This window comes from Chionomys nivalis, chromosome 21, assembly GCF_950005125.1.
Source record: "Chionomys nivalis chromosome 21, mChiNiv1.1, whole genome shotgun sequence".
Lineage (NCBI taxonomy): Eukaryota > Metazoa > Chordata > Mammalia > Rodentia > Cricetidae > Chionomys > Chionomys nivalis.
The window spans coordinates 56,919,890-56,991,978 of NC_080106.1; the positions used below are offsets into that span (position 1 = coordinate 56,919,890).

Genomic DNA, 72,089 nt, shown 5'->3' on the forward strand with positions numbered 1-72,089 from the left:
ATGAAAAACCCTAAGTTATTAAAACATTTAAAATACCATATTCTCTAGCCTTTGAAAGATATGATGAATGGCTATCTGAAATATATGCATGCACATCTAGAAAATCTAACTAACATGACTACAAACTTGACTATTATTGATAATTATCCATTAACAACCTATATACATTACATTTTTAAGTGAACTACACAATCACAATACCTTAATCAATATCAGAAATACATATACATATAATAAAATTGACCTTAAATTAATATCAGTAAACCAAGATTCATATCAATGCAAATTATTCACATCTATATTATCTCCCCCTTTAAATGTAAAAGAACATTTATAAACAATATATGGGAACATGGGCGCAGGTTTTTCTCTCCAAACTGCTTCCTGCTGAATGGGGGCGCTGTTATTCAGGTCTTTCATCTCAGTTGGCAGTTGAGCGAAGCAATTTTTTAAGGGAGTTCACAGCAACCCTTCAGGAGGGCATGGTCTATCATACCATATTGGGATCGAAGAAGCAATCCACAGTGTCTCATCCTCTGTGAAAACAAAAGAAGAATCTCTTTTCCAAAGTATCATATCCTTAGATCAAAATTCTGAAGTCAAGGTATTTTTAAAATATCTATCTTGGATTAGTTCAGCAGCATTTATAAACAAATATCTTTTAGCATCTATTGCTCCTTCCTCAGCATTCAAACAATTCAAAGAGAGCATAATAGCATACAGTATCAAGATTCTCTGTGTATTTTCCATCTTTGTGCAGCTTTATTTTAACTCTATTTTGTTTATTTTTACTTTTGTTTTATATTCTCTGTATATATTTGTCCTGGAATAACTCTGTATACCAGGCTGTCCTTGAACTCTCAGAGATCCCTCTGTCTCTGCCTCCCAGGCTTTGGGATTAAAGGTGTGTACTGCCACACCTTGAAGTCAAAGAGGTCAATCTCCCTCTGCCTCCCAAGTGTTGGGATTAAAGGTATGTACTACCACACCCAACTACTTCCTTATTTTTGTTTTTTTACTTTTAAGAACTTTAACTTTCAGCCTGCATATATTTTTAAACACTGTAAATCATTTAAACATTTTCTTTGACTTTGAATCTTTCTTTTACTGTATATCTCTCTTTTTCTGACCACACGAGCCTTGAAATTACTGAGCAATATGGGTAGGACTAAAGCCATGGCTTTGCCGGTTAGATCCAGCCCATTCCTTAGCTTTCCAGCCTCACGGCAGAGGTACCGGCTGTAGTCATGTTTATCACCACAACTCTGTGGCGTTTCAAGGTCCTTGCCAGCAAACAAACTACAACACTCAAATGCTCTCTCTGTAGCTGACCTCCTGCCACAGAGTCAGAATTTGCCCTGGCAGGATGGCCCACAAGGCTGGCATTTTAAAACAGCACAACTTTTTTCCTGCTACGGCCTAAAACAAACATCATGCAGTCAGCTTTTCATCAACACCGTTCAAGTATTCATGGCAGGACCTCTTAATGAACTGCAGGTTTTGCAGCTAAAGCTGAGTCAGGAAGCCTCTCTTAGATGAGAGCGCTTGCTTGCCTCTAGCAAGCAGAGCAGACCCGAGAAATTGTTGCTATCATGAAAACATGCTTTACTCTATTCTTTCCCAAGCTTTCTCAGGCTTTCTGTAGATTCAGTGCCCCATGTCTGGGCGCCATTCTGTAGTGGGGAGCTGTGGGCCTCTTCCCACAGCCCGGCTCATGGCTGCCTGGATAGATTATGCCCCAAAATAATGACACACAAACTGTATTCTTTTAAACACTGCTTGGCCCATTTCTATTCATGTGTGTAGCACCCCAAGGTGTGCTTACCGGGAAGATTCTAGCCTACGTTCATCCTGGGTCGGAGCTTCATCGCGCCTGCTCTGGAGAGGAGAGCATGGCGTCTGTCTCTCAGAGGAGCTGCCCTGCATCTGAGCTCACTTCCTCTTCCTCCCAGCATTCTATTCTGTCTACTCCACCCACCTAAGGGATGGCCTATCAAATGGGCCAAAGCAGTTTCTTTATTAGCCAATGACCTTCCTCCATCAGGGGCAAATTACAGGATGGTAGTGGGTGGGAAGAGAGTATATACATATATAATTAATATATACATATGAAAGTATTACTAGGAACTTCATTGTTAGCATTGTTAGTTGGGGGGAATATGTTTATACGACATCACATATTTATAACAAATTGGCCTTATGTAATATAGAATAACATAAATAAGTCATAGAACCACAGAAAAAAAGAGTAAAAATGAATCCACACCTATAAAACAACAATAAAATAAAGAAGAAAAAGAACTCATACTAAGGAAAGCCTCCCTAAATAAAATGCTGAGAACAATCACAACACATGTGAGCACCGGCCAAATGTCATTACAAATGTCATTTCTGGGCACCCACAGCCAAACATCAAGGGGAGACTGGGGAATCCTGTGGAAAAGAGAAGGAAGGATTATAAGAAGAGGAGGGGTCAAGGACACTGCCAGGAAACCTACAGCATCAGCTAATCAGGATTCATAGGGGCTCAGAGAGACTGAGCTGAAAACCAGGGAGGCTGCATGGGACGGACCTAGGCCTCTGCTTATATGATGCGGTTGTGTAGCTTGGTCTCTTTATGGGACTCCTAACAGTGGGAGCAGGGGCAATCTCTGACTCTTTTGCTAGCTCTTGGGACCCTGTTCACCCTACTGGGTTGCCTCATCCAGCCTTATGTGATGGGGAGGATATGCCTGGACTAGCTAATAGCCATGGGAGGCCTTTCCTCTTCTGTAGAGAAACTGTGGAGGATTGGACTTGGAGGACAGAGTGGAGGTAGGAAAAGAGGGAGAGAAAACCATAGTCAGGATGATGATGATGACGATAATAATAATAATAATGAAAAACATCATATCTGGGGACAGAATGGTGGCTCAGTAGTTAAAAGACCCTGTTGTTCTTACAAATCTCCTGAGTTTAGTGCCCAGCACTCACAAAGGCCAGTTCACAACCACCTATGTAACTACAGCTAAAAGGGATGTGACACCCGCTCTTCAGCTCTGAGGGCACTGCACTAACACACACACACACACACACACACACACACACACATCCACAAGAATTTAAAAGTAAAAATGAGAAATAAACCACCAGTCACATTATTTCTGCAGCTTTAACAGTGACTCAGACTTAGGTACTGTCATGAAGTTCGGTTTGACAGACAACTCTGACCCAAGCCCAGTGAGGGCTCATCAATCCAGTTACCCACACATGGGGTCCTGTTCTGTCCTGTGTCACATTTGACTTAGTCTACATGTCCTGTGCCATCACCGGAGGTGTGCAGAGAACACTGCACACACAGAAGGTCGGTAACCAAACCAAAGGCCACACAGCATTGTGAAGGTTGGTTCCTCTGATCTACCACTCTCCAGAAAACTACTTCCCCAAGGTTGGCCTCAGTTTTCCTGACTCTGAAGTGGATGTGGCCTTGGGGGTGGAACACAAACTGTAGCTGAGGCTCTTTTCTAACACAGATGTGAGACCTGGGGGCAGAAAACACTACACAGCTGTGATCAGAAGTGAGGAGACAGAATCAGGGCTGCAGTCTGACTCCCAAGGGTTCTCTCTTCCCATCTGGGTCAGTTCAGGTTGAGGGGGGCTCACCTTCACCACTTTGGAAACCCTCACAGGGTAGTCCATGTCTCAGAAGCATCTCTCCTTCAGGAAGACACACATGGTGTTGATGACAGTTCTGACATCATTACGGAAGGTGATGTTGGGTTGGAGGTAGTAATCTATGAACCCATACAACTCTGAGGCCCTGGTGCTGCTGAGTCCCTGCCCCATCCTCAGGCCCTGAAGCTTTCCTTCGCTCTGCAGCCTGAGGCTCCTGTGTCTCCCAGGTGGGCTGAATCCAGGCACAGGGCTTTTCAGTTTCGATTTCTAGGAATGAGTGAGGCTGCCAATGTTTCCAAGTCTGTGATTCTGAGGATCCTGTGGGCACATGGCCAGAATGATCCATTGTGAACAATGCCCTGGGGAACTGTGAGAAAGGCTCCAGGGAAAGAGGCCTCAAATGCACTTTGTTTTCTATTGGATGTGGCTTTGGGCCTCAGGTGACAAACATTTACATTTAATTCATAAGACATGTTTATTTATAACACTAAGTGCCTACATAAAGAAGATGAGAAAATACCACAATAGTGAGTTAACAGAACACCTGAGAGCTCTAGAACAAAAAGAAGCAGATTCACCCAGGAGAACTAGGTGACAGGAAATAATCAAATTGAGAGCTGAAATCAACAAGACAGAAACAAATAAAACAATATGAAGAATCAATGAGACAAAGAGATGGTTCTTTGAGAAAATAAACAACAACAACAACAACAAAAAAACTTTATCCACACTAACCAAAAGGCAGAAAGAGAATAACCAGATTAACAAAATTAAAAATGAAAAGGCAGGTACAAGAACAGACATGGAGAAAATCCAGAGACTCATCAGGACATACTTCAAAAACCTGTACACCACAAAATTGGAAAATTTACAGGAACTGGACAATTTTCTGGATAAATATCACTTACCAAAATCAAATAAAGGCCAGATAAACAAATTAAATAGATCTATAACTGCTAATTCAATAGAAGTAATCATCAAAAGTCTCTCACAAAAAGAAAGCCCAGAAGGTTTCAGCTCAGAATTCTACAAGATTTTCAAAGAAAAACTAATACCAATTCTCCTCAATTTCACAAAATTGAAACAGAAGGAACATTGTCAAGCTCTTTTTAAGAGGCTACAGTTACTCTGATACCAAAACCACACAAAGACACTACTAAGAAAGAATTACAGACTAGTCTTACTCATAAACATTGAAGCAAAAATACTCAATAAAATGCTGGCAAACCAAATTCAAGAACACATCAGAAAAATCATCCACCAGGAACATGTAGGTTTCATCTCAGAGATGCAGAGATGGTTTAATATACAAAAATCTGTCAAAGTAGTTCACCATATAAACAAACTGGAAGAAAAGAGTACATGATAATCTCATTAGATGCTGAAAAAGCCTTTGACAAAATCAAATACCTCTTCACGATAAAAGTCTTGGAGAAAGTAAGGATACAAGGAACATACCTAAACAGAATAAATGTAGTCGGAGGCAGCTCATTCGTTTTCTGGTTGCCCATACACCAATTAAACCACACAGAAACTGTATTATTACAACACTGCTTGGCCTATTAGCTCACACTTCTTATTTGCTAGCTCTTGTATCTTAAATTAACCAATTTGTATTAATCTGTGTATTGCCATGTGGTTGTGGCCTACCAGTAAGTTTCCATTCGGCTGGCATCTGTCTCCTGCAGAAGCTACATGGCTTCTCACTGACTCTGCCTACTCTCTCCTCTATCTTCTTGGAACACTTGCCTTGCCCTACTCTGCATTGCAATAGGCCCAAAGCAGCTTCTTTATTAACCAATGGTATTCTCAGCATACAAAGGGGAATTCCACATCAGCAAGCCAACAGTCAATATCAAACTAAATGGAGAGAAACTCAAAGAAATTTCACAGAAATCAGGAACAAGGCAGGTTTTCCACTCTCCATATCTTTCAATATAGTATTTGAAGTTCTAGATAGAACAATAAGACAAGAAAGGGAGATCAAGGGGACACAAATTGGAAAAGAAGAAGTCAAACTCTCACTATTTCTTCATGATTTAATAGTATACATAAGTGACCCCAGAAAATCTACCAGGGAACTCTTACAACTCATAAGCACCTTTGGTAATGTAGCAGGATACAAGATTAACTCAAAAAAATCAATAGTCCTCCTTTACATAGATGATAAATGGGCTGAGAAAAAAATCAGAGAAACATCACCCTTTACAATAGTCACAATAGCATAAAATATCATAGAGTAACTCATCCAAAACAAGTGGGAGACTTGTATGACAAGAACTTTAAATCTTTGAAGAAAGAAATTGAAGAAGACACAAGAAAATAGAAAGATCTCCCATGCTCTTGGGTAGGTAGAATCAGCATAGTAAAAATGGCAATCTTACCAAAAGCAATGCCCATCAAAATTCTAGCAAAATTCATCACAGACCTTGAAAGAACAATACTTAATGAAAAAAAACAGGATAGCCAAAGCATTTCTGTACAGTAAATGTACTTCTGGGGGCATCACAATCCCTGACTTCAAACTCTACTACAAAACTACAGTACTGAAAACAGTCTGGTAGTGGCATTAGAATAGACTGGAGGGCCAATGGAATCAATTAGAAGACCCAGATATCAATCCACACACCTATGAACACCGGATTTTTGACAAAGAAGCTGAAAATATAAAATGGAAAAAAGAACACATATTAAGCAAATGGTGCTGGCATAACTGAATATCAACATGAAGAAGAATGAAAATAGACCATATCTACTGCCATACACAAAATTCAAGTCCTCAACATAAAACCAACCACACTGAGCGTCATAAAAGAGAAAGTGGAAAGTACTCTTGAATGCACTGGCAAAGGAGATCACTTTCTAAATATAACCCCAGTAGCACAAACACTGAGAGCAAGAACTGGTAAATGGGGCCTCCTGAAACTAAGAAACTTCTGTAAAGCAAAGGACATGGTCAACAAGACAAAATGGCAGCCTACAGAATGGGAAAAGATCTTCACCAACTCCACATTGGACAGAGGACTGATCTCCAAAATATAGAAAGAATTCAAGAAACTTGACATCAAAAGAAAAAACAATCTAATAAAAAATGGGATACAGATCTAAACAGAGAACTCTCAGTAAATGAATCTCAAATGACTGAAAGACACTTAAGAAAATACTCAACATCCTTAGCCATCAGAGAAATAGAAATAATTCTGAGATTCAATATTATACTTTTCAAAATAGCCAAGATCAAAAATACTGATGACAGCTTATGCTAGAGAGGATGTGGGGTAAGGGGGAAACTCCTCCATTGCTGGTGGGAGTGCAAATTTTATAGCCAATTTGGAAATCAGTATGGCAATTTCTCAGAAAATTAGAAAACAATCCTCCTCAAGGCCCAGCAATACTTCTGAGTATTATACCCAAAGGATGCTCAATTATATCACAAGCACATGTGCTCAACTATGTTCATCACAACATTGTTTGTTATAGCCAAAACCTGGAAACCAAATGCCCCTCAACCAAAGAATGGTTAAAGAAAATGTGGGACATTTACATAATGGAGTACCACACGGTGGTTAAAAAAAACAATGACATCTTGAAATTTCCATGCAAATGGATGGATCTAGAAAAAAACATATTGAGTGAGGAAACCCAGACAGAGAAATACAAATATCATATGTACTCACTCATAAATGGCTTTTAGACACAGAGCAAAGAAAAACCAGCCTACAGTCCACAACCCCAGAAAACCCAGACAGCAAAGAGGACCCTAAGAGAGACATACATGAATCTACTTAGGAAGGAGAAAAAGACATCTCCTGAGTAAAATGGGAGTCACAGGAGAGGGAAGAGGGGATGAAAGGAGAGGGGTGGGGGAAAATGTATAGCTCAATAAAAACAACAAAAAAGCAAACCTTAAAGGAAAGTAAAAAAAATTACACTGAAACTGAAGTCAGGCTGTCTGCAGCATTGCACTGCAGTCTGTCCCCTTCCTTCAGGTCCTCATATCCCAGGTCAGGCTGACAAGATCTGCACAGGTCAATGAAAATCAGCAAGTGGCACCTGAACCAGGGACCTGAATGAAAAGTTACAAGAGGACTAGTGGACCCCTGCATTAGTAAGGGAGTAGGCAGGGATTAATGATGGGCAAAACCCAGGAAAACTGGCACCATACATTGAGTTGATACATCATTTCTTTAAAGTGACAGGTGCTACAATGTGTAAATTCCTGTTGAAGAGTGTTGGGATTTAATAACAAACTGTAATCCTTAGTTTCCTGAAAAGGGCACTTTAGATCCCAGAGTGTGGAGTCAAGTGAAAGGAAAAATAGTGAAAACCCATTGACAAGAAGAAAGAATTCTGATACAATTCTCGGTAACATGGACATTGGTCTATATCCTGATACAAACAATAAATGGGGACAAGCCAAGGGATTTAGAAAGACTATGACAGATTCTTCATGTGCGTATGAGATAAATAATGAAACACACACACACACCCCACAAAATATTACAAACTAAAAAGGGCTTTTTTTCCAGTGCAAGTTTATCAAAAGTAAAAATGTCAGCTCTGTTCAAGGATGAACACCTGGCTGTCCACTCCCCTGCCTGACCTGTTATACCCTCCTCTGCCTCAGGATTGTGATGAGTGCAATAAATGGGGGAGGGGAAAATGATGTTCTGCCATTCCCTAGAAGAGCACCTTTGTTTTCTGGGAATGAGGACACATGGCATATGTTACCAGGTTATGGAAAAAAGACAGAGGTAATTTCTAATACAGAAAGTTGATCCCCATCAAGATTTGTTTCTCATCCTCCGCAGGTGATCAGATGTCATGTGGCTGATGGAGAGGCAGAAATCCCACTCTTAAGCAACTGGCATGTGAGGATGCTGATGCTGTAGGCCAGGCTGCCACCCATCCCTTCTGACAGGAAGGACTTGTCAATGAGTATATCCACAACTGTGCAATATTGGGCCTCATCATGCTCAGGGGTTGACTAGGGCTATGGCCTCCAAGAGCAGGAACAACTTCATTTTCCAGGAAATTGATGGAAGATAATATCTCTGTTGGTTTGTCTGCTTAGGACTCACAAGTTGCAGTCCCCAGTAACTGGTTTTTTTTTATTTTATTTTTTTTTGATTTTCGAGACAGGGTTTCTCCATAGCTTTTTGGTTCCTGTCCTGGAACTAGCTCTTGTAGAATAGGCTGGCCTCTAACTCACAGAGATCCGCCTGCCTCTGCCTCCCAAGTGCTGGGATTAAAGGTATGCGCCGCCACTGCCCGGCAGTCCCCAGTAATTGTGCTGCTGTCCCAAGGGCTGTTGACTCTGCAGTCCCTGCTCTTTCCCGAGGGAAACAAGATTAGGAAATACCCTCCTGGTGCATAGTAATCCTATAGTCCCCATATGCATTCTCCCTGCCTCCCCTTCATGGTATAGGACTTGAAGCACAATATGAACTAATACACAAAGTTCAGGCTTGTCTTTCTCAGAGAAATATCCTAGGAAGAGGCAGGGTGTCAAGCCAAGGGTACAGGCATACCAAATTTAGTAGGGGCTACCAAGAGAGTATTTTGGTTTAGGACATCCCATTCATTGACTATAGGTTGATAATAGTTTGGGGCCACCCAAGAGAACAAAACAAAAGGTCAGGGACCAGACCAGTCTTTCATCAGTCTTATCTTTAGTGGGTTGTGCTTGTCCCATTGAACCGCCCATCTTCTTGCACCATCTGGAACAGGTTTCGGTTGGGCATGATATATCCAGGAATGAATGCTATTAACTTTGACAGTAGTGATGAAAGACCCTCTGTGTGGGGAGACTCTCTCATGCAAGGCTCGGGATAACACGACTCCCCCAGTAACTCACAAGAGACCATCCTTGCTGCAATCACATGAGGCTTTAATCAATGAGAAGGGAACCAGTGCACTGGGGCCAAGACTCATAACCCATGCAGGGGAGGAGTTCGACCATGAGTAGCTGGGAGAAGGGGTATTTAAGGGAAGAAACCACAACCCAGTAGGGAGGGCATTATTGGAAAATCTGAAAATACCAGTGATCATTGAAAATTCTGAAAATACCAATGATAATCACAAGGGAGTAATTCCCTGTTTCTCAAGATTATTCTCAAGATTACAATCTAACTTTATTGATGTAATACGGAATGGCGGGGCTGCATCCCCAGCACCCAGCCGCCCGCATGGCTTATGCCCCAAAATAATTACACAGAAACTGTATTCTTTTGAACACTGCCTAGCCCATTAGTTCCAGCCTCTTATTGGCTAGCTCTTACATATTGATCTAACCCATTTCTAATATTCTGTGTAGTACCACGAGCTGGCTTACCAGGAAAGATCTTAACCTGCGTCTGTCTGGAGTGGGAGAATCATGGCGACTCACTGACTCGGCTTCTTTCTCCCAGCATTCTGTTCTGTTTACTCCACCTACCTAAGGATTGGCCTATCAAATGGGCCTAGGCAGTTTCTTTATTAATTAACCAATGAAAGCAACAGATTAATACAAGACCCACCTCCATCATTTCCCCTTTTTCTATTTAAACAAAAAAGAAAGGCTTTCACTTTAACATAGTAAGATTACATATAGCAAAACAGTTATCAAGCAAGAATTACAGTTACAATGTTTATATCTATTTTATCTTTTATCATAACTAAGGAAAACTATAACTATAACTAACCATTTTTCAACTCCATCAAAGACTCCAGAAGGATATAATATTACCTAAGTAAACAAGAACTAAGAAACTCTAGAAATGTCAGAGACATCTCACTGCCTGGACAGTCACCCGAAGTTCTTCTGTACCATTGGGGCATCCATCTTTGGCCTTCAGGCCCATAGTATCCCGCAGACATTTCCATTAAGAAGGAAATTCCAAAGCAGTTCAGTCACTTTCTGCTGTGTCCTGCAGAATGTCTCGCAGACTCTTTCATGAGTCAGGAACCCCGAAAGATCATCTCACCTTTAGGCAAGTTCAGCAGTCCTCTCTGCGGGTTCTTTGTGTCCAGTTTATGCATCAGTCCAGGCAAGAGCAGTTTCTTGCCCAAATGTCTATCAAACTCCATAAGGAGCCTCTTCGATGCCCATCTTCCTCTTGAAGTAGATTGGTGCTGCCAGGAGCAGACGTGTCTCATTGTCATGAAAAGCCCTAAGTTATTAAAATATTTTAAATGCCATATTCTGCAGTCTTTGAAAGATATCAAGAATGCCTATCTAAAATATATCTATGCAATCTAGAAAATCTAAATAACATGACTACAAGCTTGACTATTATTGATGATTATCCATTAACAACCTATATACATTACATTTTTAAATGAACTATACAATCACAATACCTTAATCAAGATCAGAAATATGCATATACATATAATAAAATTGACCTTCAAATCAACACCAATGCAAATTATTCATATCTATATCATATCCCCCTTTAAATGTAAAAGAACATTTATAAACAATATTTGGGAACATGGGCGCAGTTTTTTTCTCCAAACTGCTTCCTGCTGAATGGGGGCACTGTATTCAGATCTTTCATGGTGTCAGGGTCATCTCAGTCGGCAGTTGAGTGAAGTAATTTTCGGAAGGTGTTCACAGCAACCTTTCAGGAGGGCGTGGTCTATCATACCATATTGGTATAGACGCAATCCATAGAGTCTCATCCTCTGTGAAAACAAAAGACCCTCTCCAAAGCATCATATCCTTAGACCCAAATTCTGAAATCATAATACTCTTATATCCATTCTGGTTTAGCTTGGCAGCCCATATAATGAAATGTCTCTCTGCACTTAGCTCCTTTACAGTCAAAAATTTTAAAGAAAACACAACAATACAAAGAATCCAGACTCTCTGTGAATTTTCCATTTTTACGTGGCTTATTTTTCTTTATTTCTTTTAATCTATAATTATCTGTACTCTGTCTCTTTACCCTTTTTTTAAGACATTAACTTTATTTTTATATATTATTTTTCTCTCTCTAAAGCCTACATACATTCATCCAACAGTGTCTGAATCAGTTCTATTTTGAATCTGTAATTTTTTTACTATCCAGGAGCATTTCTTAAAATGTTAAGCACTTATAAAAAACTTAAGTTGTACCATGTAGGGGTAATACGGTACCGCCTATGTCCTGCCCAGTCAAAACCTTAACTGCACTATTATTACAGTAATTACGGTAGTTCCTGCCTGAGACCAGCCAAGTTCAGCATGGTGGAGAAAAGCCCTCCTGCCTCAGAGCCATTTGGTGCCCCTGAGCCACACACAGTTCCAGGCACACAGCAGTACACATTGCCATCAAGCAAGCCATAGCACTTTACACCAAATGCTCCATTCAAAAGCTCTGTCTCCAGCAGGAGCCAGACAGAGATCACGATGGCAGCACAGCCCAGAAAGCCGGCATTTTAAAACAGCCAGTTTTTTCCTGTTGCTGAGTCAGGACAATTTCTTTGCCGCACGCAACCCACAAACAGCAAAAAGCTGTCTTAAATTCTCTCTGTGTCCTTTTTAAGCCCTCTCGGGTTTTATGTGGAGTTCATTAGCACGTTGGGTGCCACTCTGTTGTAATAAAAGTGGCAGGGCTGCGTCCCCGGCACCCGGCCGCCCACATGGCTTATGCCCCAAAATAATTACACAGAAACTATATTCTTTTGAACACTGCCTAGCCCATTAGTTCCAGCCTCTTATTGGCTAGCTCTTACATATTGATCTAACCCATTTCTAATATTCTGTGTAGTACCACGAGCTGGCTTACCAGGAAAGATCTTAACCTGCATCTGTCTGGAGTGGGAGAATCATGGCGACTCACTGACTTGGCTTCTTTCTCCCAGCATTCTGTTCTGTTTACTCCACCCACCTAAGGATTGGCCTATCAAATGGGCCTAGGCAGTTTCTTTATTAATTAACCAATGAAAGCAACAGATTAATACAAGACCCACCTCCATCACTTTATCTTCAGCTTGTTTCTGAAACAGAGTCACTGAACTGGCTAATCCTAGATTTTTGGCTCTTCTCTTCCTGGTATAGGGGTCTGGATTCATCCAAGTCTTTCAGTATTTATATATTTTAAGTTTATTTTCTGAGACCCTAGAACTTATTTAAGTTTTTACATCCATAGACCTTACATGCACTTTGAACTAATTTTAATCATTTACCAGAGACATGGGTAATATGAAGCAAGGCAAATCTGTTTGACTTTTCTCTTTTTTTAGCATAAATTGTCAAATAATATTTTTAATTTGGTCATTTTTACAGGGATAAGATAAAAATTTAAAATTGTTTGATTTACATATTTTATGATTAAGGATGTTATATTAAGCAAATATTAAATATCTTTCAGTCATTTTAAGTTGATCTGTTGAGAGTTTACAGTTTAGGTCTATAACATAATTTTACTGGATCATTTGCTTTTTTTTATTATTTTATTGAAAAAAAATTTCTGCCTCCTCCCAGGCTCCCATTTTCCTCCCCCTCCTTCCACTCCTCTCCCCCTCCCCCCACTCCTCCCCCCCTCCTGCTTCAGTTAGAAGAGCAGTCAGGGTTCACTGCCCTGTGGAAAGTCCAAGGTCCTTCCCCTCCATCCAGGTCTAGGAAGGTGAACATCCAAACTGGCTAGGCTCCCACAAAGCCAATACATGCAGTAGGATAAAAACCCAGTGCCATTGTCCTTGGCTTCTCAGCAGCCCTGATTGTCCGCCATGTTCAGAGAGTCTGGTTTTATCCCATGCTTTTTCAGTCACAGTCCAGCTGGCCTTGGCGAACTCCCAATAGATCAGCCACACTGTCTCAGTGGGTGGGTGCACCCCTCGTAGTCCTGACTTCCTTGCTCATGTTCTCCCTCCTTCTGCTCCTCAATGGGACCTTGGGAGCTCATTCTGGTGCTCCAATGTGGGTCTCTATCTTCATCCATCACCAGATGAAGGTTCTATGGTGATATGCAAGAAATTCATCATATGGCTATAGGATAGGGCCATTTCAGGTTCCCTATCCTCAGCTGACAAAGGAGCTAAATGGGGACATCACCCTGGGCACCTGGGAGCCCCTCTCAGTTTAAGTCTATTGCCAACTTGATGGCTCCCTATTTATAGATTCAATGCAATCCCCACTAAAATCCCATCAAAATTCTTCACAGATCTTGAGAGGACATTAATCATTTTAAATGGAAAAACAAAAAACCCAGGATAGCCAAAACAATATTATACAATAAAGGAACTTCTGGAGGCATTACCATCCCTGACTTCAAAATCTATTACAGAGCTAAAGTATTGAAAACAGCTTGGTATTAGCATAAAAACAGAGAAATAGATCAATGGAATTGAGTAGAAGACCCTGATTTTAACCGACAAACCTATGAACACCTGACTTTTCATAAAGGAGCTAAAAGTATTCAACGGAAGAAAGAAAGCATCTTCAACAAATGGTGCTGGCAGAACTGGTTGTCAACCTGTAGAAAAATGAAAATAGATCCATATCTATCGCCATGCACAAAATTCAAGTCCAAATGGATTAAAGACCTCAATATCAGTATGAACACACTAAACCTGATAGAAGAAAAAGTGGGAAGTACTCTACAACATATGGGCACAGGAGATCACTTCCTATGTATATCCCCAGCAGCAGAGACATTAAGGACAACATTGAATAAATGAACCTCCTGAAACTGAGAAGCTTCTGTAAAGCAAAGGACACTGCCACTAAGACAAAAAGGCAACCCACTGACTGGGAGAAGATATATACTTCCCTGCTCCCATATCCACCCTTCCTTTATCCCAATCATCCCATTCCCCCAAGTTCTCATCCTCCCCTTCTCACTTTTCTCTCCGCATCTCCCCTTACTGACATTCCACCATACCCCCAAGATCCCAATTTTTTGCCTGGCAATCTTGTCTATTTCCAATATCCAGGAGGATAACTATATGATTTTCTTTGGGTTCACCTTCTTATTTAGCTTGTCTAGGATCACAAATTATAGGCTCAATGTCAGTTATTTATGGCTAGAAACCAATTATGAGTGAGACATCCCATGTTCATCTTTTTGGGTCTGGGTTACCTCACTCAGGATAGTGTTTTCTATTTCCATCCAATTGCATACAAAATTAAAGATGTCATTGTTTTTTTCCGCTGAGTAGTAGTCTAATATGTATATATTCCACACTTTGTTCATTCATTCTTCCATTGAAGGGCATCTAGGTTGTTTCCAGGTTCTGGCTATTACAAATAATGCTGCTATGAACATAGTTGAACAAATGCTTTTGTAATATGATAGGGCATCTCTTGGGTATATTCCCAAGAGTGGTATTGCTGGGTCCTGGGGTAGGTAGATCCCGAATTTCCTGAGAAACCGCCACACTAATTACCATAGTGGTTGCACAAATTTGCATTCCCACCAGCAAATGGATGAGTGTTCCCCTTCCTCCACAACCTCTCCAGCAAAGGCTATCATTGGTGCTTTTGATTTTAGCCATTCTGACAGGTGTAAGATAATATCTCAAAGTTGTTTTGATTTGCATTTCCCTTATTGCTAAGGAGGTTGAGCATGACGTTAAGTGTCTTTTGGCCATTTGAACTTCTTCTGTTGAGAATTCTCTGTTCAGTTCAGTACCCCATTTTTTAATTGGGTTAATTATCATTTTGACGTCTAGTGTCTTGAGTTCTTTATATATTTTGGAGATCAGACCTTTGTCTGTTGCGGGGTTGGTGAAGATATTCTCCCAGTCAATAGGGTGCCTTTTTGTCTTAGTGACAGTGTCCTTTGCTTTACAGAAGCTTCTCAGTTTCAGGAGGTCCCATTTATTCAATGTTGCCCTTAATGTCTGTGCTGCTGGGGTTATACATAGGAAGCGATCTCCTGTGCCCATATGTTGTAGGGTACTTCCCATTTTCTCTTCTATCAGGTTGACTGTGTTCAGATTGATATTGAGGTCTTTGATCTATTTGGACTTGAGTTTTGTGCATGGTGATAGATATGGGTCTATTTTCATTCTTCTACAGGTTGACATCCAGTTGTGCCAGCACCATTTGTTGAAGATGCATTCTTTCTTCCATTGTACACTTTTAGCTCCTTTATCGAAAATGAGGTGTTCATAGGTTTGTGGGTTAAAATCAGGGTCTTCTATACGATTCCATTGGTCAACTTCTCTGTTTTTATGCCAGTACCACACTGTTTTCATTACTGTAGGTCTGTAATAGAGTTTGAAGTCAGGGATGGTAATGCCTCCAGAAGTTCCTTTATTGTATAATATTGTTTTGGCTATCCTGGATTTTTTGTTTTTCTATATAAAGTTGATTATTGTCCTCTCAAGATCTGTGAAGAATTTTGATGGGACCTTGATGGGGATTGCATTGAATCTATAGATTGCCTTTGGTAGAATTACCATTTTTACTATGTTGATCCTCCCAATCCAAGAGCAAGGGAGATCCTTCCATTTTCTGGTATCCTCTTCAATTTCTTTCTTCAAAGACTTAAAGTTCTTGTCAAATAGATCTTTCACTTCCTTGGTTAGAGCTACCCCAAGATATTTTATGCTGTTTGTGGCTATCGTGAAAGGTGATGATTCTCTTATTTCCCTCTCTGCTTCCATATCCTTTGTGTATAAGAGTGCGACTGATTTTTTGGAGTTGATCTTGTATCCTGCCACATTGCTAAAGGTGTTTATCAGCTGTAGAAGTTCTTTGGTGGAGTTTTTGGGGTCGCTTAAGTACACTATCATATCATCTGCAAATAACGCAAGTTTAACTTCTTCCTTTTCAATTCAAATACCCTTGATCTCATTATGTTGTCTTATTGCTATTGCTAAGACTTCAAGAACTATATTGAAGAGGTATGGGGAGAGTGGACAGCCTTGGCGGGTTCCTGATTTTAGTGGGATGGCTTTGAGTTTCTCTCCGTTTAATTTGATGTTACCTGTCGGCTTGCTGTAAATAGCTTTAATTATATTTAGGTATGACCCTTGTATCCCTTATCTCTCCGAGACTTTTATCATAAAGGGATGTTGAATTTTGTCAAATGCTTTTTCAGCATCTAATGAAACGATCATATGGTTTTTTTTCTTTCAGTTTATTTATATGATGGATTACATTGATAGATTTGAGTATGTTAAACCAGCCCTGCATCTCTGGGATGAAGCCTACTTGATCATAATGGATAATTTTTCTAATGTGTTCTTGGATTCGGTTTTCCAGTATTTTATTGAGGATTTTTGCGTCGATGTTCACGAGTGAGATTGGCCTGTAATTCTCTTCCTTGGTTGAGTCTTTGTGTGGTTTTGGTATCAGAGTTACTGTAGCTTCATAAAAGGAATTTGGCAATGACTCTTCTGTTTCTATATTATGAAATACATTTAGGAGTATAGGTATTAGGTCTTCTTGGAAGTTCTGGTAGAATTCTGCATTGAAACCATCTGATCCTGGACTTTTTTTGGAAGGGAGGTTTTTGAAAACAGCTTCTAATTCTTCGCGACTCACAAGTCTATTTAGGTTGTTTACCTGGTCCTGGTTTAATTTTGGTATATGGTATTTATCTAAAAAAGTGTCCATTTCTTTAACATTTTCCAGTTTTGTGGCATACAGTCTTTTGTAGTAAGATCTAATGATTCTCTGAATTTCCTCTGTGTCTGTGGTTATGTCCCCCTTTTCATTTCTGATTTTATTAATTTGCACATTCTCTCTCTGCCGTTTGATAAGTTTGGATAGGGGTTTATCAATCTTGTTGAATTTCTCCAGGAACCAGCTTTTTGTTTCATTGATTCTTTCAATTGTTTTCTGTGTTTCTATTTTGTTGATTTCAGCCCTTAGTTTGATTATTTCCAGTCTTCTACTCTTTCTAGGTGAGTTTGCTTCTTTTTTTTCTAGAGCTTTCAGGTGGGCTGTTAAGTCTCCAATGTGTGCTTTCTCTGTTTTCTTTAAGTGGGCACTTAGTGCTATGAACTTTCCTCTCAGGACTGCTTTCATAGTGTCCCATAGGTTTGAGTATGTTGTTTCTTTATTTTCATTGAATTCAAGGAAGACTTTAATTTCTTTCTTTATTTTTTTCTTAATCCAGGTATGGTTCAGTAGTTGACTGTTCAGTTTCCATGAGTTTGTAGGCTTTCTGGGGGTAGCATTATTGTTAAATTCTAGCTTTAATCCGTGGTGATCTGATAAGATACAGGTGGTTACAGATATTTTTTTGTAACTGTGGATGTTTGCTTTGTTACCGAGTATGTGGTCAATTTTCGAGAAGGTTCCATGAGCTGCAGAGAAGAAGGTATATTCTTTCCTATTTGGGTGCAATATTCTATAGATGTCTGTTAAGTCCATTTGATTCATTACCTCCATTAATTCTCTTATTTCTCTGTTAGGTTTCTGTCTAATTGACCTGTCCATTGGTGAGAGAGGAGTGTTGAAATCTCCTACTATTAATGTGTGTGGTTTGATTGTTGCCTTGAGTTTTAGCAATGTTTCTTTTACGTACGTGGGTGCTTTTATATTAGGGGCATAGATATTCAGGATTGAGACTTCCTCCTGATGAATTGTTCCTGTTATGAGTAGAAAATGTCCCTCTCCATCTCTTCTGATTGATTTAAGTTTGAAGTCAACTTTGTTAGAAATTAGTATGGCCACACCTGCTTGTTTCTTAGGTCCATTAACTTGATACACCTTATCCCAACCCTTTACTCTGAGTAGGTGTCTGTCTTTGTGGTTGAGGTGTGTTTCTTGTAAACAGCAGAATGTTGGATTCTGTTTTCGTACCCAATCTCTTTTTCTGTGCCTTTTTATAGGTGAGTTGAGTCCATTGACATTAAGTGATATTAATGACCAGTGGTTGTTAACTCCGGTCATTTTTTTAGTAGTAAATTTTATGTGTTTCCCTTCTTTGAGTTGTTCTCGTGAAGGGTCTCTAGTTGTCTGAGATATTGTGGTCATTGTTCGACTACTTGGTTAGTGATTTTCCTTCTATTACTTTCTGTAAGGCTGGATTTGTGGCTACGTATTGTTTAAATTTGTTTTTATTCTAGAAAATTTTGTTTTCTCCATTTATATTGAACGAAAGTTTGGCTGGGTATAGTAGTCTGGGCTTGCATCCATGGTCTCTTAGTTTCTGCAGTACATCTATCCAGGACCTTTGGCTTTCATGGTTTCCATAGAGAAGTCAGGTGTAAGTCTGATAGGTTTACCTTTATAAGTAACTTGGCCTTTTTCCTTTGCAGCTCTTAATATTCTTTCTTTGTTCTGTATGCTTTCTGTTTTGATAATTATATGGCGAGGGGATGTTTTTTTTTGATCCAGCCTATTCGGTGTTCTGTATGCTTCTTGAACCTTCGTAGGTATATCTTTCTTTAGGTTGGGAAAGTTTTCTTCTATAATTTTATTAAATATATTTTCTGGACCATTGAGCTGCACTTCTTCCCCTTCTTCTACTCCTATTATTCTTAAGTTTGGTCTTTTTATTGTGTCCCATATTTCCTGAATGTTTTGTGATGAGAGTTTGTTGGCCTTGCTGTTTTCTTTGATCAGCGTGTTTATTTTTTCTATGGTTTCTTCAGAATCTGAGATTCTTTCTTCTGTCTCTTGTATTCTGTTGGGTATGCTTGTTTCTGTAGACTCTATTCGTTTACCTAGATTTTCCATGTCCAGCCATCCTTCTGTTTGTGTTTTCTTCTTTGCCTCCATTTCAGTTTTCAAGACTTGAACTGCTTCCATTATCTGTTTGATTGTTTTTCCTTGGTTTCCTAGGGTATCATTCACTGATTTACTCAATTCTTCAAACTTTCTGTTATACTTCTCATCCATTTCTATAAGGGCATTTTTTACATGCTGTTTAAGGGCATCAATCACTTTCATAAAGTCAATTTTTTCTACTTCCTCATGATTAAGGTGTTATGTCCTCCTGTTGTGAGGTCGTTGGGTTCTGTTGGTTTCATATTATTTTTCAGATTGTTGGGTGATTTCTTGCATTGGCGCCTGCCCATCTCTTCCTCCGAATGCTCTCCTATAGATCTTCTTTTACAGGATCAGGTCTCCTTGCCTACTGTTGTATCTTCCCAGTGATGGTACTCCCCAGTGATAGATCTCCTGGTGTTCCAGTGTTGTCTCTCCTGGTGACAATATCAGATCTCCGTGCCCAATGATGGCTCTCCTGATGCCAAGATTAGCTCTCCGTGCCCAATGATGGCTCTCCTGGTGCCAAGATCAGATCTCTGTGCTGGTTGGGTAGTTCGTAAACAAAGCGCCTACCTTGCTTGGTGCAGGTAGGCCAGTGAAACAAAGGAACTCCCGCCTGCCTGTTTGCCTTGAGGATTCACCCCCAGCATCCAGACAGGCTGAGCTAGGTGGTGTTATGTGCCCAAAGAAGGAAGGGGGCAGAAGGAAGAAAGGTTCTGGATGCAAGCTGGGTGGGATAGGAAGAGAGAGGTAGTCTGCAGGGAGTAGAGTCTCTGCAGGGAGCCCAGGAGGGATGGGGGGTGTGAAGAACTTCTGAGTTCCATGTCCGGGGCTGCTGCCACGGGTCACAAACTCACCCCAATGATGGCTCTCCTGGTACTGAGCTCAGATCTCCATACTGGTTGGGTAGTTTGTAAACAAAGCACCTACCTTGCTTGGTGCAGGCAGGCCAGTGAAACAAAGGAACTCCTACCTGCCTGTTTGCCCTGAGGATTCACCCCCAGCGCCCAGACAGGCTGAGCTAGGTGGTGTTATGTGCCCAAAGAAGGAAGGGGGCTGAAGGAAGAAGGGTTCTGGATGTAAGCTGGGTAGGATAGGAAGAGAGAGGCCTGACTTAATGTTTTTTTATGAAATTCTGAGTCCAGTTATTGGTGAATAATGTACAATTCGGGGAAGAATCCAAGAAATTTTCTTTATGAGGTAAAGTCTATCACTTTTGGGATAGTTGCTATTAATTTCTCCTAAAAAATTAGCACAAGTTCTTTGCCATGGTTCATTGTCTTCCCATAACTTTTTTATTTCATCAGTACTAAAAGGCACTTATAATTTCTGCTGGGTATATACCTGCTAGTTGATGAATTCTCAGTTTACATTTTATAATTATTTCAGAGACTTTTTTCACATAAGTTTTTAATTTTTTACTTGGTTTATGTGGTATAAGTATCGATTCTAAAATAATATCTTCCCTCTGCATTAAAACCCCTGTAGGAGAAATTCTGAAAGGCAATATGACTAGGATACAACTAAGATTTGGGTTCACCCTATCCACATGTGCCTCCTGTAATTTTTCCTCAACCATTGTCAGTTCCTTTTCTGCTTTGGCTGTTAATTCTCTGGGGCTATTCAAATTTTTATCACCATTTAAGATTTTGTTTAAATGAACCCTTAGATCAAGTGATATCTCAACAGCTGGTCAGAGGCTGGAAATGTCACCTAACAATCTTTGAAAGTCATTGAGTCTGTAACCTGTCTCTCCTAATTTGTGCCTTTTGTGTTCTAGTTTTCTGTAAACCTATTCTGTAACCTAGGTAATTAACAGAATCTCCTCTTTGAATATTTTCAGGAGCAATTTGTAATCCCCATTTAGGCAAGACTTTCTTTACTTCTTCAAACATCCTTTCTAAAGTATTTTACTCTACGTTCTTCTGGCCCAATACATTCAAACAATCTCACACTCTGCTTTACCTGAGATAAAATTTCAATCCCTAAAAAAATTTGCCTCGTGGAGGGTTCAATCTGGATGCCAATGGTGCAATTATTGTTACATCTACACCTGTGTCTACCAGACATCCAGTGACAACATCATTTATTCTTATTTTTGGTTTTGGTATTTGTTCTTTAACAGAAGTTTGAAAAAAATAATTGTTAATGGTTTTTCTTGAAATTGTTGTTCTTTCTTTAATAACTGTTCTATCATCCAGAGCAGTATGGTTTCTTTCAATAGACATTAGGTTCTTAAACTGCTCTGGAAAAGAGTTTTCTTCATGATGACAGGAAACAACTAAATCTGATTTGGCACAGGGGCCTACGAGAGGTCCCTCATGGAGTTTCTAGACAACAATGGGTTACCTTGACTCTCCCTTGTTGATCTACATTCATTAGTCCAATGTCTGCTTTTGGCACACCTTCTGCATAATCCAGAGGGAGAGGTGCTCTGAATGGATTATGTTTAGAAAAAAAAAAACATTGTTTCTAAGAATACCCTGTTTATGATCCCTTTTAAGATGACATTGTTTGCCATAATTGAAACACTTGACATTTTGATTTTTTCTTCAAACCTCTGGAAATCATCTCTTCTATGCAAGCATCATCATGATCAAGAGATTCAATATTGATTGTATCTCAGATCCATTCCTCCAAAGGTGCTAATCTTGCCTTTTTATCCTTTTTCACTGAGAATTAGCATTTTCAAAAGCTAGAGATTTAATTATTATTTTTCTAGCTTCTGAATTTGGTATCATTCTATTTACTGCTGATGTCAATTTTTGTAATAAATCAGTGAAAGTTTGGGTTTGTAAATGTCAAATGGGTTTTTGACTTTAGTAAATGACTCAATCTTTTTTCCTACTTCTTCAGTTCTATCTCAAGCAATCAAGGCTGCTGCACATCATAAAGTCAGAGTTTGACCATCTTATAGGGATTTGCCTTTCTATATTAGCATAATCTCCTTCTCCAAGAAGTTGATCTTGGGATATTTCCATACCTCTAGCTCTACTACATTGTACAATTGTCTTAGCCTCTTCTTTTCACCAGGTCCTCCATTGTCGACCAGTCTGCAAAACTTCTGTAACCAAGTCTCTCCAGTCTTGAGCAATAAAATCTATTTTATTACAAGTTGACCACAAGTTTCACAAGTAGTGAATGCATGCCATATGAGACTATCATGTCCTTGAATCTCCTTAAATTTAACATTGCTGCAGGAGTCTAATCAGCTCTTCTAGAGCCTTGGGAATAGCTATCACTTGGCAATTCCTGTAAGTTTAGCAGATATATTAAGGTGGGTTGTTTGAAAACCTTAAGCTATTTTTCTCTAACTTTATAATGCAGTGCTGAGATTGGTTCTCCTTAAAATTTCTCTATCTGGATTTGAATATCCCTATGATCTGTTTTATTAACTTTTCCTAAGGCCTGTATCTTGGCACACATACCAAACAACTTTTTAAGAGATAAACCAAGAATTATCAAACTGATAACAAGGATTATTGTAATGATAATTAACAGCACATCAATTCTAGTTATGTTGATTATCCCTTTATTTAATTGTTCCATTTTTAAACCATGCATTGTATAATCATACAGAGACCTATTGTAATTGTGTTTCCCATTTTTAATGTGGGAAAAATTATCTCATTTAACTAACTCCTCTCAGACTGGATTTCAAGGCAGCTACCTAATCTGGTTGCAGTCTAGAAGGGGGTCTTGGGAAATCCCACCAGGAGAGAGGAAAGGACAACCTAGCTGGTAGCTTAGTGACTCTGGTCATGTGTGTCTCTGGCCTATGATGGTGGCTGCAAACCACTAGCAAATGGCTTTTGGGAGAATTCATACCCCAAAAGTTGGGTGCCAAATGCAGCACAAATTTTATTTGGTCTTAATAATAAAAACTCAGAGTCAGCTATCAGGGTGAAAGCTGAAGGATCAGAGAAGATGAGCAATCAGTCACTGGATAGAACTGGACATTGCTGAACATGACTGTCAAATGATACTGGCTGGTAACATTGACATGAAAGGCAAGGCAAGTCTCACTGTGATTGCTTAGTCCTGTCCCATCAATAAAGGTGGGAGGGGTTTTCCTGAGTTTACTGACAGTCCTTTAAATGTCTCCTGGGCTGGGTGCAGTGTCCATGCCTTAATCCAAGTACCAAGGAGGCAGAAGCAGGCAGATCTCTGATTTGCAGGTCAGCCTGGTATAGTTAGTGAGTTCCAGGAATGCTGGGATACATAGAAAGACCCTGTGACAAGCCCCATATGTTAAAAGAGAAAAGACACCTGTATTTGTCCTCTGACCTTCATATACACACATAGGAGTGTCCCCCATACTCATATAACTAATTGATTAAATAATCAAGGGGTCCCAGAACAGAAATATGCTCTCCATAGCCCTGAATCATGTATAAAGATGGTGCTCAATTCAGGGTTGGGTGTGGTGGTATACAATTTTGATCCCAGCATTGATGAGGCAAAGGTGGTGGTGGTGGTGCACAGTGCTCAATGACAACCTTGAGATACAGATCCATTGTTATTATACTTGAAAGTGAAGAATTGGCATGCTTTTTCTTAGTAATCTTGTATGGACATCTCTGACTCTGACCTTGTGTAAGCTGTAAATTTTTCTTTCAACAAAAAGCTTTTAGTCTAGTTGAACTTGTTCTGAGGTGAAAATGAACTAATTGTGTGCAGTTAGCAAGGCAGGCTTTTAGGATTCTGTAGTCCCTGTGGGATAATAGATCTAGTTACGAAGGGTGTTCCAGCATATATTCTTTTTTAAAATTATTTTCATTATATATTTCTCCACTTCCCTTCCTTCTTCTTCCCTCCCCTTCAACCCTCTCCCACAGTCCCCATGCTCCCAATTTACTCAGGAGATCTTGTATTTTTCTACCTCTGCTGTAGATTAGATCCATGTATGTCTATCTTAGGGTCCTCTTTGTTGTCTAGGTTCTCTGGGATTGTAAATTGTAGTCCCAGCATATATTCTATAAATCAAAACTATATATCTAAATAAAAAGTCATCTATTTGACCATCCATGGATATGTGTGACCATATATTGAAATGTAATCATAAGATTGCATGTACACATTGTATGAAAATGCATGCTAATAGGGAGAGATCAAAGTTGTTATTACACAAGTGAAATTATGGATGAAAGCAAGTTTTCAGAGTAAGCTATAATTGTGCCATGGCCTGCATTATCTTGTGATAAATGCTCTTGACAGATGGCAGTGACATATACATGTATATGGCTTAGTTTAAGGTTTTGCTTTTCAAATAACACTGCTCTTGAAGACATGGAATTGATAGGATATTATGATAGAAAGTATGTTGTAAAATAGCAATGGAGTTTAAGGCTACAGTTGTTTTTTAAAACAAAATAAATGTAGACTTTTTAGCCTGCCTTTTGTTTATTTGTTTTAATAATAGTACAGGTTCAGGCACTTTGATTCCCTGCCCAGGTTTTTCTGAGACAGAGTTTCTTCATGTAGCCTTGGCTATTCTAGAACTAGTTCTATGTACCAGGATGGACTGGAAGTCAGAGATCTGCCTGCTGGGGTTAAAAGGTGTGTGCACCACCATCGCCTGGCTTCATTTTTATATTAATGTTTCAATCACTTCTGTTCTTGTCTCCCTGGTTGCTCAGGTTTCTGAGTTTGTCATGAATGCACAGTCTGTGGGACATCAAAGGGCACTCAGGGATCAAGCCACCTTCCATGTCCTCCCCAGCGCAGTTCTTCTGCCAAAGGCACGCCTCTACAAGGGCGCTCAGATGCTGACCTTATGGTGTTCCTCAGGTGCCTCCGCCAGTTCTCTGAGCAAGGCAGCCACCGAGCAGAGGTCATCTCGGAGATCCGAGCGCAGCTGGAGGCGTGCCAGCAGAAGCAGAAGTTCAATGTCAAGTTTGAGATCTCCAACAAGGAGAATCCCCGAGTGCTCAGCTTCTCGCTGACATCCCAGACACTGCTGGACCAGAGCGTGGACTTCGACGTGCTACCAGCCTTCAACGCCCTTAGTGAGGTTCCCGGACACAGGCAGAGTGGTTCCAGGCATGGTCCTATCCACGTCACAGGCATGGGAGTTGTGGCAAGGCCCCACTTTTGGTTCCAACAAGATGCTGGGAGAGGAGGGGCTGAGGTCCTGGCCTGGCGGTTAAGAGCGCATACTACTCTTCCAGAGGACCTATCTTGGCTGCCATTCTATTGCTGTGATGAGACACAATGACCAAGGCAGCTCTTATTTTAAAAAAGCATTTAATTGGGGGCTTGCTTACAGTTTCAGAAAATTAGTCCAATGTCATCATAGAAGGGAATATGGCAGCAGACAATACTGGAGAAGCAGTGGAGAGTTTACATTCTGATGTCTAGGCATGGGGGAGCTGGGAATTGGACTGGGTGTCTGAAACCTCAAAGCCTCCTTCAACAAGGCCACACCTTTAATCCTTCCCTAACAATCCCACCACCTGGTGGCCAGGCATTTTAATATATAAGCCTATGAGGGGACGTTCTCATTCAGCCCACCACGGGACCCAAGTTCAGAAAAAAAAAGGAAATGAAAGGACGTGACTGCTCCTAGGTATGGGGAAGGAGAAAGTTTATTGTAGATAAAAGGGAGAACACAGTCAGAGACAGGGACATCTGAGAGAGTCCAGGCTGGACTTGAACAGGCTAAACTGGGTTATGTGGGGAGAGGGAGAAGGGAACAGACAGGGACAAGGGAGTCAGGTGCAGCAGCCAGGATGCCAAAGGTACACAAAGGTTGGGTAAATAAAATGTCTGGATTATACAGGGGAAGAGCCCCGCAGGGGGCGGGGGGTGATGACAGCTCCAGTCCCCTTGGCTGGAGAGTTCAGGGTAGAAGGTGGGGTGTGCCAGCCATACCCTGCAACAGGTAGGAATTGGGGATTCTTGGAGAACCTGGAGGTCAGGTTCACTTTGATATGTTAAGTAGGCACCTCAGTCTTCTGCCCTGGGTTTGAATCTTAACCTGGAGCACCCACATACTGGGTGAGACAGGCAGGCATCTAGATGCTATGTGGGCTCTGGTTCTACTTGCATGAACTGATCTGGTCTGCTTCTGTTTAGGTCCTCAGAGCCAGTCGTGGTATCAGTCCACTTCCCCCTGCAGCCCTTGTGCCTGAAGAAGGCTTTTTGTCTAATGACCATTGGAGCCCCCTCCCTGAGCAGGCTGAGAGGGCGTCAGAGAGGGTTAGAGATACGACACCCTAGGCTGACTCTCAGTCAAGACTTTCTCTATGGTGGGCAAGCAGGTGGCTGGAAAAAATCTGGGCAAAGAACTCCACCCTCATGAGGGCTTTAAGATGGACCATGCCACGCTTATGCCCTCACTAAAACACGTGGTGACCTCCAAGTGGGTCTCAGATCACCCTTAGACAAGGGATACTACGGGTCTCTCAGACCAGCTTTGTAAACTGGCTCACCCAGGCTCCCTAGATGACAGAGTGGCTCTAAACTTTTCCTACTGTACAGGCCAGCTGAGGCCTGGCTCGAGGCCTGATCCCCAGGTCTACAAGGACCTAATCCACAGCTACAGCAATGCAGGCGAGTTCTCTACCAGCTTCACAGAGCTGCAGCATGACTTCATTAGCACCCGTCCCACCAAACTCAAGAGCTTGATCCGGCTGGTGAGCAGTGGTAACAACAGGTTAGGCACAGGGGCCATCTGTCACCCGAATTCCCACATGCACACTCACAGCGATGCTGGGACTGTGTCCCGAGTACTTTCCTTGGAGGAGATGGTGGGAGCAGAGGGGGAAGGTAAGAGGAGGGGTGTCTGTTTGGCCATAAGCAAGTGTGTGACGTCAGTCACATTTTACCCAGAGGACCTTGGTTTGCGTGTCCATAAAGCAGGATTGAGCCAGGTCTGGTGCAGGCTTCTCATTTTAGCTACATAGGAGGCTGAGGCAGAAAGATTGAAAGGTCAGGACTAGCCTGGGCTATGGAGTGAGCACAAAAATATTCTGGCCAATTCAGCAAGAATCTGTCTCAAAATGAAAAGTAACTGGCATGCTGGGGTGCAGTTCATGGAGAGGGGCTGGTAAGAGCCTTGCCTGGAATGAGTGAGGCTCGAGCCCCATCCCCCAGCACACATACACACACACACACACAATAGTGGAGCTAACACATTGTGTCTCTGTGCCAAGGGTGATGCCTGGCCAGTTGCCGGGCACAAAATGGTGCTCGGTTAAGCTTTAGGGGTGCACCTGCCAATCCCTGGAGCCCCTCTGAATACCAGGTGAGGGATTAGCTGTTGTGTTGCCAAGATGGACGGGCACATCTGCTTTCTCTTGCTTCCCCAGTGCAACAAGATGGTCCAGGGGAAGGGCTCCTTGCCACCCCAGCATGGGCTGGAGCTTCTGACCGTGTACGCCTGGGAGCAGGGCAGCCAGAATTCTCAGTTCAACATGGCTGAGAGCTTCTGCAACATGCTAGAGCTGGTTGGCCAGTATGCTAACTGTGCATCTATTGGACGGTCAACTACAACGCCGAGGACAAGGCCATCGGCGACTTCCTGAAGCTGTTACTTCAGAAGCCCAGGTTTGGTCACCCCCAGATTCTTCTACCTTGGACCCACAATATCCACTCCTTGCCTCCCTATTGGCAGAAGATGGAAGGGCAAGACCTGCTCTCAGGATCTGGGCAACTCCCCAGATTGGTACTTTTAGTGCCTGAGGAGAGAGTCAGTCAGTTTCCCAGCCACCTGCAAATGTGTTTGTCAGATGAAATAGATGCAAGACTCCAAGTTCAAATCAAGTGCAGACAAATCAGATCACATGCTAGTCTGAGTGGCTCTCATGCAAGATTTGGGCCATACGTGTCCTTTTATGTTTAATGTGAGAGCTGGGAAATGGCTTAGCTGACACAGGGTTTGTCCAGCGTCCATCCCCATCACTGCATGAACTGTGAAAACTTATACTCATGAGATGGTGGGGGAGGACTGGGAGTCCAGAGTCATCCTTGGCTACAAAACCAGTTCAAGGCCAGGCTGGGCTATGTGAGACCTGTCTCCCCCCAAATAAAGTGTCCAGATGCCATGACACACAACTGTAATCACAACAAGAGGCTGAGGTAGAGGGCATGAAGAGATGGCTCAGTAGTTCAGAACACTGGCTGCTCTTGCAGAGACTTAGGTTTCATTCCCGGCACCCACACGGTTGCTTGTGACTATCTATTCCAGTTCCTGAGGATCTGACGCCCTCTTCTGGATTCCATGCACCAGACATGTTTGTGTACAGACACACATACAGGCAAAGCACTGGTACATATAAGAGAATGAAATGAAACCATGAGGCTGGGGGTAGAGGGCTTCAAGTTCAAAGGCTGCATGGCTGCATCATGAGAATCCCGCCTCAAACTTCATGCGCATTTGTGATTCCTCAGAAACTAGGATGTAACTGGGCATCTGGTATTCACACTCTTTACACCTGGCAGCTTCTCATCAGCAGCCTTCAGGTTATTCTTCACAGTCATGCCCACCTCTGAAATGGGAACAGAGATAAGCAGGATTGTTTCTGAAACGCACTTTACACTGAACATTTGCAGGCAATGGCAGTGTATCCTGAGAAAGGGTCTGGTGTATGATATATATTAGCTGATGATGTCTGCTGTGAATGCTGGGAGGGGCAGTGGCAGAATCAGGCCTGTAATCTATTAGCAATGCCTGCTTCAAGGAGGAAGGGCAGCACTGTGAGTGGTTAGTAATGAACACAGCCTGAAGAAGTGGTACTCGTGCAGCTGCTTTTCCCTCCTTCCTTCTTTCCTTCCTTCCCTTCTAAGGATTTTTTTAATGTGTGTCATGTTTTGTCTGCGTATATGTATGTGCACTGTGTTTGCAGTGCCCATGGAGAAACTGGAGTTACCCAGGTTGTGAGCCACCATGTGGTTGCTGGGAACTGAACTCAGGTCCTCTGGAAGAGCAGCTAGTGCTCTTAACCACTGAGAGACTTCACCAGTCCCCTCACCACCAACCCTTTAGGATAGACTTTGTAACCCAGGTTGCTTCAGACTCACAATCTTCCTGCCTCTGCCTCCAGGGTGCTGGGATTACAGGCATTGCTGCCACACCCCACTCCCTATGTCTCTTCTCTTCTACCCCTGCCCTATAGCGTGCACCTGGGGCACTGAGGAGCCCCGAGGTCCTGGCCCCTGTAGTGTTAGGGAGTGGAGAACAGCCCAGTCAGTGTTGCAGGTGGACGCTGTGGGGATGAGACTGACCTTGGGTACAGTTGCAGACCCATCATCCTGGGTCCAGCTGACCCCATAGGCAACCTAGGCAGCAATGCCCACTGGGACCTGCTTGCCCAGGAGGCTGCAGCCAGCAAATCTGCCCTGTGCTGCATGGACAAGGATGGCACCCCCATCAAGCCATGGCTGGTGAAGGTGGGAGGCATGTGAGTTAGACAAGAGCATCCTTTGAGGGAGGACATGGTCATGAGCAGACATGGTCCTCTCTGAGGGACAGGACCCACCCATGGCCCCTGAGGACCTGTATGTGTGTGGTCTCAGTTCTGCAGAAATGCTAAGGTAACCAGCATGTCTTCCTTCCCACAGGCTTCTGTATGAAGTCCAGAAAGATCAGTCGTCACATCAGCTGAGAGAAAATGACACCGGCTGTCAGTATGGGAGACTTCGAGTAATGGGCCAGATGTGTGTGTGTGTATGTCTGTGTGTGTCTGCATGTATATATGTTTTGTGTGTCTGCATGTGGATATGTCTGTGTCTGTTTGTCTGTGTGTGTCTACATGTGTTCTGTGTGTATCTGTTGGTGTGTATCTATGTCTGGATCTGTGTTTGTGTGTGTCTGTCTGTGTGTCTTATGTGTGCCTGTATGTGACTTCATGTGTATGTATATGTATGTATGTTTGTGTGTTATGTGCACATGTATAAATATGCACGTATCTGTGTGTATGTGTATATGTGTATGTGTGTGTGTGTGTGTGCCCCCTCACATCGTCTCCCATCTGATTGCCTGCTCACCCACCACCCTCTCATTCCTCCCCTATTTACCCACCTTGTGAAGCTTCATTGACCTCTGCTTTGATCACCCAGTGTCCCTGACTCCCATGCTAGGCACCTGAGGATCCAGACACCTCAGGCTCTGCCAGTCTGCACCCACTGTGCTCTGCCCCCACCCCTACAGCCACACCTAGCAGCAGCCCGGCCCTGCCAAGAAGCCACGCTCCTCTCTGGTATCCCTCCACTTGAAGAGACCCCCCCAGCTGTGGACCAGATATGTTCCCCATGTAACGTGACCGTGGCCATCCTGGGGCAGAAGTTGTGATGCCGGCTACAGAATACCCAGGTCCACAGCCATGATAATGACATAAGCAAAACAAGTGATACCTGGGCCTTAGGGACATAGAAGAAGCAGGAAGGACCCCAAGCCTCTCCTGTGATTCCACCCACTCCCTCAGGAGGTAGCGCCTAGGGCGGGGAGGGTAAGTGAGAAGCGCAGCGGTACAGCATTCCTGACTCAGCACCGATGAAGGCTGAGGCTTTTTGATAATGCAGTGCTTGGGGGTCACCCACACCCTGGAACCCCCAACTCATGCCATTAGTAATGCCATTAAACCCATTAACTCACCACTTAGACTCGGGATCTTTTCCTTGCTCAGTCTTTGTACCCTGTCTGGGTTGAACAACATTTGTTCATGTCTCCCCAGGGAGGTCAGGTCATTCTGCCTCCTGATGTCTGATGTTCTCAAATGCAATAGAAACAGGATCCTGATGGGGACAGGAAGGGATGGGTTAACAAGCCCTTGAACCAGAAACTGATTTTCCAGAAAGAATCTTCACCTTTGCTCCACTATGGGTGGATTGTGGATGGGCGGTGTTTGTCCCATGTCCTCTGATTCCCACCAGGACCAGGGTGATGCCAGGCTGTCTCCAGGACAAATGTCTACTTATCTGTCTTTTTTTAAAATCAACTATTTTATTTATTTATTTATTATTTATTTATTTATTAAAGATTTCTGCCTTCTCCCTGCCACCACCTCCCATTTCCCTCCCCCTCCCCCATCAAGTTCCCCTCCCACATCATCCCTAAGAGTAATCCGGGTTCCCTGCCCTGTGGGAAGTCCAAGGACCACCCACCTCCATCCAGGTCTAGTAAGGTGAGCATCCAAACTGCCTAGGCTCCCACCAAGCCAGTACGTGCAGTAGGATCAAAAACCCATTGCCATTGTTCTTGAGTTCTCAGTAGTCCTCATTGTCCATTATGTTCAGCAAGTCCGGTTTTATCCCATGCTTTTTAAGACCCAGGCCAGCTGGCCTTGGTGAGTTCCTGATAGAACATCCCCATTGTCTCAGTGTGTGGGTGCACCCCTCGCGGTCCTGAGTTCCTTGCTCATGCTCTGTCTCCTGCTCTTGATTTGGGCCTTGAGATTTCAGTCCGGTGCTCCAATGTGGGTCTTTGTCTCTGTCTCCTTTCATCGCCTAAATGTTTTTCTTAGGGTTCACCTTCTTAATTAGCTTCTCTAGGATCACGCATAATAGGCTCAACGTCCCCTATTCATGACTAGAAAACAAATATGAGTGAGTACATCCCATGTTCCTCTTTTTGGGTCTGGCTCACCTCACTCAGTATAGTGTTTTCTATTTCCGTCCATTTGCCTGCAAAATTCAGGAAGTCTTTTTTTTTTTTACTGCTGAGTAGTACTCTAATATGTATATATTCCATACTTTCTTCATCCATTCTTCCATTGAAGGGCATCTAGGTTGTTTCCAGGTTCTGGCTATTACAAACAATGCTGCTATGAACATAGTTGAACAGATACTTTTGCTGTATAATAGGGCATTTCTTGCGTATATTCCCAAGAGTGGTATTGCTGGGTCCAGGGGTAGGTGGATCCCGAAATTCCTGAGAAACCGCCATACTATTTTCCAAAGTGGTTGCACAAGTTTGCATTCCCACCAGCAATGGATGAGTGTACCCCTTTCTCCACAACCTCTCCAGCAAAGGCTATCATTGGAGTTTTTTATTTTAGCCATTCTGACAGGTGTAAGATGGTATCTTAAAGTTGTCTTGATTTGCATTTCCCTGATTGCCAAGGAAGTTGAGCATGTCCTAAATGTCTTTTGGCCATTCACATTTCTTCTGTTGAGAATTCTCTGTTCAACGCAGTGCCCCATTTTTTAATTGGGTTGATTAGCCCTTTACAGTCTACTTTCTTGAGTTCTCTATATATTTTGGAGATCAGACCTTTGTCTGTTGCAGGGTTGGTGAAGATCTTCTCCCAGTCAGTGGGTTGCCTTTTTGTCTTAGTGACAGTGTCCTTTGCTTTACAGAAGCTTCTCAGTCTCAGGAGGTCCCATTTATTCAATGATGCCCTTAATGTCTGTGCTGCTGGGGTTGTACGTATGAAGTGTTCTCCTGTGCCCAGGTGTTGTAGAGTACTTCCCACTTTCTCTTCTATCAGGTTCAGTGTGTTTGGACTGATATTGAGGTCTTTAATCCATTTAGACTTGAGTTTTGAGCATGGTGATCGATATGGATCTATTTTCATTCTTCTACAGGCTGACATCCAGTTTTGCCAGGACCATTTGTTAAAGATGCTCTCTTTTTTCCATTGTATACTTTTAGCTTCTTTATCAAAAATCAGGTGTTCATAGGTTTGTGGGTTAAAGCTAGGGTCTTCTATTCGATTCCATTGGTTGACTTCTCTGTTTCTATGCCATTACCAAGCTGTTTTCAATACTGTAGCTCTGTAATAGAGTTTGAAGTCAGGGATGGTAATGCCTCCCGACAATCCTTTATTGTATAAGATTGTTTTGGCTATGCTGGGTTTTTTGTTTTTTCCATATAAAGTTGATTATTGTCTTTTCCAGATCTGTGAAGAATTTTGATGGGATTTTGATGGGGATTGCGTTGAATCTATAGATTGCTTTTGGTAGAATTGCCATTTTTACTATGTTGATCCTCCCAATCCAAGAGCAAGGGAGAGCCTTCCATTTTCTGGTGTCTTCGTCGATTTCTTTCTTCAAAGACTTAAAGTTCTTGTCAAATAGATCTTTCACGTCCTTGGTTAGAGTTACCCCAAGATATTTTATGCTATTTGTGGCTATCGTGAAAGGTGATCCTTCTCTGATTTCCCTCTCTGCTTCCTTATCCTTTGTGTATAGGAAGGCAACTGATTTTTTGGAGTTGATCATGTATCCTGCCACATTCCCAAAGGTGTTTATCAGCTGTAGGAGTTCTTTGGTAGAGCTTTTTGGGTCGCTTATGTATACTATCATATCATCTGCAAATAATGAAAGCTTAACTTCTTCCTTTCCAATACGAATTCCCTTGATCCCCTTATGTTGTCTTATTGCTATTGCTAGAACTTCAAGCACTATATTGAAGAGGTATGGAGAGAGTGGACATCCTTGTCGTGTTCCTGATTTTAGTGGGATGGCTTTGAGTTTTTCTCCGTTTAATTTAATGTTGGCTGTCGGCTTGCTGTAGATAGCTTTTATTATATTTAGGTATGATCCTTTTATCCCTAATCTCTCCAAGACCTTCATCATAAGGGGTGTTGAAATTTGTCGAATGCTTTTTCAGCATCTAATGAAATGATCATATGGTTGTTTTCTTTCAGTTTATTTATATGGTGGATTACATTGATAGATTTGCGTATGTTGAACCAGCCCTGCATCTCCGGGATGAAGCCTACTTGATCATAATGGATAATTTTTCTGATGTGTTCTTGGATTCGGTTTGCCAGTATTTTATTGAGGATTTTTGCATCAATGTTCATGAGTGAGATAGGCCTGTAATTCTCTTTCTTGGTTGGGTCTTTGTGTGGTTTTGGCATCAGGGTAATTGTAGCTTCATAAAAGGAATTTGGTAATGACTCTTCTGTTTCTATATTGTGAAATACATTAAGAAGTATAGGTATTAGCTCTTCTTGGAAGGTCTGGTAGAATTCTTCATTGAAACCATCTGGTCCTGGGCTTTTTTTAGAAGGGAGATTTTTGATAACCGTTTCTAATTCTTCGTGACTAACCGGTCTATTTAGATCGTTCACCTGTTCTTGGTTTAGCTTTGGTATATGGTACTTATCTTAAAAAATGTCCATTTCTTTTACATTTTCCAGTTTTGTGGCATACAGGCTTTTGTAGTAAGATCTAATGATTCTCTGAATTTCCTCTGTGTCTTTGGTTATGTCCCCCTTTTCATTTCTGATCTTATTTATTTGCGTGTTCTCTCTCTGTCGTTTAATTAGTTTGGATAGGGGTTTGTCGATCTTGTTGATTTTCTCCAAGAACCAGCTTTTTGTTTTATTGATTCTTTGGACTGTTTTCTGTTTTCTATTTTGTTGATTTTCGCCCTCAGTTTGATTATTTCCAGTCTTCTACTCCTCCTGGGCACGTCTGCTTCTTTTTTTTCTAGAGCTTTCAGGTGTGCTGTTAAGTCCCCAATGTATGCTTTCTCCGTTTTCTTTAAGTGGGCACTTAGTGCTATGACCTTTCCTCTTAGCACTGCTTTCATCGTGTCCCATAGATTTGAGTATGTTGTCTCTTTATTTTCATTAATTTCCATTAAGACTTTAATTTCTTTCTTAATTTCTTCCTTGACCCAGGTGTGGTTCAGTAGTTGACTGTTCAGTTTCCATGAGTTTGCTGGCTTTCTGGGGGTAGCATTGTTGTTGCCGTCTAACTTTTATCCGTCGTGATCTGATAAGACACAGGTGGACACTGATTTTTTTTGTATCTGTGGAGGTTTCCTTTGTTTCCCACTATGTGGTCAATTTTCGAGAAGGTTCCATGAGCTGCAGAGAAGAAGGTATATTCTTTCCTATTTGGGTGGAGTGTTCTATAGATGTCTGTTAATTCCATTTGCTTCATTGCCTCCAACAATTCTCTTAATTCTCTATTAGGTTTCTGTCTGATTGACCTGTCCATTGGTGAGAGATGTGTTGAAGTCTCCTACTACTAGTGTGTGTGGTTTAATGTCTGCCTTAAGTTCTAGTAATATTTCTTTTACATACGTGGGTGCTTTTATATTAGGAGCGTAGATATTCAGGATTGAGACTTCATCATGATGAATTGTTCCTGTTATGAGTATAAAGTGTCCATCTCGATCTCCTCTGATTGATTTTAGTTTGAAGTCCATTTTGTTAGAAATTATTATGGCCACACCTGCTTTTTTTTTTAGGACCATTTGCTTGAAAAACCTTTTCCCAACCCTTTACTCTAAGTAGATGCCTGTCTTTGTGGTTGAGATGTGTTTCTTGCAAACAGCAGAATGTTGGATCCTGTTTTCGTATCCAATCTCTTAGCCTGTGCCTTTTTATAGGTGAATTGAGACCATTAATATTAAGTGATATTAATGACCAGTGGTTGTTTGCTCCAGTTATTCTTATTGTTTTTAGTAGTAGACCCTTCTTTGAGTTGTGCTAGTGAAGGGTCGCTAGATGCCTGAGTCATTGTAGGCAGTGTTAGCCATGTTGGATTCCTTGGGTTGTGATTTTCCTTCTATTACTTTCTGCAGGGCTGGATTTGTGGCTACATATTGTTTAAATTTGTTCTTATCCTGGAATGTCTTGTTTTCTCCATTGATAGTGAACGATAGCTTGGCTGGGTATAGTAGTTTGGGTTTGCATCCGTGGTCTCTTAGTTTCTGCAGTACCACTATCCAAGACCTTCTGGCTTTCATGGTTTCCATAGAGAAGTCAGGTGTAAGTCTGATCAGTTTACCTTTATAAGTTACTTGCCCTTTTTCCTTTGCAGCTCTTAATATTCTTTCTTTAATCTGTATATTTTGTGTTTTGATTATTATATGGCGAGGGGATGTTTTTCTTTGGTCCAGTCTGTTTGGTGTTCTGTATGCTTCTTGAATATTCAAAGGAATTTCATTTTTTAGGTTGGGAAAGTTTTCTTCCATAATTTTGTTAAAAATATTTTCTGTGCCTTTGAGTTGTGACTCTTCTCCTTCTTATATCCCTATTATTCTTAAGTTTGGTCTTTTTATTGTGTCCCATAATTCCTGAATGTTTTGTGATGAGAATTTGTTGACTTTGCTGTTTTCTTTGATCAGTTCATTTATTTTCTCTATGGTGTCCTCAGAATCTGAGATTCTTTCTTCTATCTCTTGTATTCTATTGATTATGCTTGATTCTGTATTCTCTGCTCATTGACCTAGATTTTCCATATCCAGCTGGTCCTCAGTTTGTGTTTTCTTCCTTGCTTCCATTTCAGTTTTCAATTCTTGAACTGTTTCCATTACTTGTTTGATCGTTTTTTCTTGGTTTCCCAGGGTATCATTCACATATTTACTCATTTCTTCAAACTTTTTGTTATACTTCTCATCCATTTCTATAAGGGCGTTTTTTACATGTTGTTTAAGGGACTCTATTGCTTTCATAAATTCAAATTTTTCCACTTCTTCTGTGTTAGGGTGTTCAAGTCCTTCTGATGTAAGATCATTGGGTTCTGGTGTTTTCATGTTGTTTTTCAGATTGTTAGGTGAATTCCTGCCTTGGCACCTGCCCCTCTCCTCCTATTGATGCTATCTAATGGGTCTTTTAAAGCAGGATCAGGTTTCCCTGCTAGGCCAGGGGCCTCGCTTACAAGATGCCCTTGCTCCGTTTCCTGTCTCCCACCGTGGGCCAAGATCCTTCTCACCACTCAGAAGGGTCTCCAGGAACAGGGCCAGGCTCCCCGTTCGCCAGGGATCCCGCCAAAAAAAGACCCACCACTCTGTGGGCCAGCCACCAAAACAGAGAATCTCCCGCTGCCCTCTGTCCCGAGCTCCCAACCCAGAGCCCAAACAGGCCAAACTGGGTGATCCCACAGCCCTACGCAAGGGAGGGATAGTGAGGGGGCCCCCTGGGCGCAAGCTGGGATGGGCCAGGAAGAGAGAGGACGCAGCAGAGGAGGTGCAGCACCAGCAGAGGGGACCAGCCCTCACAGAATAACCGAGGGGTCAAGGAGGTCTGGGAATGCCCCCGCTCCGCTTCCAGGGGCCCGCCGTGGGCCAAGAACACTCTCCCCACCCAGGAGTGTCTTCAGGGACAGGCCAGTGGATCTCGCCAATAAAGGCCTCCCAATCTGCAGGTTAGGCCCCAAGAAACCTACTTGTTTTAATTGTAGTGGGACGATCTGCTCAGTGTGGGCCTCACTGTTTCATGCTTGGAGTATCCCACATCCGCCAGTCTCCCCGCGTTTGCGCGCCGGTCTGTCTCCGCCGTGTCTGCGCGCGGGTCTGTCTCTGCCGCGTGCGTAGGCCCGCCAGTCTTACTTATCTGTCTTAAATGGGAAAATGTCTCCAATTCCCTAGCCGAGTCTAAGTGACAGCTAGGAACCGGGGGTGGGGGAGATAGGGGGGAGGGAAGGAAGACATATCTTATGAATGTCCCAGCCCTGCACACAGGAAGCAAGTGGTAGATACCGGAAGCAGTGTGGCCACAGCAGGGTCCTCCAGAGGGACCACCTGAGGGATGGACATGGTAGTGATCCTTCCACTGGAGAAGAACAAGAAACGGAGGAAGGTGACTGTACTTGCCCATCCCCCACCAGTAGTGTCTCAGAAGCCTGGCTCTCCCTGGACCATGGTTGGGAAAGAACAACAGGGATGCAAGAGGACAGTGCCTCCCTAGTATTTTCAGACTTGTTGCCCTTTCCTGCCTCCTCAGCTTAGCCCACAGTGACCAGCCTGGGTGAGGGGCGTCTCCTGCTCCTGGCTCTAGGTAACCCCAGGGGGGTTGGTCCCAACTTCACCTCACCTAGCCAACTCACGGAGGATGCCAACCAGACCCCAAATTATGTCTCTTGATGGCTGTTGGTCACAACATCCTCGGAGTCTAGACCGGTGGTTCTCAACCTTCTTAATGCTTTGACCCTTTAAAACAGTTCTGGGTACTCGTCTGTGGGCATACCAGCATGTGGGTAGACATGTTCCAAAGCCCATTGGAAATACGTGTGACCCCATAATCTTAGGCGACTGTGAAAGTGTTGTTCGACCTAGAGGGGTCGAGACCTACCGCTTGAAAACCTCCGGTCTAGACAAATGTGACCAGCAGAGACCTATGTTTGCATGGAATCAGGAAACAGACAGGGCAACGGCCTGGTATCTCAGCTCCTCTTCCCACCATGTAGACTTTGAACCCTTTTGCCAAAATAGCTCCAGAAGTGGGATGGTTGGAGGCTGGAGTGAGGTCATGGCTATTTAGGCGTGGAGAAGCCTTTCTGACCCTTCCATCTCCGAGAGCAGACACCATGATGGTGGCAGTGAATCCTCTGATCTCTGTTCAGGTCATGGCCCTGGGTAGAAGTTCCAGGAGGGCCATATCTAGGAATGGGTGAGGTGACACACATATACAACCCTAGCACTCAGGAGACTGAGGCAGGGTCCCTGAGAGCCACTAGTGTCCGTCCCCTGAAGTCATTTTCTGTCCTTGGCCTCACTTAGAGGAACTTTGAGATTCCTCCGGCTTTCAGCGTTCCTGTAGGGAGCTAGTATTCTCGATGGTCCAGGACTCAGCAGAACTCTGAGGGGACGTGAAAAACCAAAGTCGCTATGTCTTTCCCAGTGAGCTTCCCAGGACATCATCTGCAACATAGAACAGCTAAACACAATGTCCATCCTACACTGAAGGAGGATGCTATAATAATGGTTTATGAGAGGCTGAGGCAAGGGGATTACCAGTTCAAGGCCAGTTTGGGCTATATAGCAAAGCTCTGTCTCAAAACCAACACAAAATAATTATATTGAATTGGCAAAATTCCTCTTGTTTTTAATTTTATTTTTAAATTTTACTTTAAGTGTGTGTGTGTGTGTGTTTGTTTGTGTGTGTTAGGAAGCTACTCTTGACTCTTCAGGTCCCCGCATTCATTCAAAGGCAGAAAGGAAGCCTATATCTACCAGAGCACCTGCCATGCTGTGTGTCTTTGAGTAAGTCAGTAGCCTCTCTGGGCTTTCTCTACTGCTAAGCTTGGCACTGCTAGCTCCAGCCACTGTAAACAGGAGAAAAGGGCCAGTCTCCATGGACACCCTCTACCATCTATCAAACCGAATTAGCTTAGTGATTAGTGAGCACTCGGCCAAGGGTTTGGTTATTTTTGAGACAGGTTCCTCTGATCTACAGATGGAGGAGATAGAGACACCAAGAAGTCAGTCCTGCACTGAAGGACACACACATCAGGACTCTGTGGAGGTGCACACCTCCACCTCTGGAGTGGTGTGTCCCAGGAGAGGCTGGCTAGGGGGAAGATCCCTGTGCAGCTGCTGGGCAGTGACTCCCACACTTGGGTTTTGATTTCCTAGGCAAGGCTGTGATGGAGGCAGGGCAGCAAGTTTGGACTCCACTTTCTCTATCGAGACACACCCCTCTGTATTGGGGCAGAATCCCCAGACCTGACCTACAAGGGACCTCTCTCTGCTATTACAGCATTCCTGAGGCCAGCTAGCAACTATGGGAAACTGGCTGGTTGGCAAGTCATCTGCCTGGCCATCTGGGGGGTCACTTGGGGAGCCATCAGCGGGACCATCCTGGAGGTCATCCGATGGGTTATCGGGCAGGTGGCCTGACTTGCCCGCAGTGCCAGCGCACAAGCTAAAAGACTTTATCCAAGCAAAACTCAAACCCAGTGAAGATTGCCTGAATCTGGTAGACCAGGACTTGGCTGCCATCTCTGACTTCCTGCAGAGCAGTGAGCTCCCTGTGCAGGGAGTGGCTAGGTAAGAGCCAGGTTGGAGACCAAGGTTGTTCCCCTCCCTCACCAACTCCCCCACCCCCCACGGTGATGCTGAGCACTGCTCCACACCAGGCCCTGGGCACTGCACTTCCCAAGGTTTTTCTCCCTCTGTGGACACGATGGCAGACTGTTCAGGGGCCCAAGATGCTGTCAGGTCGCCTTCTGTCAGGCTACTCCTCTGGCAGGCGGCTTCATCTCTCTGTACCACAGTGTCTGGTTCTGTAGAATGAAATCAGCCTAGACCCCACTTCAGAGTGTTATGATGGTGAGACACACAGTGTTCCCAGCAGCACAGAGTCCTGCTGTAATCCGTGCTCAGTAAATTAGCAGACTGGGTATGTGCATACATGCACTCGCACTTTGCTGTATGGCATCTTTCCATCTGTGAGCGTTTTGTTTGTTCCACCATTTTCATTCTTGTATGGTACTCCACTGGGCCACTTATTCATCATATTGCAGTTTTGCTTTGCCTCCAGTTTGGAGCTAGCGTGCTGACAAGGATGCAAATTAGTGCCAGCAGCCCAATTTTAAAATGATGGTGACATTTGGGAATTTCACTGAACTTGACAAATGTCACAGCTTGGAGCTACAGAAAGTCCAGACCTCACTACTGCTGCTTCATTCCCTGCAGGGTGGCTCCTATGGCCAGGAAACTGTCCTAAGAGGCTACTCAGATGGCACCCTTGTTCTCTTCATGGATCGCTTCCATAGCTTTCAGGAACAGAAGGAAAACCAACGTGAAGTCCTCAGCGTGATTGAACAATGGCTGAAACACCACAAGAAATACTCTAAGTCAGTGAGCCTTGGGCAAACCCTTGAAGTCTTACTGTCTGTCCATGGGTAGGAGATACTCTTGCAGGTCTTTCCAGCCTTTGATCCTCTGTGTGAGTGCTCCGGGCACTGGGGTGGGGTCCCAAACTTTCTGGGAGTACTGGGGAGCCCCTTGAGTCCTACAGGCTGAGGCTGTGACAGACAGACTGGCTATTTCCAAAATGGAGCTCGCAAACAACTGTCTGAGTCACAGTTCTGTTACTGACCAAGGCAGCTCTTTAAAAAAAAGCATTTAATTGGGGGCTGGCCTACTGGCTCAGAGGGTTAGTCCCTCATCATCATAGCAGGAAGCAGACAGGCATAGCACAGGAGCAAGCTGAGAGCTTTGTATCCTGATCCACAGGCAGCAGGAAGAGTCACTGGGTCCAGCAACACACCGCCTCTAAAAAGGGCACACCTCCTAGTTCTTCCCAAATGATTCAACTGGGGACTGAGCATTCAAACATATGAGCCTCTGGGACCCCTCACCACAGCCCCCAAGAAGGAAGAACCTCCTACCCTGGGCATATTCTATCTAGAACTTCATTCTCATCTCATTTACTTTAGATAAAATGTTCCAAACTCTTTTTATAGGTGAGTGGGTGGATGAGAGTGGATGGCTGGGTGCTCACTAGATGTATGGATGGGTGGGTGGATGGATAGGTAGAAGTGGGGGATCACTAAATGTGTAAGAGGACATATGGATGAATGAGTGGACAGATGGGAAAATGGGTGGATGTGTGAATGTATGTTTAGATGGGTGGAAGGAAGTGAGGATGTATAGACAGATAGAAAAGTGAATGGATGTAGGGATGGACAGACAGATGAACAGGGAAACAGAAGGAGAGGACTGTCTGGTGGCTATGCTGCCAATGGTAGATTCAAGTAATCTGACATCCCAGGGCTTCTGAGCTAGGGTCTAGGGTGCCTCCATTGTCCACAATTCTGAGGAACTTCTGGGTTACTGGAACTGTGAATAAGCATCACCTGACCATTTTCTAACAAGATGGAGATGTACACACACCCACATGACAGTATTCTCAGGATGATGGCCTGAATCAGAGAGCAATGCAAGCTGCCACGGTGGGCCCTTCTCATCTGTTAGGGCTTGAATCACTTGGTCCCCAGCTGGTGGCACTAATTTGGGAGGGAATATAGCCTGTAGAAGAAGGGTCCTTGCCACAGGAAGTGGGTGGCCTGGAATTGAGCCTGGAGGGTGATAACCCCACCCTGCCTCCAACCCCAATTCCAGTGTGTTTCCTGATCCAAGGAGGAAGCACTCAGCATCAGCTCCTGCAGCCATGTCTTCCCCAGCAGTGACCCAAGAGAAAGATTTCCCCCACTTCGGTTGCTTCTGTCAGATGTCTCATCCCAGGGACCAGAAAAGTAACTGATATATGACCCCATGGGCCCCTTTGTCACTGACTCTAAGATCAGGAGCAGCTAGCTTCCAGGTTTGTTTGGTTGTAGTGGTGTGCCTGCCTCAAAAGAATGGGAGTCAGTAGTGAGAGAGATGTGAGGTTCCATCGCTGCAGGAAATGTCTTCTCTCTTTTTATGCCCAGGGCCTGGTGGCAGGAGACCAGCCCACCCTCTGCTTGCTGCCCTGAGAAGGGAACGCTTCACATGTAGCACCCAAATGGTACCACCAGGTGGCGGTAGAGCTAAATCTTCCAAATCCCCGCCCCCCCAACCACCACCACACATACTTAGGGTTTCTCTGTGTAGCCCTAGCTGTCCTGGAACTTTCTCGGTAGACCAGGATGGCCTCAAACTCACAGAGAATGCCTGCCTCTGCCTCCCGAGTGCTGGGATCAAAGGTGTGCACCACCAACCCTGGCAACATTTTTTTTATTACTACGTAGCAATAAATGTTGCTTTCTGAGAAAATAAGACCCTACAGAGGGATTCATGAATTGCTTCCTTTACTATATAAAAATCCAACTAATCTGGTCTACATGTCCCAAATAGATGAGGTAGGCTGCTGCTGCCATGGTTTCTTTCCGAAGGACATTTAACCCAAAACTGGCTCCAGCTTTTTTTAACTTCAGGGCGTTTCTCTCAATATAATTAACTTGATAGCTGCACCCCCACGAGAGGTTTATAAGACTTTCATGTTACATCATTACATGAAGGACTTCAATTGTGCCTGGTATACAGTCGACACTCAATAAATGGTAAGGTATGTGCCCATCTCCTTCCAGGGTGTCCTTCCAGGGCTTCTCGCCCCAAGCTGTGCACCTAAATATATTTATTGAATGGCAGAGCTCAGCAGGCAAGAATGGAAACTAAGTGGCTCAGTGCACCTCCAACCGTTCCCCACTCCTGCCACCTCGAGGTGTCCCTGAGTCTCTGTGAGAGGTACCAGTAGAAGGCATTCTGTGGTACAGACATCCACCAGTCGTGCAGACACAGTTGCCTTCGGTATCACTCTGGGGCATCTGTTTCTCATGTGTAGTTCACTGCCTCATGTTCTGTGTGGCTCCGCTGACTCTGTCTCAGCCACCCCATCCTGTTTTCATGTAAGGCTTCCTGTTAGCCTACCAGGGAGAGTAGCCCCACTGTTAACTAGACATCTCCCCAGCTCCAGCTGACTCAGACTGCCATCACAGTCTAGCTTCCTGCTGCTCTCTGCCTGCAGGCTTTGGTGAGGATTGCAGCTCCCGGATCTATTGGGATCTCAAAAGATCCATGGATCACGTAAGAGCAGCACTAGGTGAGTTTGCAGCCTGCTTCACCATGTTACAGCAGCGGTAGCAGTTTGTCCAGTGGTATCCCAGGAGAGTGAAGGAGCCGATCCTGTTGGTCAAGCACTGGTATCAGGAGGTAATTTATGGCATTGCCTTGTTTCAAGAGGGTCTCAGGCTGGCCTCAAACTCAGGCTGCCTCTGCCTTTTAAGTGCCAGGATCAAAGCTATGTGTTACCACACCCCACTGTGTTACCTTTTAATTGAGATCATTCACAGCAAACAAATTTTAATAATATTAACAACATACTTTCATCTAATTTGATCTCCTCTTCATCCACAAACCATAATTGAGTATTTTCTCAACCCAATCACCTAGGGGTCACACAACTGTGGCCCCAGTACTCAAAAAGTGGATGCAAGAGGATCTAGACTTTAAAGCTAACCTCAACTATATAGCAAGACACTTTAAAAAAAATCCAGGGACTAATGACTCAGCGATTAAGAGCACATATTGCTCTTCAAGAGGACCCAAGTTCAATTCCCAGCACCCACTTCAGGTATCCCACAACCAGCTTTATCTCCAGGGGGGTCTCACAACTCTAGCCTATGAAGGCATCTGAACTCACACGGACAGACACACATAATAAAAAATATTAGGGTACTGGAGAGATGGCTCCATGGTTGAGAGCACTCTGTCTACTCTTCTAGAGGACCTGGGTTCAATTCCCAGCACCCACATGGCAACTCACAACCATCTATCACTCCAGTCCTAGGGGATCCAATGCCCTCTTCTGGCCACCATAGATACCAGGCACACACATGGTACACAGACAAACATACAAACAAAACACCCATACATATAAGTAATAAAAAAATTGAATATATTAAAATAATTTTTAAATTCCGATAACCATCCCCACTAATAAATCTTATTTAAAAGAATGTGATGTGTGTACACATGTGCGAGTGCACATATGTGCATGTATGAGAGTATGTTCGTGTGTGTGTGCATAAGTGCATGAGAAACAGTGTGTGTGCATGTGAGTGTGACGGAATGTGCCATAGTGTGTGTGTGGCAGAGAACAATGTACAGAAATGAGTTTTCTCCTTCCACTATGTGGGTCCTGGGGATTGAACTCTCTTCATCTTGCCAGCCCCCCTTATTTTCCAACACTGTAAATGGATTGTGTTGCACACAGGTGATATCTTATTTCACTCCATGTCTGAGAAATCCAGCCACATCATTACATAGCAGTAGTTTTCATTCCCTCATATGTTCCATTATAGTAACACACCCGTGTTTTCCTCTCTGCTGCTGTTGGGCCCTTAAGTCATTCCCAGGTTGTAACCTCTGTGACTTTGGTTACTGTGGGTGTCCTCTGATATGTCTTTTCCGAACCTAAGCACTCATTGTTCTTGGGGAGACATGCAGTAGAATTGCTGGAGTCCCAGACACAGCCACAGACAGCATGTACATGTGTGTCTATATTGCATACATGGACTCTGCATGAAATATAGTGGAGCATACTTATTTAGCTTTAATAAAGAATGCCAAGTAGATTTTTTAAACCACTCTACTGGAATGGGAGAGAAGGCTCAGTATGGAAAGTACACATTGCACAGGCACAGAAGAGCCCACTACCCGTGTAAAGGCAGGAGTGGTAGCCTGTGTCTGTAACTCCGTGTTCAGGAGGCAGACACAGGTGGATCCCCTGTGCTCACTGGCCAATCACTGCAGTCAATCAGTGAGCCCCGGGTTCAATGAGAGGCCCTGTTCCAAACCATAAGGTAGAGAGTGACTGAGGGAGACACCTGACCTTGACCTCCAGCATCCTCATACCCACTCACAAACACAGCTCATACTCACACACATGCACACACTGACATACATGTTTACACACTCACACTTCTGTGCTCCCATATTTACTCACACACATGTTCATAAACACACTCACATGCGCCCACACTCACACAGCATGTGTTCATGCTCACACACTCATGCATACTCATGCACGGGCACATACACACATTCACAATCACACAAACACTCACACAGTCTCACACACCCACAACACATATACACATACACTCATGCCCGCCCAGGCTTACACACTGTGTCACACACTCACACCCCTGTGAGAAGCGTGAGCATTCCAGGTGTCCCTTCCATCTCTTTATCTGTGTCTGACGGTACTGACACCTTGACTTCCAGGCATGGGAGTGACATTGTCTAGGCTCCGGCTTGCTGACAGTCTTGTCTTCTCTCCCAGTGCCAGGAGAAGTGGATGACTTCCCCATCTCTGGGGTTCTCCTACGCCCTGGAGTTGCTCAGTGTGTATGCCTGGGAACAGGGTTGCCAAGATGAGGACTTTGACATTGCAGAAGGTGTCAGGACCATGCTGGGACTCATCAAGCAGTCATCATAGCTGTGTGTCTATTGGATAGTAAATTACGGCTTCGAGGATGTAACAGTTTGCAACACTCTTCTGTGTCAACTCAGATTCCAAAGGTACCCAGCTTCTGATCTCTCTGGCCGCAGGCCTGGGCCCCATTGAGAGTGAGTTCTGAGTCCTTGCTGATATGGGGGAGGGGGAGGGGATGAGAATCTGTCTGCAGAGGAGATTCAGTCAATGTGTTCCACATTCCAAACCATGGTCAGGCTTTGCACCTCAAAGACTAGAGGAAGCGGAGGAATTCATAGCAAGAACCATGAGATGGAACATCTCTGGGAAGAGGAGGATGGAGTCAGTGTGGCTGGATACCGCAGAGCCCTCAGTAGCCTCTCCCTTCTGTGTGTGAGTGCACACTCGCATGCGTAGGTACAGATGCACTTGGAGGTCAGAAGTTGACATCAGGTTTCACTCTCTGCTTATCGTCAAAGTTTCACTTCTTTTATGTGTATGTGTGTTCCCCATGTGTATGCCTATAAACCACGTGCACACAGTGCGTATGAAGGCCAGGAGAGGATGTCAGACTCCCCGGAACTGTAGTTACAGATGGTTGTGAGTCACTACATGAGGGCTGGGACTTGAACCCAGGTCCTCTGCAAGAGAAGTCGGTGCTCTTAACCTCTGTGGGGGTTCTCCAGCCATTCCACATTATTTGTTAAGTCAGGGTCTCTCACCGATGTTCACCAATAGGCTAGACTGGCTCACCAGTGAGCCCCAGGACACACCTGCTTCTGCCTCCCCAGGGATGGGATTACAAACACACTAGCATCTAGTTCTTATATGGGTCTTGAGGGTCCCCAACTCAGGGCTTTTTTGAGAGGCAGGTATTTTACCCACTGACCCATTTCCCCAGCCCAACTTCTTTATTAAAATTTGTGTGTCTGGCTGGGTGGTGGCGCACGCCTTTAATCCCAGCACTCGAGAGGCAGAGGCAGGCAGATCTCTGTGAGTTTAAGGCCAGCCTGGTCTACAAGAGCTAGTTCCAGGACAGGCTTCATAGCTACAGAGAAACCCTGTCTCGAAAAAAAATTGTGCATCTGTGCACCAGAAGAGGATATAGGTGTCCTTTGTGTATTATTCTGAGGTGGGGCTCTCTTTTTTACTCTGGGCTCTGGCTTTCTCAACTAGGCTGGAAGTCAGCAAGCCCCAGAGATCCCCATGTCTCTATCCCTCAGAGGTGGGACTGAAGTCATGTACAAAACACCCATGTTGTTCGTGGGTCCTGAACCCTGGTCCTTATGACTGGGTTCTCTGCAGTCTTAGTTCCTAAACTATCTTCCCAGGCACTGCTGGGCGGGGGTGGGAGATCTGGGGGGTGGGGATCTGGGGGTGGGCCAAAGGGAACAGGATCTCAGGATCTCACTGTACAATCCTGACTGGCCTTGAGCTCACTATGTAGACGAACCTGGCCTTTAACTCACAGAGATCCACCTGCTTCTGCCTCCCAAGTACTGAGATTAAAGATGTGCTCTAGTAAACTCAGCCCTGATTTCTTTTAATCTGATAAAATTTCTAGACCAGTCATCTTGAATCCAAGTGACCCAACCAATAATGTGGGCAAAGACGACGGCTCCTGGCAGCTGCTGATGGAGGCAGCTCAGGCCTGGCTGTACTCTCCCAGCCTGAATGATATGTCACCTGCACAATGCTGGGATGTTCTGGTAAGAGGATGTCCACACTGGAGAGAGGGTCCTCCTGATGCTGACTTGAGAGAGTGTGTCGTGGCTGCCTGTGTGACTACTGTGACATGTCACACACTCAGTGTGGCTTAAAGCAACAGAATTCATCCCCCCAGTTCTGGATGCTGGGGGTTCAAAGACAAGGAATAGGGGAGGGGTGGACTCTCCCTGGACAGCTCTGATCCCTGGCTAGGCTTGTGACATCATCACCCTGTCTTTCCCTCCACTGTCACATGTCTGCCCTGTCTTTTCTCCTTTTCCTTGAGGTGTGACTGTCTGGGGACCCAACTCCTCTAAGGATAATAGTCATATTTAGCTGGAGCTCACCCTTGTGACCCTTTCCTACCAGCTTCTCTAAGTCCATTTCCTGTTAGGTCATGGTCACGGGTACGACAGGTCCAAATCCCAATATATTTTAGGGAGATACAACTCAACCAACTCTTAGAGGCCACAAAGATGGCTGTGAGGTAGAAAAGGGGGGCTATAAATAAAGTGGGTTCCCCAGAAAAGAGATAGGCTTATTTCTGCAAGAGCAAAATCAGGAGGCAGGAATTGGGTGCAGACAAGGAGCTGAGCCTCCTAGAAGTGTACAAAACTCATGTCTGTGACTCCCAAGCAGACCCTGAGGCCCAGCCCCTGGGTGTGGGGCCAGCAGTAATGCAGATATAGTCTGCCTGTCGGAGGAGGGCATCAAGAGCATTCCCAAACTAGACCAGCTGAGTCTGTCAAAAGGCTGCCTTGTTGGCCTTCGAAATGAGACAGATATGCCAATCAAACCCCACCTGTGAGAACACATGAGGGGCAAACTTCTATCCAAAGTATGGAGGCAGGGGCCACACTCCATCTACAGAGCTACCAGACTCTAACAATGTGGGACAGACAGAAGGAAGCAAAGTCTGTGAATGGGGTCGTTCCCCAGGTAGATGCCAAGACTCCACAATCGCTCCCATGTCCCCCACCCCAGGCTCCATTATCACCACTGCCTGGCCTTTTACTTCCTTGGGACAACCTCCTTGGTTTCCTTCTGAGTTTTCAAACATCTATCTCTGCAAAAAGAGATTCACAATGCCTGTGTGAGCTTCATAGACAGGAACTCTGGCACTTGCCGTTGTTGGCTAAGTGATATCACACACACACGCCCTCAGCTTCGTCACTAGGGTGGTGGCTGCAAGTCACCAGAGTCTCTTGAGGGTGCTTCACTTGCACAACCACTGGACTGTGGTCAAAACCAAATTTAAGTTCATAGTGCTGTCAAACTATAAGACACACACACACACCATATTCATATTCTGACAGCCATACCAATAGCACCCCATAGATCCTCCTTCTAACACACAGGCACATGATATGTTCAGCTTCCATGTCTCTACTACACCTTAAAAATTGTTTGTAATGTCAGACAGTGGTGGCACACCTCTTTAATCCCAGCACCTGGGAAGGTAGGGGCAAGAGAATGTCTGTAAGTTCCAGGATGGTTACACAGAGAAACCATGTCTCAGTATATATATTATGTGTACAACTGTTGCCTGAATATATGTTATATTAAATGTGTATAATATCCACAGAGGCCAGAAAAGGGTATCAGATCCCCTGGAACTGGAGTCACAGACAGCTGTAAGCCACCACCCGGGTGCTGAAAATTGAACCTGGGTCCACAGACAGTGCACTGAACCAATGAGTCATCTCTCTAGTCCCCACCACACCTTCTGATCCCCGTGCTCTTCACTAGCCAGTCCTTTCAGACCATGACGTCACCCTTCTCTTGACAGCCCAGGAACCAACACACAAGCAGAAATGAGCATTTCAGGCTTATCACATGTACACACACACTCACATGTAAACATATACACTCACAGACGAACATGCACCTTTGCACCTGGAACCTCACACTCTCACAGGTGCTGCACAATGCTGACACTTGTGAAAATACATCAGCACTCACTACTGCATACACTCACATCTGCATGCACTCACGTGTGTACATAATGTGCATACTCACAATGCAAACACTCGTATTCTTGAATATTCATCTATAGCCTCTCATATGTGTGCGTTCCTGTGTGTACACTTGCATATGATACAAGCTCACACATGCACACAACACATGTACACTCATGTGCGCATGCACACCCTGTACACCATCTGAGCTGTAGGAGCAGAAGGATTGAGTATGCTGCCACTGTCAAGGGGGTGCAAGGGTCACAACATCTAGGGGTGTCTGACCAAGATCAGCTAGCCTGCAAAGCTAAGCCCCCTCTCTTGTTCCCAGATGGCTGCACTGCTCTCTGCCAATGTTCTCCAGGAAACTTATCCACTTAGACTTGTCTTCTTCCTCCCTCCCCACTGTTTAAAAAGTGACCCCTAAATCTATAACCTTATCATTACAGCAGCGGGCAATCCAAATGCAGTCTCGCAGAGCTGGGATGGAGACACTTGAGGCCTCGTTCCCTTTTTAAGCTCCTTGACCCTGCCCATGTACCCTAGTTCCTTATCCACCTTCAAAGCCATTAGTACAACACCCTCCAGGCCCTCCTCTCCATGTCTGAGCTCACATCTACTTTTCCAAGTTTGACCCTCACACCTGCCTCTTGGAAGGTCTTTGGGGATTTTCTCATGCTGACCCAGAGCACCTCCCATGTCTGCATCCCACAACCCCTTCAGAAGGATCTAGATCTCTCCCAAGTAGCCCATGAGGGACCAGGAGAGTTTCTGCTTGGAGAGGGGGTGGGCCACAGGAGGTAAGTATTGCCCAGAATCTCAAGAACATTTTTAGGGTATATCTGTGCAAGACAGGAAGGTCTCTGCCCACTGTTGGAAGAAGGCTAGCAGGAGGAAAGAGGTGAGTTTTGGGGTGGCTTCTGAGCAGAGCCCACCAAATTTCTCTCCTCCCCAGCCCACATCACTCTTCATCACTCCAAGACATTTTACTGGACACGTTCATCAAAGACCTCCTCCAGCCCAATGAAAAGTTCTTGGAGGACCACGAGGGATGCACCCACCCACTGTGACAGTGGAACTGATTTATTGGGAGCCCACCAAGGCCAGCTGGGCTGGGACTGAATAAGCATGGGTTGAAACTGGACTCTCTGAGCATGGCGGACAATGAAGGCTGATGAGAAGCCAAGGACAATGGCACTAGGTTTCGATCCTAATACATGAACTGGCTTTGTGGGAGCTTAGCCTGTTTAGACGCTCACCTTCCTGGACATAGATAGAAGACCTTCATCTTCCCGCAGGGCAGAGAATTTGGACTGCTCTTCAGTATCGAGAGGGAGGGGGAATGGTGTGGGGGGAGGAGAAGAGGAGTGGGGATAAGGGGAGGGGAGTGGGAGGAGGGGGCAATATTTGGGAGGAGGGGAGGGAAATGGGAAACGGGGAGCAGGTGAAAATTTTAATTAAAAAAGAATTAAAAAAATAAAAAAAAAAAGAAAAGTTCTTGGAGCAGATCAGAAAAACTGTTAACATCACCTGTGAATTCCTCAAAAACAACTGTTTCAATGACTCAAGCACCAAAGTGCTGAAGGCTTTCAAGGTGAGCGCTGGCCTGTAGCAGCGCCAGCTCTTGGAAGCCAGGGAGACAAGGGTGAGGGGAGGCAGCATCTCACCTTCTCTTTCCTCCTAGGGAGGATCCACTGCCAAAGGCACGGCTCTGAAGTATGGATCAGATGCTGATATTGTAGTGTTTCTCAGTCCCCTGAAGAGTTACCACTCCCAAAAAGAGGAGTGCTCACTGTTTGTCTAGGAAATCCAGAGGCAATTAAAAGTCTTCCGAAGGACCCAGGAGCTGGAGGTGAAGTTTGAGACTTCAAAGTGGACAGCCCCCAGGGTGCTGAGCTTCACATTGAAATCCAGGAGTCTCAATGAAAGTGTCAACTTTGATGTCCTACCCACCTATGATACACTAGGGAGGAGTCCACAGACCCTAGCTCCTGAGTAGATTCTGGAAAACATGGAGGAAAAACCAGGGAGGGTTGGGTAATTCTCTCCCAGTTTTTGCCCAGGCCCCCAGGCACCTACATGCAATCCCACTCTCATGTAAGCAGTCCAGGAAGCCTTAAGGAGCTGCTGGCTCTGTTCTCCATGGTGTGTGAGGGATAGCACATACAGTTACAAACAGATCATAGATAACATCCCTTCATTTTCTCTGTGGAGAAGGGAACTAAAGAACAAAATGTGGGGGGATTTGTGAGGTAAGAGACAGGAAATTGGGTGAAGAAAACTCCTCCTCAGAAAGCCCATTCACAGGTGGGAGATACAGAAATATATGGACAAATGAAGGATCTCAAAATAGACTGGTGAGATGGCTCCACGGTATATGTTTGCCATTCAGTCACGGGGACCAGAGTTTTATCCCCAGCACCTGTATAAAAAGCCAGGCTCTACTGGAGGCACACTAGGGGTGCGGGTGGAGAGAGAAAGGGTCTAGCTGAATCAGATTGAAGTTCAGGGGGAGACCCTGTCACAGTGGGATAAGGTGAAGGATGATGCATCAAGACAGCCAACATCCTCCTTTGGACTCTCATGGGTGTGCGCAGACAGGCACATGCACCCACATTCACAAAGCAACTTAGAGAGAAAAGGGTTTGTTTGGCTTACACGTCCAGATCTCAGTCCATCAGAGAGGGCCATCACGAAGGGAAGTCAGGGCAGAAACTCAAGGAAGGAACTTGAAGCAGAAACCATGGGGGAATGCTGCTTGCTTTCTCACTTATAGGTTTATCTTGGCTAGCTCTTAATCAGTCAAGGGAATGGTGCTGCCTACAGTGGGCTGGTCCCTGCATCAAAATCAACTTCTCAGATTGACTCTAGGCTGCTTCATGTGTTCTCTCTCTCTCTCTCTCTCTCTCTCTCTCTCTCTCTCTCTCTCTCTCTCTCTCACACACACACACACACACACACACATATTCTCACATCCATTCACATACAGAGGCCAAGCTACTATATGTGTGTGTGTGTATGTGTGTGTATTTCCTATATTAGAATTATGAAGACTATAATATCTTCCACCTGAGTGGTTCTTGGGGCCCAGGGGTAATCAGGGTAAAACATTTGCTTAGCATGTACAAGGCTCTGTGTTCAATGTCACCACCCCAAGGTAAAGCAAACAAAGCTCTTACCCATTGTTTGTGGCTGGAGCTCAAAGGCAGAGTACTTGCCTAGCATGAGGATCCTGGGTTTGACACATCTCTCCCCAATTGCAAACAAAAAACAGCTGTTTTGATTTCTCTCAGAAAAGAGACAGGAGTCTACAGAATGGGCTTCAGCCCACTTTTGTCTGTTTGCTCTTGAAATAGCAGCTGTGCTAGTCTGCTTCCTGTCACTGTGATAAACACTGGCCAAATTGAGCACACACCTTTAATCCCAGCACTCTGGAGGCAGAGGCAGGCAGATCTCTGTGAGCTCGAGGCCAGTCAGAGCTACACAGAGAAATCCTATTATGAAACAAACAAAAAACCCAAATACAACCACTGACCAAATCATCTTGGGGAAGAAAGGGTTTAGTTCCTCTCACAGTTGCGTGAGTCATGGAGGAAAGTCAGGGCTGGAACCTGGCAGCAGGAACTGAAACAGAGGCCATGGAGGAACACTGCTCACTGGCTTGCTCCCTCTAGATTGCTCAGCCTGCTTTCTTATACAACTCAGGACCCCCAGAGGACTGTGCCCTTCCACATCATTCATCAATTGAGAAAAATCCCCCACAGATGAGGCCATAGGCCAGTCTGGTGGAGGCAGCTCCTCGGTTGAGACTCCCTCTTCTCAGGTGTGCTTAGCTTTGTGTCAAGTTGACAGAAAACTCACTGTATAGCAATACAGCAAAGGTTTTCAGCCTAGGAGGCCACAGTTTTCCCACTACTTGGCTTTGACATTTCAATCTGAAAACAGCCTTGTGCGATAGATTCACAAACAGGGGCAACTCCATCCCAGTGAAACTGTGTTGACAAAAATGAGAGGTGAACTAAAGATACCTCAGCAACAGCAGTGTGCAAACGAGCTCAGAACAGACAGGAAGGTCTTTCTCCAACACTGAGAAACATCTAGACCTGTGTTCTGAATCCACTGAGAGCTTGAGGTGTGGCTGGAGCTACCAAAGAGCTGAATTTTTGTCTCTTTTCCTTTTAATGATCTCAAATACAATCAGCCACAGTGGCTGGTGGCTGCCCTAGTGGGTACCACAGGTGTGTGTACTACTGTGAAATTACCAGCACCCACCAGACCATGGAGTCACTACTGTCTGCATCTTGGATACCCATCAGTAATTCAAATATATATATATATATGGTTCAAAAGAAATTTCCCCCAGAATGAAATTGCACTTTTCAAAAATATATATATATAGGATGGGTTCACTGGTTAAGGGGGGTTTGCTGCTCTTTCAGAGGACCCAAGTTTGGTTCCCAGCACTAGAGTTTGGTGGCTCACACCTTTTAACTCCAGCTCCAGGGGACCTGGTTCCTTCTTCCGGCCCCTACAGCCTCTCACATTTGTATGTGTGTGAACACATCACACCATCCAAATAAAAATAAAGTTTTTGAGCCAGGCATTGGTGGCACACACCTTTAATCCCAGCACTCAGGAAGCAGAAACAGGTGGATCTCTGTGAGCTTGAGGCCAGCCTCGTCTAAAAAGTGAGTTCCAGAACAGCCACGGAAACCCTGTCATGGAAAACCACATAAATGAATAAATAATAAAGTTTTTTGAAAACACACAGTTTTGAGGTCTGTAGAGAGATTGTCTAACATGCCCAAAACCTGGGTTCAACTCCCATACACTGGCATGGGAGTACTCACCTGTGATCTCAGCAGTCGGAAGGCAGAGTCAGGAGGATCAGAAATTCAAGATCAACTTTGGCTACATAGTAAGTTCAATGACAACCTTGGCTACACAAAATCCTGCCTCAAAAAAGATTGGTTTTTTTACTCTGTTACTTACCATATACGATAGGACTAACATACACTTTGCTCCCATGTCAGGTCAGCTGTATCCTGGCTTCACCTCCAGACCCAAAGCCTACAAGGCTCTCATTGCGTTATGTAAATCATCAGTCATCAAAGGGGGGAGAGTTTTCCACCTGTTTTACCGAGCTTCAGAGTGAGTTCATTAAACCCCTGACCCACCAAACTGAAGAGTCTGATTCACTTGGTACAAACAGGTCAGCCAGACCCTGCTTTGGCCAATGTGGTTGTTGTTTTACCAACAAGCTAGGATACCAGCTTTGCCAACTGTCCTGAACCCCCAAATCCTCCCATGCTTGGGGCTGGGCCTCTGGAGGGAAGCTGTTGCTCATTTAGCCATGGGTCTTCTGATTGCATTTCAGTACTTGTGTATTTGGGTCAGGCCTATAGAGCCTCCTAGCATCAGCGCAATGTGCAGCTTGTTCTGACCTCACATTGGTCAAAGAATTCAGTGGCAGCCAAGTTCTCCTGAGAAGCATGGATGGAAGTTAAAGTTGCATACCACAGGTTACCAGTACAGCTGTATGGACACCATGTTGTCTCTCAGAAGGCAACAGGAAGCTGTGGCTGAGACTCAAATCATCATAAGTGGCTGAGGCCTAGGGGACTGGTTTGCTCTGATTTGAATTTCAGCAAGTCATATGACTCCCTCAAGCACCACCCCCTCCCCTCCTTACCCTCTCTGCTTGCTACTCAACCTACCTCCCCATCCCACAGCCAATCTTCCTCTGACATGGCAATCCATGGTACAGGGCTCATAGCTAGCCTACAGAGAGTCCTATCAGCCAGGAGTTACATTGCTGCCCAAACACAGGACACCATGTGTACCACTCTGTCTGCTGCTGAGTCTAGCAAGCCTACCTAGGAGTCAGGGCTCCCTCTTTCAAGTTCTGTTTCATAACCATGTTGCCCAGCTGCAACCCAAGCAGTCCATGAGACACACTGGGCCCCTCTGCCTCGCCAAGGTCACCTGACATCTCCACTCTCCCCATCTGTGTGAAAGGAAAATGAAGCCAAAAGCATTCTTGTCCCTGAAGTATGCCCTGGAGCTTCTCACGGTGTAGGCCTGGGAGCAGGGCAGTGGCATGAATGATTTCAACACTGCCAAAGGCTTCCAGACCATCCTAGACCTGGCCATCAAATGCAAGCAGCTCTGCGTCTTCTGGACAGTCAACTACAACTTCAAAGATGGACTGATAAGGACGTTCTCACTGACCCAGATCCAGAAAAAGAGGTGTCTGTGCCCCCGTCCCCCACCCTGTTCTAAATTAACCCAATACCCTTCTGTGCTATTCCTTCCATGACCTGGATTCTTTTCCCCCAGAGTCTTGTTCATTCCCAGTGTGAAACTGAGGTAGAAACTGCCAGATGAGTGAGAAAACCCAACCTAGGGAGTAGAAGGGCCTGGCCAGACAGAAGGGATGCAGAAGGGAAGGAGTGGGCAGGTAGAGTGCTCCCTCACTGCTTTCTTTCTTCTGTTATGTGGAAATGTGAAATGTATGTGTTAGCCGATCTGAGAGGGGTCTGAGGTAGCAGGATATCCCTGAGAAACAGCATTGCCATTTCCAGGCTCAAGTGTGCATAGACACACACACACACACACACACACATACCAGTGCTGACCTCCTTAGCAACACTGTACTGTGACATCTTGTAGTTGGGTGAGAGTCTCTTGAAAGGGGTCATCACTATGGTTCACTGTGTGAAGTAAACAACAGCTTTAGAAGGGTTTTTGGATTTCAACTACAATAATTCTAGGAAGTTACTTTGACTCTTAAGTAGATTCAAATTGCTTGACCTAGGCTGCCAGGATACATTGTGTCTTTGATGGGAATAGAGCCAGCTGTCTTGTAAACAAACAGTCCTTTCCTAGTCTCTAACTCTTAACTCTCCTTTAGACCAGTAATCCTGGATCCAGCTGATCCCACAGGCCACATGGGAGAAACAAATGAGTGGCTTTCCTTGCTCTGTTTTGAACTGCAAAGTGGAGGCTTAGGGCAGAGAGTGCAGCTATGGAAAGTGCCAGTAAGAGTGCCCTGAAGAAAGTGGGTGGCTCTCTCACAAATCAATCATAGGGCTTTCTTGCTATAGTGATTTGGAATTACTGAGCCCCCCAAAGAAGCAAAAACTGGACTCCAGGAGTTCTTTCAGTCAGTCATCTGCCCTGCTCTGGGTACCCAAAGACCCAGATAACTGAGAGTCGGAATCATGAGGCAGGGAGAAGTGGAAGGATGGGGACATCTGAGGAAGTGATTCAGCAGAGTTCATTTCCCCAGAACCCACATAAATGCAGGGTGGGTGTGGCAGCCTCCTTATGATTCCAACCTTGGAAGGGTGACTCAACAGAATCCCCAGAGCAAGCCAGCTAGCAAAGCTAACCACATCAGCTATCTCTGGGTTTGATTGATAAAGCCTGCCTCAATAAATGAGGTGGAATAGTGACAGACGATGAGTCCTCACAGCATCCCAGGGCCTTATACATGTAGACATATGCATGTACATACACAAAACATGCATACAAATGACATATGCATGTACACACATGCAAAGATGCATACACGTGCATGCAATACACAGACAGAGAAAAACAAAAACAGAAGAAAAGAGGGCACATAGTAAGTAGATTTGATTAAATGCTTCATTGATGAATTTTCACACTTTTAAAAACCTAGAATTGTCGTTTGAGGCCAGCCTGGTCTACAAGAGCTAGCTCCAGTACAGGCTCTAAAGTTATAGAGAAACCCTGTTTCAAAAACAAACAAACAAAAACAAAACAAAACAAAAAAAAAACCCTAGAATTGTCACATGGTCACCTGTAGCTTTGAAAGTGGCTACCAAGCAAGGGGTAAAATTGTACTGTGGAAGGATTGGAACTCCCTTCCCCTTCCCCCAAGATACACCAGGCACAGCCTTCCAGGCTACCCTCCCACAGGCAGGCACACTTCATTCTTTCTTCTGTGCCTCCTTGGCACTCTTGACTTCCGGAGACAAGATGAGAAGGCTGTACTGTGCATTGTGAGATGCTGAACACTGTCCCCAGACTCACCTATGTATTTCCCAGTTGGAAGCTGAGACATTGTGTTGTGTCCTCTGGTGTGAGAGAGTTTGTTGTTGTGTTTCCCAAATAGGCTTCCCAGATTCTTTTCTGGAGACAGGTTCTCACTGTGTGGCCCTGAATGATCTGGAACTCACTCTGCAGACAAGGCTGGCCTCGAACTCACAGAGATTCACCTGCCTGTGCTGGGATTAAAGGCGTCTGCCACCACACCTTTCTTTAAGCTCCCACCCCACCTGTCTTTTTCTCCCCGGGTAGTACAGACCCCAGGAAGCTGCAGAGCTCAAATCTACCCCACCGTGGGTATCTGAGTTGGAGTCCATATCTGGGATAAAAATGCTAGATGAAGCCTCTAGATCCGGCTGGCCATTGATTTAAAGACTCGGGCCATGTTACAGAGGGAGCAGGTCTAGTCCTCCCTGGCTGGTCCCCACCTGTCTCCTGCACTCCCAGACACTCTGCTTGAAATCAAGACTTCGGATCTGCTCCCCCTCCCACCCCAGGGTCTCTCATTGTGGACACCCCTCTGTGAAAGTGAACTTCAGAGATGCTTGCCCCAAGCAGCGTGCTGTGTTCCCATTCTATATGTTTTTTTCCCTGTTTCCTTCTCTCCATGCCTCTCTTCAGCTCCAGACTCACCCTGTCTCACTAAGGTTGAGCCCCTCCCTTGCTCTTCATTTCTGGCAGTCCCAGTTAGTTCTCAGTATCTCACTGCATCTTTGCTGAGCTCTTCCCTCCATCTACAAGCCTTCCCTGCCTGTGTGAATGCAGAGGTGTCCAGCCCAGCAGCCAGCCAACCATCTCCCTCCACCCCTGCTGCTAAAACCCCTTCTCTTGGGGAAATGTAAACAATATGTGCCCCTCCTCCTAAGGTCCTGGGACAAACCAAGGTGTGAGGAACAAAGGAATTCTTTGGGCTTACCTGCAGCACGTGGGTGAGGGGTCATGGGCGGGGCTGAGGTGACTCTAACTCTGCTGCACTGGAATGTCCTCACCCACCAAGAATGGTGGCTTCACCAGGGCTGCCTAGAGGGCACCCTGTCTCCTCATCTTTTCCCTCTAACCCCTCCCGGAGACCACGTGTAAATAGAGCAGAGCAGCATACAGCTGGTTGGAACTGGTTGCTGAATTCTCAAGTAAGAGTCCTTAACCTTCCCACACCCCTCTTCCAAGGGGGAAGACAAACAGTCAGCAGGCCCCCAGTTGTGATGTTCTTAGAGGAGCTGGCTTAGGTCGACTCTTGAAGATGGCGGTAGTTTGTCTCAGAGGGTAGTTCTATACAAAGCTTCACGCCAAGGCTGGTTGATACCTCCTGCCTTAGCTTTGAGAGCTGCCCTTACCTTCTTGACTGCCAACGGCCCTCACCCCAGTGTTTCAACTCCATTGGTGCATAAAAGCTTAGCCCCATGCATCCTCGTGCAAAGGTTTTCTGTCGCTTCTCTCCCTGGCTCTGTCACACTGAGTGCTATTCCCCTGGGTAAACTACACTTCCCAGAAGCACACACACCCAGTGTCTGACTCAGAGGCCCCTGTGCGCAGGCGCAGAACATATCGTTTAATGCGCGTGTACTGGGTCCCCTTTAAAAAGCTGGAAGCACCATTCTCGGCCTCTCTCTCTCTCTCTCTCTCTCTCTCTCTCTCTCTCTCTCTCTCTCTCTCTTTCTTTCTCTCTTTCTTTCTCTCTCTCCCCTTCCCTCAATGTCCGTCACACCTTCACCCTCCCCGTAATAAATTTATACACATGGGTTCGTTTGTGCCTCATGTTCTCTTTGGTCTCTGCAGAAAAGTAACATTACTGAGGACCGTGCAGGCCCCTGTACCACTTCTCATCATAGAACTGCAGCACCCAGGGAGTTTACTTTATTTAGTAGGTTATGAAGGGGAAAAGACCAGAGAGAGAGAGGCAGAGGGGGGAGGGGGAGCGGAGAAGTGGGGAGAAGAGAGAGACGGAAATTGCCTCTTCAAGAGAGAGTGAACCCAGGCTGGAAGCTGAAGATCAGCTTGCCCAGAGGATGGGTGGTGGGGAGTGGGCATGACTTGTCTCTTAAAGGCATAGATCCATTTCTCAACCTATGGGTCATGACCCTTTGAGGTAAAAAGACCTTTTTACATGAGTAGCCTAGGGTCACCTGCATGTCGGGCATTACATGACAATGCACCACAAAAAATGAAAACTTGGTTTAGAAAATGTCTCTCCTTACTTAAAGCACATTTAAGTTAAAAAAAAAAACAACTGGTTTAAAGATATGTGTCTAACCTTGTTTTTGCTAATGTTGTTGGAGCTGTAACTATTTTGGTAAACTGAGTCATACAAGAAACTTTTATCCTATATACACTTTTATACACTACAGAAGGATCAGGAAAATTCCCAGTCCCTTTGTAGACTATGTTTATAAATTCAAAGTCTTATCTTGATAGGAAAGAGCTTTAATCCAGAAATTGTTATTTTAATTATAGACAGTTAAAGATGATTAAGCCTTAAGATGACCAAAACTATACTTATAAATCATGCTAAGTACTAATGTAATCAAGTACAGGAAAAATTTATCTAACCTCTCAAATGTTTTCAAGGTATAGCTTATAACAAATAACTAAGAACAAATGAGGGTGGTTTGACTCAGGTCCTCAAACTGTCAGAGATTTGCTGAATGTGGAATTTGGATATTTACATTTATATAACAGAGAGACTCTCAGATCCTAACAGTGACCCACAAGATCTCCAGAAAGACAATGGACACAGAAATGGACAATTCTACCTGGTCATAAACTAACCACTTGGAAAGACTGCCCCAATCTTTGCCTTCCACCAGGGCTTGGCCCAAACCATGGACAAGCAGGCACTGGAGAGCTGATGGCCCACTTTACCTAGACAAGTTGAGGCTGACAGGAAAACCTCTCATCCTCTGGGGCTGGCAGACAAGACTGCTGTCCTGGTACTGCTAGGTCCTGGGGTTGCACAAATAATGGGGATCAGACTACCAAAGTCTATTAACCAGAAGCAAACTTTATTCAAACACTGTGGTTATAAAAACTTATAACTAGTTAGGGCCACAGGCAAAAATCAGGCTCGGTGACGCAGAGAAAGGCAATAAGCATCCTTTTATAGCAAAAGATCATGTGTGGGGTGGGAGTGCATTTCTGGGGCCAGAAGTTACTGCCTCTGATGAATGGACTCCTATAGTCGGGACTGATGTCCCCCGGGGAGTACATCTTCCAGTAAGGACTACAACCTACAATACAAAGTATTAGTTCAAGATGTTTACAGAGACATGGGTTTGTTTTAATTGTCTTTTACATATCTGGGGAGAGTGTATGGCAAAGGGGATCAGGTGGCTTATTTAAGGCAGTTATAAGGCCCAATACCCTTAGAAATATGCATTTAGACTATTGGCATATAAATTTTCATATTCCTGGGCTCCTCAGTACCTCTGTCCTCAATGTCATGGAGACCACAGGAGCCTGGTATAACTGTCTGGGTAAAGGACTATGGACTAGTCTCTGCCATGTTGGTGAGTCCTTCTCCAATCTCTTACATTGACAGCTAAGCTAACTGTAGCTTTGTCAGCTGGGCAGCAACAGAAAATCAGCTCCTTCCCCCAAGGCTACAGTCACCATGCTAGTTCATTAGTCGCTCATCAATTAGTTAAAGATTCTAGGTCTCTTGTTAAGAAAAGGCAAACAGGTTTGCCTTGCTTCATATTACCCATGTCTCTTGTAAATGATTAAAAAATAGTTCAAAGTTCATGCAAGGTCTAAGGATGTAAAAGCTTAAATAAGTTCTAAGGGTCTCAGAAAATAAACTTAAAATATATAAATACTGAAAGACCTGGATAAATCCAGACCCCTCTAGCAGGAAGAGAAGAGCCAAAAATCTAGGATTAGCCGGTTTAGTGACTGTTTCAGAAACTAGCTGAAGATAAAGTTAGATTGTAATCTTGAGAATAATCTTGAGAAACAGGGAGTTACTCCCTTGTGATTATCACTGGTATTTTCAGAATTTTCAATGATCACTGGTATTTTCAGATTTTCCAACAATGCCCTCCCTACCCCTTTTGAATTACTGGGTTGTGGTTTCTTCCCTTAAATACCCCTTTTCCCAGCTACTCAGGGTCAAACACCTCACCTGCATGGGTTATGAGTCTCAGCCCCAGTGCACTGGTTCCTGTCCTGTCAATAAACCTCATGTGATTGCAGCAAGGATGGTCTCTTGTGAGTTACTGGGGGGTCCATGTTATCCCAAGACTTGAGTGAGAGTCTCCCTACACCGGGGGTCTTTCAATACAAACTATAAAGGTATATTGTTATGCTAATATTTAAAAGATTCAGAGTTTTAACATTGGTCAGCAGAGTTCTGATAACCTAGTAGAGCAATGACTACTTATTTTTCAGTCATAAGCTCAAGATGTTAAATTTCCTTTGGTTGTCTCTAAATGTAGACTTAAAGGTGTTTTTCATCAGGCTAACCTATCGAGGTTTATTCTGGGGTTAAGCCCCATTAATCCTTTCAGGATTCAGCTAAGATTTGCTAAATCAAGTGATAACCTGGCTAATTGAATCTGAGGGTAAACAAAATAAATCAACTCAGTACATTGCCTCTGCCTATTCTTTATTCTTTTCAAAGAAGCAGAAAAAAGAGAAGGGCAATCTCCTCCAAGTTTTTACTTTTTACAGACATGGTTAAGAAAAATTCCATATGTGAAAACAATGATATCAATATGCAATTCAGAGTCACACACACACACACACACACACACACACACACGGTAGAGCATGCCAAAAGAGTGCTCCTGGAAAAAGTGACACTCTCCAGGATGAGCCCGTGTCCAAGGGGAGACACTTGGCATTCCAAACCATAGATAAAGTTACTAAAGGTCCCAAAGAAAGATGTGTTTGTCTGTAAAGGGTATCTCCCTATCTTTTTGAAATTCCTACTTGGTCTATTAGCAAAGGTAATTGTGGAGAGACTGACTTTATGCAAATTTGACTATTGGATCAAAGAGTGAATGTTATTTCTCTATGGCCTCATGGAAGGTCATTCAATTGCCTGTGCAGGAGGAAGTTACACTGCTGAGGTATTTTGGGAATGAATCCCATCTTGAAGGGAGAAATGCCATGATTTCACAAGATATTTTCAGAAATGACAGTGACTTATCCAAAAGACAAGTATTCCTGCAGCTCTGCAAACAAGTTCCTTGTAAGTTGTACACTTGTGGGTCTAAGAATCTCTCAGCTGTACATTACTATATAATAAATGTGGCTTCAACTCTAACCCAAAGCCACACTCCTGCTATGTCCCCTGATAAACTGATAAACTTTTGCTATGGCCCTTGACAAACTTAAAGGTGTTTGCATCAGGCTAACCCAAAGCCATACTTTTGTTATGTCCCCAAATTTGTTCCAGCTGTTTACGGACACCTGTTAACTGCTTTTTCTACAATGTGGATTTCAGTGCAAATGAAAAGGCTACTATAACTTTTATCTCCTTTGATCAACTAAAAATTCATGAGAGATTAGGGGAGTCCAGAAGGTCAGAAGGCTTGAATCCATCTGTCACAGCTCAAACAGACTCCAAATAAGTAAAAGTCCTGAAACATATAAGGTTCTCTTTTAAACTCCTTAATTTTTAACATGTCCTTGATCTGATTTTGTCTTAGCAGATTTAAAAGACACCACCCAGGGAGCTCCTGCAGACTCCTGAGCTCTGGACTTGCTGAAAGCTGACATGAACCAGTCCAGCTGATGTGACTGCTCTCTGTCCCTTCACCTGGAAGAGATAATCAGATGTACCTGATAAATGCCCCATTGCCAAGTCTTTGACTAGCCTTTCAGCCCTCCTGGGCCCTGACAACCATTACCATGATTTTAGCTGGAAGAGGTTAAAGAAAAGAGTACATTGTCCCTGCCCCCTCAATAGCCTGAGAATGCTAGATCATAGACAAGTTTCCGTTGGGGAAACCTATTCCCTGCATGTCAATCATTCTGGAAGAGTCCAGCAGAAGGAGGATAGGGATAAACAAAGGTGACCGTCACTAAATTAACCCTAGAGACTGATGAAGACTAGACCACACTCCTTCCCTTTGCCCTCCTCCAGGTCAGCAATGCCTTTTATATAGAGGGTCTAATTTTCTATGAGATAATGTTTGGGAGGCCCCCTCCAACCTACCCAAAACTTAGGTCTGATTTAATTGCTGAGATATCTAATTTGCCTTACTAAAGTCACTACAGATGTGACAAATGACTCATGATGGACTGTTTCTCTTGTTCTGCCATCTGTATGATTGGCCATCTGTTGAACCACATAACTACCAACTGAGATACCTGGTCTGGGTGAAACATCATATAAAGGAGACTCTCAGTCCCCATTGGAAAGGCCCTCACATTGTGATCCTGATTACTCCCTCTGCTGTCAAAGTCGATAACATTCATTCCTGAATACATCATGCCCACCCAAAACCTTTTCCTGACTAAAGATCTTACACAGGTGCTGGAAGAAGATGGGTGGTTCAGTGGGACAAGCACAACCCACTAAAGATAAGACAGATGAAAGACTGGTCCCTGACCTTTTCTTCTGTCCTCTTGGGTGGCCCCAAAATATTATCAACCTATAGTTAATGAATGGGATGCCCTAAACCAAAATACCCTCTCAGCAGGCCCTACATTAATTTGGTTTGCCTATACCATTGGCTTGACACCCTGCCTCTTCCTAGGATATTTCACTGAGAAAGACAAGCCTGAACTTTGTGTATTAGTTCATATTGTGCCTCAAGTCCTATACCATGAAGGGGAGGCAGAGCGAATGCATATGGGGACTAAAGGATTACTATGCACCAGGAGGGTACCTCTTAATCTTGTTCCCCTCGGGTAAGAGCAGGGACTGCAGGGTCAACAGCCCTTGGGACAGCAACACAATTACTGGGGACTGCAACTTGTGAGTCCTAAGCAGACAAACTAACAGAGATATTATCTTCCATCAGTTTCCTGGAAAATGAAGTTGTTCCTGCTCTTGGAGGCCATAGCCCTAGTCAACCCCTGAGCATGATGAGGCCCAATATTGCACAGTAGTGGATATACTCATTGACAAGTCCTTCCTGTCAGAAGGGACGGGTGGCAGCCTGGCCTACAGCATCAGCATCCTCACATGCCAGTTGCTTAAGAGTAGGATTTCTGCCTCTCCATCAGCCACATGACATCTGATCACCTGCGGAGGATGAGAAACAAATCTTGCTGGGGATCAACTGTCTGTATTAGAAATTACCTCTGTCTTTTTTCCAGAACCTGGTAATGTATGCCATGTGTCCTCATTCCCAGAAAACAAAGGTGCTCTTCTAGGGAATGGCAGAACATCATTTTCCCCTCCCCCATTCATTGAACTCATCACAATCCTGAGGCAGAGGAGGGTATAACAGGTCAGGCAGGGGAGTGGACAGCCAGGTGTTCATCCTTGAATAGAGCTGACATTTTTACTTTTGATTTTGTTTCACTGGGTCCCTTCTGAACTTGCACTGGAAAAAAAGCCCTTTTTAGCTTGTGAGATTTTGTGGGATGTGTGTATGTGTGTTTCATTATTTATCTCATACCCACATGAAGAATCTGTCATAGTCTTTTCTAAATCCTTTGGCTTGTCCCCATTTATTGTTTGTATCAGGATATAGACCAATGTCCATGTTACCGAGAATTGTATCAGAATTCTTTCTTCTTGTCAATGGGTTTTCACTATTTTTCCTTTCACTTGACTCCACACTCTGGGATCTAAAGTACCCTTTTCAGGAAACTAAGTATCACAGATTGTTATTAAATCCCAACACTCTTCAACAGGTATTTACACATTGTAGCACCTGTCACTTTAAAGAAACAATGTATCGATTCAATATATGGTGCCAGTTTTCCTGGGTTTTGCCCACCATTAATTTCCGCTTACCTCCTTACTAGTGCAGGGGTCCTCTAGTCCTCTTGTAACTTTTCATTCAGGTCCCTGGTTCAGGTGCCACTTGTTGACTTTCATTGACCTGTGCAGATCTTGTCAGCCTGACCTGGGATCTGAGGACCTGAAGGAAGGGGACAGACTGCAGTGCAATGCTGCAGACAGCTTGACTTCAGTTTCAGTGTCTTTTTTTTTTTACTTTTCTTTAAGGTTTGCTTTTTTGTTGTTTTTATTGAGCTATACTTTTTTCCCCACTCCTCTGCTTTTATCCCCTCTTCCCTTCTACCCTCTCCTGTGACTCCCAATTTACTCAGGAGATGGTGTCTTTTTCTCCTTCCTAAGTAGATTCATGTATGTCTCTCTTAGGGTCCTCTTTGCTGTCTGGGTTTTCTGGGGTTGTGGACTGTAGGCTGGTTTTTCTTTGCTCTATGTCTAAAAGCCATTTATGAGTCAGTACATATGATATTTGTATTTCTCTGTCTGGGTTCCCTCACTCAATATGTTTTTTCTAGATCCATCCATTTGCATGGAAATTTTAAGATGTCATTGTTTTTTTAACCACCGTGTGGTACTCTATTATGTAAATGTACCACATTTTCTTTAACCATTCTTTGGTTGAGGGGCATTTGGTTTCCAGGTTCTGGCTATAACAAACAATGTTGCGATGAACATAGTTGAACACATGTCCTTGTGGTATAAAATTGAGCATCCTTTGGGTATAATACTCAAAATTGGTATTATTCTCCTCCCTCTGTTATTTGCCCCCCAAATCAGAACATTCCCAGAGAGTCCCCTTCTGATTTCATGTCACATGAGTGCAGCTAGATCTAGGTTACACCTTAGAGGAAATGTGCTACCCTTTCTACCACCATTGCCATCCCTTGCCCCTCATTTTCTTTAGACCCTTCTTTTTCATAGTCTCTCTCTCTGTCTCTCTCTCTCTCTCTCTTCTCTCTCTCTCTCTCTTTCTCTCTCTCTCTTGTCATATGCAGATTTATTGTGGGGTAGATGTGATCATGAACCATGGCTAACATACCTCAGCAGCCATCCATCTTTTCTGAAATCTGGTCTCTCTCTGACCTGGAATTACACATTAATCTTGACTGACTGGACAGAGCCCTGGGCACCCTCTTCTCTTCACCTCTCCAGCTCTGCAACTACAATCCTGTGCCACCACTCCTGGTATTTTCATGAGTCCTAGGCTTCCAACATAGGTACTCATGATTGTGACCAGTCACATTACTGACAATTTCGCCAACCCACACCTCCTATTCCTGAACTGAAAGTATTTATCATTTGATAAATTCACCCAAACAGAGGATCACTTTAGGGCTGAGCTGGGGAAAAGGGATTTAGAATTTTGAGAGTGGGAAATGAGAATCCATCAGAGAAGGACATTAAGTAGCAAGCTGGCTCACAGAGGGAATGAAGGCACCTTAGATGTCCCCTCAGTTTACCAGCAATATTTGTGGCTGACTGTGGATTTTGTCTTTCTAAACATGAGGCAGCAGAGAACTCACTGAAATTTAATAACTGATGCATGCTTTCCCAAGGGAAACCTCAGACAAGGCCAGAAGCCTTCGTGTCTGTGGGAGAGTTGGTGCAGGATGCGTAACTTGTCAGAGGAGTGCTATCTGCCCCTGGAAACCTAGCCATCACCAGTCCACCCTCCAACATGCATACACATGTTATATTATGCATGAAATGACCCTCTACTTGAAGATCTTATACCAGGCCTGACACACAATGTATCTCCAAAATTAAAAATTGCCCAGCTCAGATTGGATCTGAAAAAGCATGGGATAAAACCGGACTCGCTGAACATAGCGGACAATGAGGACTGCTGAGAAGTCAAGAACAATGGCACTGGGTTTTGATCCTACTGCACGTACTGGCTAGGCAGTTTGGATGCTCACCTTACTAGACCTGGAAGGGGGGGAGGTCCTTAGACTTCCAACAGGGAAGGGAACCCTGACTGCTCTTTGGGCTGATGAGGGAGGGGGATTTGATTGGGGGAGGGGGAGAGAAATGAGAGGCGGTGGTGGGGAGGAGGCAGAAATCTTAAATAAACAAACAAACAAACAAATAAATAAATAAATAAAGGAATCATCCCCCACAGGAAAAAAAATTGTCCAGCTCTATCCAAAGACAACCAGGGACACCCCTGAATGCACACTGGGGCTTGGGGAGTGTAGATAATAGTTGAGGCTTTATATTTGGGGAACACAGCATCCCCAGATGGCCACTGTGTGAACTGCTGCTGTTAACTTAAAGACAAGGTCACTGCTCTTGGCTTAGAAAAGCCATGGAAACAGTAGAGTCTCAGGCATCAGGGAATGATCAGGGAATGAGAGGCCAGCCTGGGAAAAGGAGCAGCTGCATGCTGTCGAAACTGCAAAGGGAGGGGGCCCATAGGGAATGATCCAGAAATAAACTGTAATATGGTTCCCCCAGAAACCTGTCTTAGTCATAGAATTCCCCAAACTCGGGCAGCTTTCTAGTAAGGAAGTCGGGACACCACAGAAGGACCCCTTAGAAATGGCAGTGTGGGTGACAACCTAAGAGAGGACCCTGCCATAAGACTACCCAAGATGACATAGCCAATGAGCTCTACTCTGCTGGACCTTCAAATTGAAAATAAGCCCATGAGTCTGTGAGTGACCAGGCATGTCCCCAACTCCATCGGTAGGTGACTTTGTCCTATGTCAGCATCAAAGCCTGATGGTGTGACCTGCTGTAGCCACAGCCACAGCCACACATGTGCACACACCTAAGACACAGCCTGCTGCGTGCCAAATCCACTCAAATGTGCTATGCATCCCCACACAATTGCACACATACAGCTATTCCATAGCCTGCTGTCCATCTACAAGTTCATAGGACACACACACACATTGCTCTTCTCAGAACCTAGGCACATAAAGTCATGTGATATTAAGTTAGGCACTACAGAAAATCATGCAGTATAAACACACAGTGACTGGGGAGATAGCACAGTGGATAATGGCAATTTGAACACCACGAGGACCTGAGTTCAAATCACCGACATCCACCTAACTTAGGAAGTGTTAGTCATGGACCTGTAACCCTAGCACTATGGGGGCAGAGACAGGAGAATCTCTGTGGCTTTCTGGATGCCAGCCCAGCTCCTTGCTCACAGAGAAAATATGGATCAGGTGACAAAAGGAAGACACTCAATGTCCTGTATTACCTCCAATCATATATGTATAATTTCTCATGAACACACACAAATCTCAGACTCTGTAATCCTGAGATGCATGATATAAATGCAACAGACTGCTCTGCAGTAAATCTGGCATGAGCAGGAGTACACACACGTGACCAGCCCTGTGCCTAAGATACTGAACACTCAGAATGTGGTTGGCTGTTATTAGATGACCGTGCAGCCCTGTTGTGTATGACCTCAGTATGATGTTTCCTCCCACCACTGTCTCTAGGCCTATGAGGAAAGCACTATGTGGGAACTGCAGCCCCGAGCTATGGTAGCACTGCCCCCATTTGAGGTACTTATCTGCAAAGAAAACATAATAAATTCCCTCTGCTCCTGGAGAGGGGGAAGGAATTTTGAGAGCATGGTGACCGTTCCTTGACCCTGCCTGGGTCAGGCTACAGTCTTTTCACAGCCCCCTCTTCATTTGGTGCCATGGTATAAAAGCCAGCCCCAGCATTACAATAAAGAAGCTGTTCCACCTCAACCTCGTGCTGTGTGCATTCATTCAATCCGGACACCTTCCGCCGAGATTCTTGGTCCCAGCCCGTACTGGTGTGGAATCTTTATGTACATAAAGTTGCTGTTTTTGTGCAACTGATAACAGTGGAAGTGGGGGATGTCTCTGACTCTTTTGCCTGCTCTTGGAACCCTTTTTCTTCTACTAGGTTGACTCATCCAGCCTTTGATATGTGCCTAGTCTTATTTCAATTCTCTGGGATATCTGCTCTATTCTGAAGGGAAATGAAGATTAAGTGGATCTGGTGGAGAAGGGAGTAGTGCAGAGGACTGAGAGAAATGGAGAGCGGAAAAACTGCAGTTGGGATATATTACAAGAAAAGTGATGTGTGGTGTCATCTGTATAAGTGTTGCTTTTATTGGGTAATGAATAAAGCTGCTTTGGCCTGTGGCAAGGCAGAATATAGCCAGGTTGGATGAGATATAGAGAGTAGGAAGAATCTAAGAGATGTCATGTAGTTACCAAAGCAGAAAGACACCCCAGAAACTTATCAGTAGCCCACAGCCTCATGGCGACACAGAGATTAATAGACATGGGTTAAGATGAAAGAGTGAGTTAATAATAAGCCTGAGCTAGTAGGCCAAATGTTGCTGTAATTAATATAGTTTTTGTTTGATAATTCAGGTCTGGGTGCCCGGGAAATGAATAAGAAGTCTCTGTTTACAAGAAGAATAAATTTTGAAAAGAGAGAGAGAGAAATGTGGACACAGTGAGGGAAGATTGGTTCATGGTAACACTAAAACTCAGTTGGGCAAACAACAAACCCTTTAGCTCTTCACCAGACAGGTGGGGATTCATTTTCAAAGAGCTTAGATAGCACTATCCATATATACATATATATATATATATATATATATATATATATATATATCCTTTGCTACTTATACTTCCTGTATGTAGTTCTCCATGGCAGATATCTCATAGCTTGGGTATCTCAACATCCTATCACCTAAAAATACATCTGTTTTCATCTTCACAGCTTCATGCAATAAAGTCTCAATCTCCTCAGTGGTTTTCTGACTGCCAAACATAGATGGATACAACAGTGCTAAACTAAAACTAAAGAGGAAACTCTATGAACTATAAATTTTGCTTCTTTCTTTTTTCCAGAAATAAATCAACATGCCCCCCCCCCAACACACACAATTTGGCTTCTAAGTTGTTATGGATGCGGCCATGCTTGGTTCAGAGTTCCAGCAGCTTCTGCATGAAGTTGCTTTCTCAGATTAGGAATCAAGTTGAATCCTTTGAGAAACTGAAGACTTTAGATAGATAAAAAACCTTCCTAGGCTTCAAATAATAAGGGCCTTCTATTTAATGGTTCTAAACTTCTTGAAATTTTGTCCTCTTTTTCACCACAGGATTGCCATTTGAATCTTCCTAGTGTTGTTTCTCTCCACAAAACTGACTTTTCATTTCTATCCATACCACTCATTTTTTTCTACTGTAGACCTAAATAAATCATCAGTAATAAACAGCCAACAGAATCAATGCTTTGTCCAAGAAATTACCCAATTACTTTTTAATTTTCCCTTACACAACTTCTCAGGGAATGGAGAAATTTGGAATGATTTGGGAAGAAAATATTATACAAATGACCCATAGATAAATTTTTCATGAAGTCTCTTTTCCACTGAAATCCTATAAACTCAAGCTCCACTGTGTGCATTACTTTCAACACCCCCATATTTCCAGTCCTACAATAATAGTTAATTAAGCTCTGTGTACAGTTTTCTATGGCTTTTGCCATCTAAAGTCCTAATATCGTCCACATTTCCTCCAAAAGACAACATTCCCACATTCTACCCACCAACAAAATCACTTTTGATGTATCACATTTTGACCTAATTTGTTCACTTCTTGTTGTTATTGAATTCTCTAAATAAAAGCATCTGGGGTAATAAATAAGTTTGACTGATATTTCCAGATCACAACCCACAACTGTGGAAGTTTAGGATAGAAACTCCAGTTAGGAACTGAAGACAAGAGACACTAAGAAAAAATGTTTACTGGCTTTCTCTCTTGCTTAGTCACTCTCTCTTGTTTAGTTAAACTTCTTATCCCTCTCAGTCCCACTTGCTTAGGGTATTGAAACCATCAGTGGAAGAGAAGAGTCTTCCCACATCAATCATCAATTAACACAATTTTCCCAAACATAGTAAGCACCAATTTTGATCTGGGCAAAGCCTTAATAGATGTTCTCTCAAGATGACTCTAATCTACATCATGTTGACAGCTGAAGCTAACTAAGGTAAAGATGATCTTTTAAACACAAAAACAATATATTAACCACATCAAACATGAAAAACTAGAAAACACAGATAGGCCAAGAAATGAGGAAAAGTAAGCCTCTAAGATCAAGAAGAGAAAACTAAAACTGTTTCTCTACAGAAACTTCCTAAACCAAGAAATGCTCAGGGACCTCATAATATAGTAAATTTTCTGGAAAAGAATGATGAAGATCTATAATTTTATAGAAAAACCAATAAATTTAGATGATAATTAATAAAATCAACAATATAGATGGTATCATAGGCAAAACAAGACACAAAGACAGGCCTACATATACATATTATAGTTCCTTAAACAAGAATCACAAAATACTAACCAAAATTAAATAACAAGAAATCACTGGCCAGCATTCTAGTTCTGTGCACTCTAGTTCTCTCCTTCGCTGATAATAGAAAATGGATTGGGTGAGGAGAGCTGTTCCACCAAAATTGTAGAAATTTCCATAAGACTTTCTGATGATTTAACTTTATAAAGAGTTTTGATTACTAAAAGGATCCCATTCTCTTA

The 72,089-nt window shown here is 43.9% G+C and overlaps 2 pseudogenes; one reads left to right on the forward strand and one right to left on the reverse strand.

Annotated features, from left to right (window-relative positions):
- The window catches only part of LOC130863412 (2'-5'-oligoadenylate synthase 1A-like), an 11,156-nt pseudogene extending 7,331 nt beyond the window's left edge, over positions 1 to 3,825 (reverse strand).
- A 35,877-nt stretch (positions 3,826 to 39,702) lies between these two features.
- LOC130863413 (2'-5'-oligoadenylate synthase 2-like) lies at positions 39,703 to 57,931 on the forward strand (annotated as a pseudogene).
- Positions 57,932 to 72,089: the final 14,158 nt, after the last annotated feature.